Source organism: Lolium rigidum, chromosome 2 (assembly GCF_022539505.1).
Source record: "Lolium rigidum isolate FL_2022 chromosome 2, APGP_CSIRO_Lrig_0.1, whole genome shotgun sequence".
NCBI lineage: Eukaryota > Viridiplantae > Streptophyta > Magnoliopsida > Poales > Poaceae > Lolium > Lolium rigidum.
The window spans coordinates 177,092,425-177,164,513 of record NC_061509.1 but is presented as its reverse complement, the minus strand read 5'-3'; the positions used below and the strand labels follow the sequence as shown (position 1 = coordinate 177,164,513).

General features: G+C 48.8%; 1 protein-coding gene across 1 annotated transcript; it reads right to left on the bottom strand.

Annotated features, from left to right (window-relative positions):
* Positions 1-49,217: 49,217 nt before the first annotated feature.
* On the bottom strand, positions 49,218-50,219 carry LOC124690323 (putative cyclin-F2-1). Its single transcript, XM_047223719.1, has one exon. It carries the CDS (start codon positions 50,217-50,219, stop codon positions 49,218-49,220), a length of 1,002 nt encoding a protein of 333 aa, XP_047079675.1.
* Positions 50,220-72,089: the final 21,870 nt, after the last annotated feature.

Below are 72,089 nucleotides of genomic sequence, written 5' to 3'. Positions count from 1 at the left end.
GTTTGGGAGGTGGAGTAAAAGTTTCGCGGGTCTTTTTTGTCGCTCGCGTGCAGTACAAATCGACGACACGGTAGTACAAGTCCCAAAGGTGTCTTTTTTGCCTGGCACAGACCACAAAGATCCTTTTCCATGGCAGATGGGTCTTTTAGCGTACGAGATGGACACAATTACTTGTACAGAGTTGTACTCAATGCCTATGTTGTTCATTAGCTTACTACGACGTGCTTAACCATGATCACTTTGTGTCTTGTCCCTTGCTCTTTGTTCACATTCTCAACTTGTGTTGCGTCCCTTCACCAACCTAAGATTGTAGTGTATGACGTGTATCTGCTGAAAATATTAGCAATTCTCCCCATGATTAGTACATACAAACAGTTGATAAATGTCGGTGTTGGGGAAACGGAAACCCAGACCGATAGAGCACACCGTAGAACATGCCAGCGCAACACGTAACATGTCTAATGGGTTAATGCGGCGATCACGACTGATATCAAGGCAGTGAGGAAACCCCGGCAAGAGAAGAAGTAACGTCCTTTCGGGGGGGTGATACGTCCCAAACGTATCTATAATTTCTTATGTTCCATGCTACTTCTATGATGATACTCACATATTTTATACACACTTTATGTCATTATTATGCATTTTCCGGCATTAACCTATTGACGAGATGCCGAAGAGCCGCTTGTCTGTTTTATGCTGTTTTTGGTTTCGAAATCCTACAAAGGAAATATTCTCGGAATTGGACGAAATCAACGCTCAGGGTCTTATTTTTCCACGAAGCTTCCAGAAGACCGAAAGGGAAACGAAGTGGGGCGACGAGGCGCCGCCACCATAGGGCCGCGCGGCCAGAGGGGGTCCCGCGCCGCCCTATGGGGTGGGCCCCCCGCCAGCCCTCCGACTCCGCCCTTCCGCCTACTTAAAGCCTTCGTCACGAATACCCCAGTACCGAGAACCACGATACGGAAAACCTTCCAGAGACGCCGCCGCCGCCAATCCCATCTCGGGGGATTCAGGAGATCGCCTCCGGCACCTCGCCGGAGAGGGGAATCATCTCCCGGAGGTCTCTTCATCACCATGATCGCCTCCGGATCGATGTGTGAGTAGTTCACCCCTGGACTATGGGTCCATAGCAGTAGCTAGATGGTTGTCTTCTCCTTATTGTGCTATCATGTTAGATCTTGTGAGCTGCCTATCATGATCAAGATCGTCTATTTGTAATGCTACATGTTGTGTTTGTTGGGATCCGATGAATATGGAATACTATGTCAAGTTGATTATCAATCTATCATATATGTGTTGTTTATGTTCTTGCATGCTCTCCGTTGCTAGTAGAGGCTCGGCCAAGTTGATACTTGTGACTCCAAGAGGGAGTATTTATGCTCGATAGTGGGTTCATGCCTCCATTGAATCTGCGGGACAGTGACGTAAAGTTCTAAGGTTGTGGATGTGCTCGTTGCCACTAGGGATAAAACATCAATGCTTTGTCTAAGGATATTTGTGTTGATTACATTACGCACCATACTTAATGCAATTGTCCGTTGTTTGCAACTTAATACTGGAAGGGGTTCGGATGATAACCTGAAGGTGGACTTTTTAGGCATAGATGCATGCTGGATAGCGGTCTATGTACTTTGTTGTAATGCCCTGATTAAATCTCATAGTAGTCATCGTGATATATGTATGTGCATTGTTATGCCTTCTTTATTTGTCAATCGCCCAACTATAATTTGTTCACCCAACATGCTATTTCTTATCGGAGAGACACCACTAGTGAACTGTGGACCCCGGTCCATTCTTTACATCTGAAATGCAATCTACTGCAAACTCTGTTCTTTACTGTTCTTCGCAAACAAGCATCATCTTCCACACTATGCATTTAATCCTTTGTTTACAGCAAGCCGGTGAGATTGACAACCTCACTGTTACGTTGGGGCAAAGTACTTTGATTGTGTTGTGCAGATTCCACGTTGGCGCCGGAATCCCTGGTGTTGCGCCGCACTACACTCCACCACCAACAACCTTCACGTGTTTCCTTGACTCCTACTGGATCGATAACCTTGGTTTCTTACTGAGGGAAAACTTGCTGTTGTACGCATCACACCTTCCTCTTGGGGTTCCCAACGGACGTGTGTCTTACACGTCATCAAGCACTTTTGCTGGCGCCGTTGCCGGGGAGATCAAGACACGCTGCAAGGGGAGTCTCCCACATCCAATCTCTTTACTTTGTTTTTGTCTTGCTTTACTTTAATTTATTTACTGCTTTGTTTGCTTTCAATATCAAAAATACAAAAAAATTAGTTGCTAGCTTTACTTTATTTACTCTCTTGTTCTCTATATTAAAAACACAAAAAAAATTAGTTACTTGCATTTACTTTATTTAGTTTGCTTTATTTACTACTACTAAAATGGGTACTCGTGAGAATAATACTAAGTTGTGTGACTTCACTAGTACAAATAATAATTATTTCCTATGCACACCTATTGCTCCACCTGCTACTACAGCAGAATTTTTGAAATTAAACGTGCTTTACTAAATCTTGTTATGAGAGAGCAATTTTTCGGTGTTAGTTCTGATGATGCTGCTGCCCATCTTAATAATTTTGTTGAACTTTGTGAAATGCAAAAGTATAAGGATGTAGATGGTGACATTATAAAATTAAAATTCTTTCCTTTCTCCTTAAGAGGAAGAGCTAAAGATTGGTTGCTATCTTTGCCTAAGAATAGTATTGATTCATGGACTAAATGTAAAGATGCTTTCATTGGTAGATATTATCCTCCCGCTAAAATTATATCTTTGAGAAGTAGCATAATGAATTTTAAGCAATTAGATAATGAACATGTTGCTCAAGCATGGGAGAGAATGAAATCTTTGGTGAAGAATTGCCCTACCCATGGACTAACTACTTGGATGATCATCCAAACCTTCTATGCAGGATTGAATTTTTCTTCGCAGAACCTATTGGATTCAGCTGTTGGAGGCACTTTTATGTCCATCACTTTGGGGGCGGCAACAAAGCTTCTTGATAATATGATGATAAATTACTCTGAATGGCACACTGAAAGGGCTCCACAAGGTAAGAAGGTAAATTCTGTTGAAAAAACCTCCTCCTTGAGTGATAAGATTGATGCTATAATGTCTATGCTTGTGAATGCTAGATCTAATGTTGATCCGAATAATGTTCCTTTAGCTTCATTGGTTGCCCAAGAAGAACATGTTGATGTGAACTTCATTAAAAATAATAATTTCAACAACAATGCTTATAGGAATAATTCTGGTAACAACTATAGGCCATATCCTTCTGCTAAAGGTAATGGTTATGGTAATTCTTATGGTAATTCTTACAACAATAATAGAGTGTACCCCATGGTCTTGAAGCCATGCTTAAAGAATTTATTAGTACACAAACTGCTTTTAACAAATCTGTTGAAGAAAAGCTTGATAAAATTGATGTTCTTGCTTCTAAGGTTGATAGTATTGCCTCTGATGTTGATCTTTTAAAATTGAAAGTTATTCCTAATGAAGATAAAGATGTTAAGTCATTTGCTACAGCAAACGCCATCCAAGTTCGAATTAATGAAAATATTAGATTGATGGCTGAATTGCATGCTAGGTGGGAAAGAGAAGAAAAACTTGCTAAAGAGAACAATGTAGCTAAAGTTTGAACTATTACCATCACTAGTAATGATGATGTTTCACATGTTGCTACACCCCCTACTATCAATGGTAAAATAATTGGTGTTAGCAATGTCTCTACTCCTAGTACAAAGCGTGCAAAATTGCCTGAAACTACTGAAACTGTTTGTGATAAAACTGCTGAAATTTTTCAAAATATTGGGGACAATGATCCCATTTCTGTAGATCATAATGGTTTAGATTTTGATGATTTTCACATCTCTGAAGTTATAAAGTTCTTACAAAAACTTGCTAAAAGTCCCAATGCTAGTGCTATAAATTTGGCATTTACAAAACATATTACAAATGCTCTCATAAAAGCTAGAGAGGAGAAACTAAAACTTGAAACTTCTATTCCTAGGAAGTTAGAAGATGGTTGGGAGCCCATCATTAAGATGAGGGTCAATGATTTTGATTGTAATGCTTTATGTGATCTTGGTGCAAGTATTTCGTTATGCCTAAGAAAATTTATGATATGCTTGACTTGCCACCATTGAAAAATTGTTATTTGGATGTTAATCTTGCTGATAATGCTATAAAGAAACCTTTGGGGAGGATTGATAATGTTCGCATTATGGTTAACAATAACCTTGTCCCCGTTGATTTTGTTGTCTTGGATATTGAATGCAATGCATCTTGTCCCATTATATTGGGAAGACCTTTCAAGAAAGGTATGGAACACTTCCCTAGAAAGAGAATGAAGTTACCTTATGATTCTATTATTAGAAAAAATTATGATGTTGATGCTTCATCTCTCGATAATACTTGATTCACACTTTCTGCGCCTAGCTGAAAGGCGTTAAAGAAAGCGCTTATGGGAGACAACCCATTATTTTACTTCTGCACCTTTGTTTTATATTTGAGTCTTGGAAGTTGTTACTACTGTAGCAACCTCTCCTTATCTTTATTTTATTGCATTTTTGTGCCAAGTAAAGTCTTTGATAGTAAAGTCAATACTAGATTTGGATTACTGCGTAGAAACAGATTTCTTACTGTCACGAAATTGAGCAGCCCCTTCTGTAGGAAATTTATAAAAATCTGCCAATTTACGTGCGTGATCCTCAGATATGTACGCAACTTTCATTCAATTTGGGCATTTTCATCTGAGCAAGTTAAGTGCCCTAGAAAAATTCGTCTTTACGGACTGTTCCGTTTTGACAGATTCTGCCTTTTATTTCGCATTGCCTGTTTTGCTATGTTTGATGGATTTCTTTGTTCCATTAACTTTCAGTAGCTTTGTGCAATGTCCAGAAGTGTTAAGAATGATTATGTCACCTTGATAACCCACAAGTATAGGGGATCGCGGCAGTCTTCGAGGGAAGTAAAACCCAAATTTATTGATTCGACACAAGGGGAGGTAAAGAATACTTATAAGCCTTAACAACTGAGTTGTCAATTCAGCTGCACCTGGAAAAGCACTAGCAACAGGGGGTGATGTGAAAGTAGCAGTGATATGAGAGCAATAGTAACAATAACACAGCAGCAGTAATAGTGATATGAGAGCAATGGCACCAGAAGACAGTTGATACTACTTCCAATGACATGTAGAACGAGTATATGATGATGAAAGATGGACCGGGGTTCCCAACTATCTACACTAGTGGTAACTCTCCAATAACAAGTGTTGGGTGAACAAATTACAGTCGGGCAATTGATAGGATTGAAATAGCATTAAGACAGAATATCAAGATCATTAATCATGTAGGCATGTTTTCCAATTATAGTCGTACGTGCTCGCAATGAGAAACTTGCACAACATCTTTTGTCCTACCAGCCGGTGGCAGCCGGGCCTCTAGGGAATCTACTGGAAATTAAGGAACTCCTTTTAATAGAGCACCGGAGCAAAGCATTAACACTCCGTGAAAACATGTGATCCTCATATCTAAGCCTTCCCCTCCAGTTGTCCCAATTTCTGTCACTTTGGGGCCTTTGGTTCCGTACATAGACACGTGCATACAACTTGTAGATACAATCTAAGCAATAAGTATAGAGCTTAAATCTAAGATCATGCCACTCGGGCCCTAGTGTCGTGGGATCGTCACGGCATATGCCATAGGGTGGCTAATCGAAGGGGCTCCTGAGAGATCTCACGGCGGTATCCGGAAGCGGGTATGGGCACGAGCGACACGGCGACGTACCCAGGTTCGAGGCCCTCCGGTGGAGGTAAAACCTCTACTCCTGCTATGAGTGTATATGATAATCACACAGTACAATGGTGCTCCTAGAGCTGTGTCCGGCTTGCCCTGAGAGGCTAAGGGAGACGATGGTCTCTCTCACAGGGCAGCTCTGTAGGTAGGTGAAAGCAATAAGTGATCGATCGTCCCCTGTACGAGAGGGGTAGTGCGGCTTATATAGGCGCCGGCACTTTACATATAAGACCCTATAGTCTACGGCCGGCTTGGCCGGCTTCGGCTTCCGCTCCTTCCCGAGGCGGTGACGTCGGGAGCCGTTGAGGCGTCATGGCCTGTCCCATCCGGCTGCCCGGGTCAGCGGTATGGAGAGGAGGTGTCTCCGTCGCCGTCGACCACCGTAGCCCGTACGGTGCGTCGTAAGCCATGATGGCCTGTCCGGCGCGTGGCACTATTGCTCCACGGTGCCCCGCGCTTACGGAAGATGAAGTCGGCGTGGACTGCGGGAACCCGGATCACCAACCCGGTTCCTTCCGAGTGCAAGACTCGCCAGCCTCGAGTCGGTCCGAGGTACTGGACCCCCGGTCGGATATGGCTTGTAGAAGCCGGCCCAACTACGAGCATTGGCGGCCGTAGCTAGGCCGACTAGGACCTAGAGCCGGCCGACTTCCGGACCAGCCGGCCACGGCGCCAGCCGGCTGCTCCTCAGCCGGCCTTTGCCGCGAGCCGGCCGGTGGTCAGCCGGCTGCTCCGCGTCCATTGCCCTACCCGGGGTCTTCCCCCCGACATTAGCCCCCGAAGCTGGCAAGGTCCTGCGTTTAGAAGGACCTAGGCAGGTTTTCCTGGCTTCTTGAATATTTTTGACGGCACTTGGAGGGGCCGATTGAGGATTTCCTTTCAGCCGGCTGCGCCCTCATCCGGCTCGTTCTTGCCGGCTGCTTCTAGCCGGCAGCTTTTTACACTTGTATAGTTTTTGCTTTCTTGCAAGATTTGTTGGCGCCTCCGCCTTGCTGAAGAGTTTTGGTTCGAGTGGAACTTTTCGTCCGGCTCCGGCTTGCTGCGCGCCGGGGTCTCCGCCGCCTCGGGTCCTGCGCCCGACTTGATCGGTCTGACGCCTCGGCACGGGCTGTCGCTTCGTCCGGTCACATCAATGTCCCTCCGGATCCGGTGCGGTTGTGGGCGACGTGGTGTGGCCGTTTCTGATAACCGTAGCGATCGTGGGAGGAGTTACGGCGCAGGAAATCCGGAGACGTGGCCCACGATTGCCACGTGGAGGCCCACTCGCCCGCCGCGGTCGGCTATAAATGCCGCGGGGGAGGGTACCGAGGCGGCACTTGCTCACTTCTTCTTCCTCGCGCCCCTGCCTCCGTCGCTCTCCGCGCGCCCAAGCTCTTCGCTGCTCCGGCGAACGTCTTCCGCTGGCGAACTCCGGCGACCGAAACTCCACCGTTCCGCCGCCGCCGCTCCATCAATCCGGCGCCACGGGGCCGCGCGTCTCGACGGAGCGTCCTCAGCCGCCGCTGTCGCCGCCGCGGTCGCAAGGTTCTTCCTCGCCGTTCCGCCTTTCTTGGTCATCTTCTTCTTCTTCGGCCTCGTCAATGGCGTCCCCGGCGGATCTTGGAGGGGCTCCTACATGCGGGAGGACGACATCGAGCGCTTGGTGCGCCTCCGGCGGATCCCGCGGTCGGTGATCACGCGGGAGCCTGGCAAGGAGACGGAGCCCAAGCCGGAGCCCGGCGAGCGCGTCGTTTTCGGCGCGCACCTCGACCGCGGGCTGGGCCTGCCGGCTTCAACATTCTTCCGGCGGTTCCTCGATCATTTCGGCCTTCAGCCGCACCACCTTCCGGCCAACGCGTGCGTCCTCCTGAGCTGCTTCGTGGCGTTCATGGAGGCCTACGCCGGCTTGTGGCCCGACATCGACTTCTGGAGCCGGCTCTTCTACTTGAAGGCCCAGACCACCGAAGGCCGCCTGCGGGCTTGTGGCGCCGCCTCGATCTACACTCGGCCTGGTACGCCTTTCCCCAAAATCCCCACCGTCGACTCGGTGAAGAATTGGCAGATGTCATTCTTCTACGTGCGCAACGACGGGGCGCTCGTCGACCGGATCAACTTGCCGGAGTTCAACCCGGCTCCTCCAGTCGGCCGGATCAATTGGAGCCACAACGCCCGCTCGACGGATCCGAACGCCGAGGTGAACCTGCTGTGGGACTTCCTGGCGACAGCCACTGATGGCGGGCTGACCGCCGAAGATCTCCTCTGCACTATCGCCGAGCGCCGGGTGCTGCCGCTCCAGATGCGCTCCCACAAGATCGGGCACATGTCCGGCCGGTTTGATCCGAACCGGACGTCCATGGCGCCGCTCAACAAAGCCCAGGTGGCCAGCCGGGTGAACCACATCACCAAGGCGAACCTCACGGAGAGCTGGAGCTACGGGCTGGTGCCTCACGACAGGGAGCATCCGCCGGCGCGGGTAAGTCTCATGTCTTTGCCATTTTCCGGCTTGTGGCTGCGAGGCCGACTTCCCTTGTCTTCTGCCGACTTCCGGCTCATTATATGTTCATGTTTTTTCTGTCTTTCTAGCTTTTTGAGCGCCAGAACGCCGGGGACGGCGACCCGGCGACGAAGAGGTGGACGCCGGATCACGTCGATCCGGCTGACCAAGCCGGCGAACATGCCGGCGACGACGACCTGCCGCAGGCGCCTGATGTAGGCGGCCAGGGGGAGCACAATCCGCCCCCCTCGCCAGAACAACAAGAGGAGGAGGTGGAGCCGGCGACGTCCGGCACGGGGCCCATCCCCGCCGTGCCTCTGCGTACGAGGCCGCCAGGCACCACGGCGACTTCAGCGCCCAAGGGCACGAAGCGAGCTGGCTCCACCGCCGCCTTGGAGGCGAAGGCGAAGAAGCTGCGCCGGCAGCAGCCGAAGATGGTCCCGGAGAAGTCCGGGTGAGTTCTTTCTCTCTTTTTCTTGTTTGATTCCTTTTCTTTCCTTACTTTTGTGCTTATTATCTCTTTGTTTATCCGGCTAGGGCCCCTATCAAGTTTGCCCAGGGCGGCGGCTCCCGGCAAGCTCCGCGCGTTGTGTCGCCGCTTCCCCGCCAGCGGAGGGAGCAGACGCCGCAGCCTTCCTCGCGCGCATCTACACCGCCGCCGCCGCCGCGAGGGCGCCTTCCTTCGCCGTGCCGCTGGCCTCGGCGCTCGATCGCGGCACGCGGGTTGAGCCGACTCGCCGGGCGACGTTGGACGACATGTTCCCGGGCCGGACTCGTCCCTGCCGGGCCCGAGCCTGCCGGGGCTGGTGCGGGAATGCCGCCGTCCAGCGGAGCCGGCGGTTCCGCACCGCCTGCGACCGGAGCCGGAGCCGGTAGGGCTGCGCCGCCCACGATCGGAGCCGGAGCCAGGCCGAGCGTGGTGGTGTTGGACGGGAGCCCGGAGGAGGCGCCTCAGGCGCCGGAGATGGCCGCGCCGACACCGCCGGAGCCGACTATGGAGGAGCCGGCCAGGCAGGAGCCGGCAAGGGACGAGCCGGCGCGCACGGAGGGCGCCGACTCGCGCGCGCTGGTGAGGACGGGAACCTCATCGGCGTCACCGCAAGGCCTGCACGTGGCCAAGGGCGCACTTCTTCTTCAGGTGCCGTCCGCCTCCGACTCCAGCCTCGGCTCGGCCGCCACCATGGAGCGGGCGTGGCTCCGCGCCGACTCCTACGAGGTGACCAGCCGGGAGGGAACCCCGGCCAAGCATCGGTGGAGATGTTCTTCTCCAGCCTGCAGGCCAATCTCAAGGCCAGGGCGACCGAGGCCGCGGCTAGCGTCGCCAAGGTGGAGGAAGCCAGCAAGGTATGCTTCGACTGTTTTTTGATTTGGTTATCATCCTGGTAGCCCTCCGAGGCGTGGGCCGGCTGCCTGGAGCCGGTCCGGGTTTCGCCTGACATACTGACTTTTCTTTTTTCCTTAGGCTGTGGCGGATCGGCGCACCGCTCTGTACAACCGTGCCGTGACCCACTACCACAAGGCCAAGCTGGATCGGGCCGGATTGGCTCGCGAGCTGGAAGCCGTCAAGGGTAAACTCTATGCTTCTTCCGACTTGATGTCTTGTATTTTGTTGGCTATCGTTTCTTTCGTACTGACGGCTTGTTTTTGCCGGTTTGCGGCTGAGGCCGCCCGGGTCCCACAGCTGGAGTCGGACCTCCGAGTTGTCCGCGCTCAGTGCGTCACGAGCGAGGAGGCGAACCGGGCTGCGGCCGCCAAGCCGCGAGTGGCCGATGGGGAGCTGAAGCGACTGCGCCAGCTTGAGGCTAACCACCTCAAGGAGCTTGCTGCCCTCAAGAAGGACGGGGAGGAGAAGCTGGCGGAACTGAGCGGGCGGCTGGACGAGGTGGAGCGGCAACGGCTTGCGCTTCAGGAGGAAGTCTCCACCAAGTCCACGGAGCTGACCGCCACCGCCAAGCGGCCGGACGGAGGGGATTGGCGCGCTTGATCGCGGCTTGTCGGGTGAGTGCCTCTATGTTTCCTTCCCTTTGCCGGCTTTCGGCTGTCGGCTACCGGCTTAGGTTGGTAGCCGGCGGCTGAAACTTGTCTTTTTCGTTATCTCCATCTTCGGGCTGGGGGCAGTCGGCTCGTGCCGGCTGCCGCCAGGCTTTTGCTTTGCTCCTTCGAAATCTCCATCTTCGGGCTGGGGGCAGTCGGTTCGTGCCGGCTGCCGCCAGTCTTACTTTAGAGTTTCGGAATCTCCATCTTCGGGCTGGGGGCAGTCGGTCCGTGCCGGCTGCCGCCAGTCTTACTTTAGGACTTCGAAAATTTGCATTTTTCAGCTTATTTCGGCCTTTGGTGGTTTCTGACATGCTTCTTCCCGCAGCGGCCTTCCCGGAGACGCAGGATGCGGCCCTGGCAGCCGTTGGCGTTGAGCGCGAGTCCCGGAGGCAGGCGACTGGCGAGGGCAGCTCGGAGTACTTCAGCATGGAAGATCACCTGGCGTCCATGGCTGCCCGCATCGAGCCCATCACCAAGCTCGGCTGGGAACTTCGGAAGGCGGCTGAGGAGCTGGTGCCCATGCTCGTGGCTCCGAAGAGGCGGCACCGCAAGATATCTCCGGCCTCATCGCTGCGATGGAGCGGGCGCCGGACCGTTTCCTCGGCCGGAAGGAGTCGGCCACGCGCGCCGGTGCCGACATGGCGCCGTCCTTCGTCCTCTCCTCGGTACAACGAGGTGGACCTGGTGCAGCTTGAGTTCCGGCGGGCCAGCGTGGAGGACAAACTCCCAGTCGATCTCAAGGCCGCCCGCCTTGCCCGAGCCAGCACCATCGCCGAGTTCGTCGACAAGACCCTCTTCGTTGCGGACCCAAACCCCCCTCCGTCCGGAGATTATATGGACGATGAGGAGGCGGAGGACGTGCCTGAGGACGACCCGGCAGCCGGCTCCGCTGATGCCCCTCTGGCTTAGATTTCCTGCTTTTCAGTTATTCTTTTGCCAAGACAATTTGTTAAATCCCCGGGATGCCGGGTGCATATGTAAGACAATATAATTATCCTTTTATTAGGGCACACTTTAATGTGTTTGTTAATCATTTGTGTGCCGGCTTGCTTTCTTTCGACTTGTTCGCTTTTTCCTATCCACCCCACTCTTTGGCTGTGCTCTTGCCGGTCGCACGTCCGACTTGCGATCCGTCGCCGGATCAAGAGCGGGCCGCTGAGGGAGGCCGACAGTACTTCAGTCGAACGAGCTGAATTCGGCAATCCGACACTTTATGAAAATTTGCAAGTCAATTCGCTTTTACTCTTTCCCTTAGTCGTTTTTCGCGTGCCGGCTCCCTAGGCCTTACTCCCGCTGACCGGACAGCCGGGTTGCGGTCCAGTAGCTGGTTCGGAAGCCGACTGTCGGAAGCCGGATCACGTTGCCGAGCCGACCGCGTGAGAGGGTTCAAGCCAATTGGCGAAACAAGGTAAAGTACGCGAAAAACTTGTCGGAAACGGCGCTCTTGGCGCAAGCTTTTTCATAACTCACAAAAGGGATACAAGGGATACATACATTCCTGTTCTCATGTGTAAAATGGGCGGAGTAACTCGACATTCCGGGGACGTTTAGTCTCCTCGTCAGCCTTGTCCGGCTTGTTTTTCTTAGCCTCTTGGGCATCTATGAGATAGTAGGAATCATTGCCTCTGCCTTGCTCACGATGAAGGGACCCTCCCATGGGGATGCTAGTTTATGCTGTCCGGCTGTCCGTTGGATCAGCCGGAGCACTAGGTCTCCTTCTCGGAATACTAAGGTCTTGACCTTCCGGCTGTGGTAGCGACGGAGGCTTTGCTGATATACGGTTGACCTGGACTCGGCCATTAGCCGGACCTCTTCAACCAGGTCGACTCCATCTTCGCGAGCTTCTTTGGCTTCAGCTTCTGTGTAGAGCTTGATTCTTGGCGCGTCGTGCTCGATATCAGTCGGCAGGACAGCTTCGGCCCCGTATACGAGGAAGAAGGGTGTGAACCCGACCGAGCGGTTTGGCGTCGTGCGCAGGCTCCACAGCACATTGGGCAGCTCTTCAATCCAGCAGCCGGCTGAGCGCTCAAGCGGCTCCACCAGCCGGGGCCGGATGCCGGCTAGGATCAAGCCATTAGCTTTCTCCACTTGGCCGTTGGTCTCCGGGTGCGCCACGGACGATAGGTCCATCCGGATCCCCATCTCTCCGCAATAGCGTTTGAAGATGCCCTCGGCGAAGTTGCTGCCATTGTCGGTGATGATGCTATGCGGGTAGCCATATCTCACGATTATTTCCTTGAGGAATGTGACGGCTGTGGAGCCGTCCAGCTTCTTGATTGGCTTGGCTTCGATCCACTTAGTGAACTTGTCAATCATCACCAAGAGATGAGTCATGCCGCCTCGGGCTGTTTTGAATGGGCCCACCATATCCAAGCCCCATACGGCAAATGGCCGGGTAATGGGGATGGTCTTCAAGGCGGAAGCCGGCGTGTTCCTTTGCTTGGCGAAGCGTTGGCAGCCGTTACACTTCTTCACCCGGTTCTTCTGCGTCTCTGAGCGCAGTCGGCCGGTAAAAACCGTGCCGGAAGGCTTTGGCCACTATGGCTCGGGAGGAGGCGTGGTGGCCGCACTCACCCTGATGGATTTCCCGTAGGAGTTCAATCCCTTCAGCCGGCTCGACGCACCGCTGGAACACCCCACTTACGCTGCGTTTGTACGGCTCGTGGTTGATGATTGTATAGGCCTTGGCCCTTCTCTCAATCTGCACGGCCCGGACTCGTCATCGGGCAGCACACCGTCGGTGAGGTAGGAGAGGAATTCTTGTGCCCATGAAGGTACGCATCTTATCTCGAATACGCCGACCAACGGGGTCTCCCGCGTGGGAGCTTCCGGCTTCGATCGCATGGTCGCCGGGTTCGGCTTGCTAGCCGGCGGGTTCGGTTTGCTAGCCCCCGAGTGTGGCGATGAAGCCCCGGGTTGGACTGAGAAGTCCCCGGGTTCGGCATGGTAGCCGGCGGGTTCGGCTTGTTAGCCCCCGACTTGGGCGATGAAGCCCCCGGGTTCGGCTGAGCAGCCCCCGGGTCAGCCGGTACGAATATTGAATCCGAATCCGGTGACGGTATGATGGACGGCTTCTTGATAACCGCCAAGGCGATACCCGGCGGAATGGCTTGCCGGGTTGAGCCAATCTTGGACAAGGCGTCGGCCGCCTCGTTGTTTGCTCGTGGCACATGGTGGAACTCGCAGCCGTCGAAGAAGCCGGATAGCTGCTGGACATGGAAGCGGTATGAGGCCATGTTGGCGTCCTTCGCGTCCCAGTCGCCAGATGCTTGCTGTATAACCAAGTCGGAGTCGCCGAAGCAAAGTATGCGACGCACGCCGATCTCCTTGGCCAGCTTCAGCCCATGTATGAGCGCTTCATACTCCGCCACATTGTTGGATGCGGCGAAGTGGATCTGCAGGACGTAGTCCAGCCGGTCTCCCTTGGGAGAGGTGATGACGATGCCGGCTCCTAAGCCGTTGCGCATCTTCGAGCCGTCGAAGTGCATCTTCCAATGTGTGGAATCCGGCACGGGCGGCAGGTACTGCATCTCAGCCCAGTCGACGAAGAAGTCCGCGAGGATCTGCGACTTGATGGCTGTGCGTGGCTCGTAGAGGATGGTGTGGGCGGCTAGCTCCAGGGCCCATTTGGCAACTCGGCCGTTGGCATCTTTGCTGCCGATGATTTCCGCCAGAGGCTGCTGTGGCAACCACCCGGATGGGATGTTCTTGGAAGTAGTGCTTGAGCTTCTTGGCTGCCATGTAGACACCGTAGGTGACCTTACAGTAGTGGGGGTAGTTTTGCTTCGATCGGGAGAGCACTTCGCCGAGGTAGTAGGCTGGCGCTGGACCAGCTGCTCTCTGTTTTCGGCTTCTTTGCGCTCCACCACCAGGACAACGCTAACCACTCGGTTGGTGGCAGCGATGTACAACAGCATAGGCTCCATTGAACCCGGCGTTGCAAGGATTGGCGCGGTCGAGAGCACGCGCTTTAAGTCACGGAAGGCTTCATCCGCCTGTGGTGACCAGACGAACTTGTCCGCCTTCCTCATCAAGCCGATACGGGGCAGTGCCTTCTCCCCCAGCCCGGTCGACGAAGCGGCTCAAGGAAGCCGGACGACCGGCGAACTACCGGACGTCCTTGAGGCACTGCGGCAGCTCCATCTTCTCAATGGCACCGATCTTCTCCGGGTTGGCTTCGATTCCTCGGCCGAGAGACGAGGTAGCCTAGGAGTTGGCCGGCCGGCACGCCGAAAGTGCACTTGGCCGGGTTGAGCTTCATCCGGAATCTTCGCAGATTGGTGAAGGTTTCTCTCGGGTCATCAAGGAGGGAAGGCATCTCCTTGGTTTTTACAACGACATCATCCACATATGCGTGAACATTTCTGCCGATTTGATCCTCGCAAACACTTTTGCATGCACCTTTGGTAGGTGGCGCCTGCATTTTTCAAGCCGAATGGCATAGTCGTGTAGCGATAAGCCCGTACGGGGTAATGAACGAAGTCTTTATTTGATCATCCGGATTCAAAGGAATCCGGTGGTAGCCTGAATAGGCATCTAGGAAAGACAACAATTCACAGCCGGCGATCGAGTCTATGACTTGATCTATGCGCGGCAGGGGAAGGGGTCCTTCGGGCACGCCTTATTCAGGCTGGTGTAGTCGATACACATGCGCCGGGAGCCGTTCTTCTTGAGAACCGGGACCGGGTTCGCCAACCAGTCCGGGTGCGGTACTTCCATGATGAAGCCGGCAGCTAGGAGCCGGGCGATTTCTTCACCGATGGCCTTCCTTCGTTCTTCGGCGAAGCGCCTGAGAGAGCTGCTTCACCGGCTTGGCTTCGGGCCGGACGTGGAGGTGGTGCTCAGCCAACTCCCTCGGCACACCCGGCATGTCTCTTGGAGTCCATGCGAAGATGTCCCGATTCTCACGGAGGAAGCTGGTGAGCTCGCTTTCCTATTTCTTGTTCAGCCGGCACCGATGGTGACGTACTTGTCCGGCTGCGCCGGGTCCAGCGGGATCTTCTTGGTGTTGTCGGCCGGCTGGAAGTGAGTCGTCCCGGCCGGGTTGCCCGCAGCCGGCATGTCCGTGCCGCGCGGCTTTGGCGAGGGCAACGGCGTCGTGGATGAGCTGCTTCTCGGTGGCGATGACCGGCGTCACGGGCCATCTTGGAGCTCGCGTGGCGCGAGTCCATGGAGCGGCGATAGTCGCCGGCTATGGTGATGACCCCCTTTGGGCCGGGCAGCTTCATCTTCGGGTACCCGTAGTGGGGCACCGCCATGAACTTGGTCGGGGCCGGCCTGCCCGAGAGCGCGTGGTAGGGACTCACGAGGTCCACCACCTCGAACTCGATTCTCTCGGTGCGGAAGTGGTCCGGCTTCCCGAACATCACCTCCGGCGTGATCCGGCCTATCGGGCGGCAGCGGTGGCCTGGCACGATGCCATGGAAGACGGTGGGGGTGGGGCGCAACTCGGCCTCCTGGATGCCCAGCTTGCGGGCGGTGTCGCGGTAGAGGATGTTGATGCTGCTGCCGCCGTCGATGAGGACGCGCGAAAATCGCACGCTGCGCCGAGTCGTGCCGATGGTGGGGTCGAGGACCATGGCGTAGCTGCCCGGCTTCGGCGGAGACAGCCGGCGTGTCACGGCGATCAAATGTGATGGCCTGCTCGACCGGTTTAGGTGCTGGGGGACCGGCGGTATGACCGCGTTGACCTCGAGGGAACGGCTCGCGGCTCGTCTTGTCCTCGGGCTCGGAGGTGAAGATGATGTAGGTAGCATCTTCGGCCAGATATCGGCCATGGTGCACTTGGTTAGCCTCGTGATGCTCGAGGTTGGCGTTCTCTGCGCCGCCTTGACCACCCGGCCCGCCGGCTGGAGGGCGGGGGGGGAGGGGGAGGGGTTCGCCGCTTGTCGGCCGCTTCATGAAGTGGCGGTCGCGGGTGGTGTGGTTGGAGGGGTTCTTGCCGCTGTGGTACTTGCACGGCGAGTCGAGCATCTGCTCGAAGGTGTACTCGGCTTCCATTGCCGGTCTGTTTGCTTACGGCGGCGGCTGCCGCCTGCCGCGTTGTCCGACACGGCTGCCACATGGGCGGAACCGTACCGGCGGTCCGGCTGGTCGCTGTGACGCTTGCCGCGGTAGTTGTCCCGCCGGCTGCCATGCGAGCCGCCTTCGGCCGGCTTGTGCTCAGCCGGCTTGTGGTTGTCCCGTCTTGCTGGGGCTGGTGAAACGTCAGCCGGCGCCTTGCCGGCTTCCTCAGCCAGCGCGTACTTGTCTGCGATGGCCATCAAGGCGGCCATCGTCTTGGGCTCGCTGCGGCGTAGCTTGTGCCACAGCATGGTGTTGGGCCGGCAGCCTCCCATGAAGAAGCTGATGGCTTGCATCTCGTGCACGCCCTCGCAAGAGTTGCGCATATCGCACCAGCGCGTCAGGTACGCGCGATCCGTCTCGTCCGGGCCCTGCTTGCACATCTCAAGCTGTTGAGGGCGACCCGGCCGGCGATAGGTGCCGGTGAAGTTGCTGATGAAGGCGGCCTCGAAGTCCAGCCAGCCGTTTATGCTGCCGGGCTGGCAGGGTTGTTGAGCCATGTGCGGGCGGAGCCGAGCAGCATGAGGGGAGTAGCGCACAGCCCAGCGCTTGTTGCCCCGAGAGATGCCGACTGCGGTGGAGTAGTCCAGCAGCCAGTCCTCCGGCTTGGCTGTGCCGTCATACTTGGGCGTGTCGCGGGGGAGCTGGAAGCCGTCGAGCACGGGCTCGTTGGCGATGCGGGGCCCGAAGCACTTGGGGCAAGCCGGTGCCTCCTCTTCCGCAATGCGGGATTCGATCAGCCGGTCGAGGCGGTCTCTGGCGTCGGCGGGCTCGATGCGCGGGCCTAGCCGGGAGTGGGCCGGCTGGCGAGCGCCGCCTGCTTCGGGAGCCGGCCGGTGAGGACGTCGCGGCTCGGAGTCTTGCTCCTGGTTCCTGCTTGGTGGGGCCCGGCTGCGGCTGCTGCCGCCGCCTGGCTGGTGGCTCGGCCGGCTCGGGGTTGCGCGCGTGGCGCGGGGTCGGCTGCGCCGGCTTGGTGCTGGGGAGGCGGACTCGGCCGTGTCCACGGCATTGCTCGCGGCACCACGAGCGTGAGAAGCTCTAGGGTCTCGGGCGTACACAGGGTCTTTCGACTGCTCGTTGGCAGCCTTCACCAAATCAGCCACCCGCGCGGTCCGGCGGCGTAGCTCTTCGCCTTCGAGGCGGTGCAGCTCTTCCGCGGCGGCTTCGGCCGCGAGCATGTTCTTGTCGGGGGTGTTGTAGATGGGCAGCTCCATGGATGGAGCCGGCTCGTCCGCGCCGTCGCGGTCGATCTCGGCGCCTAGGTCGCGGCCTCTGCGGCGGATCTCGCCGGCTCGGCTGGGGTTGTCGCCGCTTGGGGTGAGGCCGTGGGCGCGGTTGTACTCGCGGCTGGGTGATGTCCCACCGGCGCTTAGCAGCAGCCAGCTCCTCGGTCCGCTTGAGGAGGAGCACGCGGTGCGCCTCCGAGTGCCGCTCGACGGTGGCGGCGTCGGTGCCGGCGCCGGTGGTGAGCGGGGTGCTCGGCTTTGCCCGGACTTGCTCCAGCCGGGACGGTGGTGGTGGCGCTTTTGGGCCCGAGCCGGAGGCGTTGGGGTCGACGTGGCGCTCCAGGTTGGGGCCGCGGGTGCGCGGGTTCTTGGTGACTTCTTCGCCAGCCATCATGACTTGCACGACGGCGGGGCTGGCGAGAGCGCTGCTGCCGGCTCGCGGAGGAGGGCTAGCGCAGCGCAACACCTGCCGCGGGTAGCGCGGCGGTGCGACGGTGGCGACGTAGACGTCGTGGCCGCCGAAGGAGATGACGCTGCCGCCGGCTGGGAAGGGCCGGTCGGCGAAGCGGCCGGCGTTGTCGGCCGACGCGGTCGAGGGAGCCGAATCTCCAGATCAAGCCTGAAGCGACTCGCTCGCCGGTGGTGATGGTGAGGCCCGTCCGGATGAAGACACCGGCCGAGGATGCTGAAGGCCCCACGGTGGGCGCCAAATGTCGTGGGATCGTCACGGCATATGCCATAGGGTGGCTAATCGAAGGGGCTCCTGAGAGATCTCACGGCGGTATCCGGAAGCGGGTATGGGCACGAGCGACACGGCGACGTACCCAGGTTCGAGGCCCTCCGGTGGAGGTAAAACCTCTACTCCTGCTATGAGTGTATATGATAATCACACAGTACAATGGTGCTCCTAGAGCTGTGTCCGGCTTGCCCTGAGAGGCTAAGGGAGATGATGGTCTCTCTCACAGGGCAGCTCTGTAGGTAGGTGAAAGCAATAAGTGATCGATCGTCCCCTGTACGAGAGGGGTAGTGCGGCTTATATAGGCGCCGACACTTTACATATAAGACCCTATAGTCTACTGGCCGGCTTGGCCGGCTTCGGCTTCCGCTCCTTCCCGAGGCGGTGACGTCAGGAGCCGTTGAGGCGTCATGGCCTGTCCCATCCGGCTGCCCAGGTCAGCGGTATGGAGAGGAGGTGTCTCTGTCGCCGTCGGCCACTGTAGCCTGTACGGTGCGTCGTAAGCCATGATGGCCTGTCCGGCGCGTGGCACTATTGCTCCACAGTGCCCCGCGCTTTACGGAAGATGAAGTCAGCGTGGACTTCGGGAACCCGGATCACCAACCCGGTTCCTTCCGGTGCAAGACTCGCCAGCCTCGAGTCGGTCCGAGGTACGGACCCCCGGTCGGATATGGCTTGTAGAAGCCGGCCCAACTACAGACATTGGCGGCCGTAGCTAGGCCGACTAGGACCTAGAGCCAGCCGACTTCCGGACCAGCCGGCCACGGCGCCAGCCGGCTGCTCCTCAGCCGGCCTTTGCCGCGAGCCGGCCAGTGGTCAGCCGGCTGCTCCGCGTCCATTGCCCTACCCGGGGTCTTCCCCCCGACACCTAGTGACAAGCATTAAACACAACAAGATTGCAGCAACAATAACTTCATAAACTTTGTAGATAGACAATCTTAACGTAACAATCCATCGGATCCCGACAAACACAACACCGATTACATCAGATGAATCTCAATCATGTAAGGCAGCTCATGAGATCATTGTATTGAAGTACATGAGAGAGATAATACCAACTAGCTACAGCTAGAACCCGTAGTCCATGGGGGAACTACTCACGGAGCATGATGGAGGCGATGGCGTTGATGGAGATGGCTTCTGGGGGCACTTCCCCGTCCCGGCAGGGTGCCGGAACAGAGACTTCTGTCCCCCGAAACGGAGTTTCGCGATGGTGGCGGCGCCCCTGGAGTCTTTCTGGAGTTTCGTCAAAAGGTATCGAGTTTTTAGGTCGAAAGGGCTTATATAGGCTAAGAGGCGGCGCAGGAGGGGCAACAGGGTGGCCCCACACACCAGGCCGGCGCGGCCAGGGTGTGGCCCGCGCGGCCCACCTGTGTGGTGGCCCCCTGGCTCTCCTCCGACTCCCCTTCGGTGTTCTGGACGCTTCCGGGAAAAATAAGATGTTGGGTCTTCGTTTCGTCGAATTCCGAGAATATTGCCCGAACAGCCTTTCTGGAACCAAAAACAGCGGAAAACAGGAACTGGCACTGTGGCATCTTGTTAATAGGTTAGTTCCGGAAAACGCATAAAAACATTATAAAGTGCAAGCAAAACATGTAAGTATTGTCATAAAACAAGCATGGAACATCAGAAATTATAGGTACGTTGGAGACGTATCATCATCCCCAAGCTTAGTTCCTGCTCGCCCTCGAGTAGGTAAACGATAAAAGGAGTAATTTCTGTAGTGACATGCTACTTACATAACCTTGATCATACTATTATAAAGCACATGAGATGAATGAAGTGACTCAAGGCAATGATCTATAGTTGCCAACAAATAGATAACATATAGCAAAACTTTTCATGAATAGTACTTTCAAGACAAGCATCAAAAGTCTCACACAAGAGTTAACTCATAAAGCAATAGATTCAAAGTAAAGGCATCAAAGCAACACAAAGGAAGATTTAAGCTTCAGCAGTTGCTTTCAACTTTCAACATGCGTATCTCATGGATAATTGTCAACGTAAAGTAATATAATAAGTGCAAATAAGCAAGTATGTAAGAATCAATGCATAGTTGACACAAGTGTTTGCTTCTAAGATGGAAGGAAGTAGGTAAACTGACTCAACATAAAGTAAAAGAATGGCCCTTCGCAGGGGAAGCATTGATTGCTATATTTGTGCTAGAGCTTTGGTTTTGAAAACATAAAGAGAGCATAAAAGTAAAGTTTTTGAGAGGTGTTTGTTGTTGTCAACGAATGGTAGTGGGCACTCTAACCCCCTTGCCAGACAAACCTTCAAAGAGCGGATCCCATGAAGGACGTTATCTCTACCAGCAAGGTAGATCATCCCTCTTCTCTTTTGTTTACACATGTATTTTAGTTTTTATTTATGGTTGACACTCCTCCCAACCTTTTTCTTACACAAGCCATGGCTAACCGAATCCTCGGGTGCCTTCCAACATTCACATACCATGAAGGAGTGTCTATTTGCAAAATTAAGTTGCTTACTGATGAATCGAGCAAAACATGTGAAGAGAATTATTAATGAAGTTAGTTAATTAATTGGGGCTGGGAACCCCGTTGCCAGCTCTTTTTGCAAAATTATTGGATAAGCGGATGAAGCCACTAGTCCATTGGTGAAAGTTGCCCAACAAGATTGAAAGATAAACACCACATACTTCCTCATGAGCTATTAAACATTGACAAAAATCAGAGGTGATAAATTTTGAATTGTTTAAAGGTAGCACTCAAGCAATTTACTTTGGAATGGCGGAGAAATACCATGTAGTAGGTAGGTATGGTGGACACAAATGGCATAGTGGTTGGCTCAAGGTTTTGGATGCACGAGAAGCATTCCCTCTCGGTACAAGGCTTTGGGCTAGCAAGGTTATTTGAAGCAAACACAAGTATGAACCGGTACAGACAAAACTTACATAAGAACATATTGCAAGCATTATAATACTCTACACTTGTCTTCCTTGTTGCTCAAACACTTTTACCGAGAAAATATCTAGACCTTAAGAGAGACCAATCATGCAAACCAATTTCAACAAGCTCTACAGTAGTTCTCCACTAATAGGTTTAAACTACATAAAAAAACTTAATCATGATCTACTTGAGAGCTCAAAACAATTGCCAAGTGTCAAATTATTCAAGACAATATGAGGCATTTTCTGTTTCCAACCTAACCATAAGTGCAATAGCTTCCAACTTTTATCATTGAACATTAAAAGTAAAACGAAGAACAAGTGTTCATATGAAAAAGCGGAGCGTGTCTCTCTCCCACACAAGGATTGCTAGGATCCGAATTTATTCAAAAAAAAAACAAAAATAAAAGCACACAGACGCTCCAAGTAAAGCACATATGATGTGACCGAATAAAAATATAGTTTCAATAGAAGAAACCTGATAAGTTGATGAAGAAGGGGATGCCTTGGGCATCCCCAAGCTTAGACGCTTGAGTCTTCTTGAAATATGCAGGGATGAACCACGGGGGCATCCCCAAGCTTAGACTTTTCACTCTTCTTGATCATATATCATCCTCCTCTTTTGACCCTTGAAAACTTCCTTCACACCAAACTTCTCATAAACTTCATTAGAGGGGTTAGTACTCAAAAAATTTGAATCCACCTTGGTCCTGTAGTGACACATTGCAAGAACTCAATAAAACATTAGCTACAGCTCTCCACGTGTAGAAAGCCTTGCTTAAAGTCCGCAAGAGACAATGCAAAAAACAGAGACAAAATCTGCCAAAACAGAACAGCCAGTAAAGAGGAATTTAAAAGAGGTACTTCCGTTGCTCAAATAAGAAAACTCAAAACTAACGAAAGTTGCGTACATATCTGAGGAACACGCACGTAAATTGGAATAATTTTCTGAGTTACCTACAGAGAAAACAGCCCGGATTCGTGACAGATAGAAATCTGTTTCTGCGCAGAAATCCAAATCTAGTATCAACCTTCGATTAGAGGCTTCACTTGGCACAACATTGCAACAAAACTAAGATAAGGAGAGGTTGCTAAAGTAGTAACAACTTCCAAGACTCAAATACAAAATAAAAGTACTGTAGCAAAATAAACACATGGGTTATCTCACAAGAAGTTCTTTCTTTATAGCCATTAAGATGGGCTCAGCAGTTTTAATGATGCACTCGCAAGAGTTGAAGCAAAAGAAAGCATCAAAAAGAAAATTCAAAACACATTTAAGTCTAACATGCTTCCTATGAAAAGGAATCTTATAAATAAACAAGTTCATGAAGAGCAAAGTAACAAGCGTAGGAAGATAGAACAAGTGTAGCTTCAAAAATTTCAGCACATAGAGAGGTGTTTTAGTACCATGCAAATTTCTAAAACCATATTTTCCTCTCTCATAATAATTTTCAGTAGCTTCATGAACAAACTCAACAACATAACTATCACATACAACATGCTTTTCATGATTCCCAAACACATAATTTTTATCAAGCTCAAAAATAGTGCGATTAAAACTTTCAAACACACTTTTATCAATAATATAACAAGATGGTTGATCAATCTCAAGAGATATGGGACTCATAGATAATGTCAAGACCTCTCCAATCCCATTTTCATTAGTAGTACAATTAATATTATCAAGTAACATAGGACCATCATCAAGAGCTTTATCATAAACATTTGCTACGCAAAATTCTTTAGTACCATGCATTTCGACATCGAGGCACAAACAAAGCATTATCATAAGATTTATCAAAGTAGCATGGATTATCATAAATAACAGTAGCATAATTATTCTCACAAGTTTTACTCATAGGGAATATTTCAAGAGAATCCACGGGAACATAACATTCAACCTCTTTCGGTAAGCATGGAGGACAATCAAATAGTGTAAGAGATAAAGAGTTACTCTCATTAGAAGGTTGACATGGGTAGCTAATCCTTTCTTCCTCCTTTTTTTCATCACTCTCCTCTTCTTTTTCATCCAATGAGCTTTCAGGTTCATCAATTTCCTCCTCTTTTTCATCCAATGAGCTTTCAGGTTCATCAATTTCTTCTTCCACGGGTCCTCGCAAATTGTGAGTGCATTCTTGTGCATTAATGAGTCTCTCTTTATAATCAATGATATAAGGATTATCAGTGTAACTTTCATTGCAAAAATTAAGGATAGAAGAGACATAATCTTTAAGGTCCTTACAAACAACACAAGTTTCATAATTTTTAACCATGAAGGATTCTATCTCAGAGGCTCCCATAAATATGACAAATTGTTCTAGCTCTTCAAACCCAAATTGAATATAGCTATTCCGATTATAGTTCTCAATTAAAAATTCCTCACTAAAGCCACATTGAAATTTAAGATGTTTAGTGTCCTGTTGAGAGCAACAGTTTATATCATGGCGTTTAAGCAAGATTTTAGCAATTGTATTCAATTTTTCTATCACAGCACTCATCACTTTTCCCGCTCTTGATTCTCTATAATTATTATAATATTCTATAAGCTCCAAGTAGGTTGTAGGTTCTCCCATAGCAATAGTTTTTAATTTTTCGATTTTTCAAATTTTTATGGATTTTTGGGTATATGAGAAAAGTAAAACAAGACAAAAAGAAACTAGACAAAAGTAAACTAAGAAAAATAAAACAAGACAAAAATAAACTAAGCACAAATAAACTAGGCAAAAGTAAACTAAGCAAAACAAAATAAAAACAGAGAGAGAGGCAAAGTGTACTCCCCAAGTGAACTTATGAGTAGAGCTATGCCTCCCCGGCAACGGCGCCAGAAAACAGTCTTGATAACCCACAAGTATAGGGGATCGCGGCAGTCTTCGAGGGAAGTAAAACCCAAATTTATTGATTCGACACAAGGGGAGGTAAAGAATACTTATAAGCCTTAACAACTGAGTTGTCAATTCAGCTGCACTGGAAAAGCACTAGCAACAGGGGTGATGTGAAAGTAGCGATGATATGAGAGCAATAGTAACGAGTAACACGACGGCAGTAATAGTGATATGAGAGCAATGGCACCGGAAGACGAGTTGATACTACTTCCAATGACATGTAGAACGAGTATATGATGATGAAAGATGGACCGGGGTTCCCGGCTATCTACACTAGTGGTAACTCTCCAATAACAAGTGTTGGGTGAACAAATTACGGTCGGGCAATTGATAGGATTGAAATAGCATTAAGACAGAATATCAAGATCATTAATCATGTAGGCATGTTTTCCAATTATAGTCGTACGTGCTCGCAATGAGAAACTTGCACAACATCTTTTGTCCTACCAGCCGGTGGCAGCCGGGTGTCTAGGGAATCTACTGGAAATTAAGGCACTCCTTTTAATAGAGCACCGGAGCAAAGCATTAACACTCCATGAAAACATGTGATCCTCATATCTAAGCCTTCCCCTCCAGTTGTCCCAATTTCTGTCACTTTGGGGCCTTTGGTTCCGGACATAGACACGTGCATACAACTTGTAGATACAATCTAAGCAATAAGTATAGAGCTTAAATCTAAGATCATGCCACTCGGGCCCTAGTGACAAGCATTAAACACAACAAGATTGCAGCAACAATAACTTCATAAACTTTGTAGATAGACAATCATAACGTAACAATCCATCGGATCCCGACAAACACAACACCGATTACATCGGATGAATCTCAATCATGTAAGGCAGCTCATGAGATCATTGTATTGAAGTACATGGGAGAGATAATACCAACTAGCTACAGCTAGAACCCGTAGTCCATGGGGGAACTACTCACGGAGCATGATGGAGGCGATGGCGTTGATGGAGATGGCTTCCGGGGGCACTTCCCCGTCCCGGCAGGTTGCCGGAATAGGAACTTCTGTCCCCCGAAACGGAGTTTCGCGATGGTGGTGGCGCCCCTGGAGTCTTTCTGGAGTTTCGTCAAAAGGTATCGAGTTTTTAGGTCGAAAGGGCTTATATAGGCGAAGAGGCGGCGCAGGAGGGGCAACAGGGTGGCCCCACACTAGGCCGGCGCGGCCAGGGTATGGCCCGCGCGGCCCACCTGTGTGGTGGCCCCCTGGCTCTCCTCCGACTCCCCTTCGGTGTTCTGGACGCTTCCGGGAAAAATAAGATGTTGGGTCTTCGTTTCGTCGAATTCCGAGAATATTGCCCGAACAACCTTTCTGGAACCAAAAACAGCAGAAAACAGGAACTGGCACTGTGGCATCTTGTTAATAGGTTAGTTCCGGAAACGCATAAAAGCATTATAAAGTGCAAGCAAAACATGTAAGTATTGTCATAAAACAAGCATGGAACATCAGAAATTATAGGTACGTTGGAGACGTATCACACCTCTGAATATATGAATTTTCAATTATGCACTAACCCTCTAATGAGTTTGTTTTGAGTTTGGTGTGGAGGAAGTTTTCAAGGGTCAAGAGAGGAGGATGATACAATATGATCAAGAAGAGTGAAAAGTATAAGCTTGGGGATGCCCTTGTGGTTCATCCCTGCATATTTTAAGAAGACTCAAGCATCTAAGCTTGGGGATGCCCAAGGCATCCCTTCTTCATCGACAACTTATCAGGTCACCTCTAGTGAAACTATATTTTTATTCCGTCACATCTTATGTGCTTTACTTGGAGCGTCTGTTTGTTTTTATTTTTGTTTTTGTTTGAATAAAATCGGATCCTAGCATTCCTTGTTTGGGAGAGAGACACGCTCCTCTGTTTCATATTAACACATATGTTCTTAGCTTTACTTTTAATGTTCATGGCGAAGGTTGAAACTGCTTCGTTCATTGTTATATGGTTGGAAACAGAAAATGCTGCATGTGGTAAATGGTATAATGATAATTTGATACTTGGCAATTGTTGTGCTCATATAGATCATGTTTAAGCTCTTGCATCATGTACTTTGCACCTATTAATGAAGAACTACATAGAGCTTGTTAAAATTTGGTTTGCATGATTAGTTTCTCTAGAGTCTAGATATTTTATGGTTAAGGTGTTTGAACAACAAGGAGACGATGTAAAGTCTTATAATGCTTGCAATATGTTCATATGTAAGTTTTGATGTACCTTTTTATACTTGAGTTTGCTTCAAACAACCTTGCTAGCCTAGCCTTGTATTGAGAGGAATTCTTCTCGTGCATCCAAATCCTTGAGCCAAAAACTATGCCATATGTGTCCACCATACCTACCTACTACATGGTATTTCTCTGCCATTCCAAAGTGAATTACTTAAGTGCTACCTTTAAAAATTCTATTCTTTGTCTTTGCAATATATAGCTCATGGGAAAATAGCCTTAAAAACTATTGTGGTGAAGAATATGTAGCTATGTATCTTATTTCTTATAAGTTGCTTGTTGAGAGGTAACCATGTTTCTGGGGACGCCATCAACTATTACACCTTTGTTGAATATCATGTGAGTTGCTATGCATGTTCGTCTTGTCCGAAGTAAGGGTGATTTATCATGATCAAATGGTTTGAGTGTGCATATTGTTAGAGAAGAACATTGGGCCGCTAACTAAAGCCATGATCCATGGTGGAAGTTTCAGTTTGGACAATTAATTCTCAATCTCTTATGAGAATATTATCTGTTGTTGAATGCTTATGCATTAAAGAGGAGTCCATTATCTGTTGTCTATGCTGTCCCGGTATGGATGTCTAAGTAGAGAATAATCAAAAACGAGAAATCAAATGCGATCTTTCTCCTTAGACCTTTGTACAGGCGGCATAGAGGTACCCCTTTGTGACACTTGGTTGAAACATATGTTATGCAATAATAATCCGTGTTAATCCAAGCTAATTAGGACAAGGTGCGGGCACTATTGGTAATCTATGCATGAGGCTTGCAACTTATAGGATATCTTATACATAACACATATGATTTATTACTACCGTTGACAAAATTGTTTCTATGTTTTCAAAATGAAAAGTTCTAGCACAAAAATAGTAATCCATGCTTCCCTCTGCGAAGAGCCTATCTTTTTTTTTATTGTTGAGTCAGTTTACCTATTCTTTCTATCTTAGAAGCAAACACTTGTGTGAACTGTGTGCATTGATTCTTACATGTTTACCTATTGCACTTGTTATATTACTTTGTGTTGACAATTATCCATGAGATATACATGTTGAAGTTGAAAGCAAGCTGCTGAAACTTATATCTTCCTTTGTGTTGCTTCAAAGCTTTCTACTAAGAATTTATTGCTTTATGAGTTAACTCTTATGCAAGTCTTATTGATGCTTGTCTTGAAAGTACTATTCATGAAAAGTCTTTGCTATATGATTCATTTGTCTATTCATTGTCTTCACCATTGCTTCGAATCGCTGCATTCATCTCATATGCTTTACAATAGTATTGATCAAGATTATGATAGCATGTCACTTCAGAAATTATCCTTGTTATCGTTTACCTACTCGAGGGCGAGTAGGAACTAAGCTTGGGGATGCTTGATACGTCCCAAACGTATCTATAATTTCTTATGTTCCATGCTACTTTTATGATGATACTCACATGTTTTATACACACTTTATGTCATTATTATGCATTTTCCGGCACTAACCTATTGACGAGATGCCGAAGAGTCAGTTGTTGTTTTCTGCTGTTTTTGGTTTCAGAAATCCTACAAAGGAAATATTCTCGGAATTGGACGAAATCAACGCCCAGGGTCTTATTTTTCCACGAATCTTCCAGAAGACCAAAAGGGAAACGAAGTAGGGCGACGAGGCGCCGCCACCATAGGGCCGCGCGGCCAGAGGGGGGCCCGCGCCGCCCTATGGGGTGGGCCCCCGTCAGCCCTCCGACTCCGCCCTTCCGCCTACTTAAAGCCTTCATCGCGAATACCCCAGTACCGAGAGCCACGATACGGAAAACCTTCCAGAGACGCCGCCGCCGCCAATCCCATCTCGGGGGATTCAGGAGATCGCCTCCGGCACCCTGCCGGAGAGGGGAATCATCTCCCGGAGGTCTCTTCATCACCATGATCGCCTCCGGATCGATGTGTGAGTAGTTCACCCCTGGACTACGGGTACATAGCAGTAGCTAGATGGTTGTCTTCTCCCCATTGTGCTATCATTGTCGGATCTTGTGAGCTGCCTATTGATACGTCTCCAACGTATCGATAATTTCTTGTGTTCCATGCCACATTATTGATGTTATCTACATGTTTTATGCACACTTTATGTCATATTCGTGCATTTTCTGGAACTAACCTATTAACAAGATGCCGAAGTGCCAGTTCCTGTTTTCTGCTGTTTTTGGTTTCAGAAATCCTAGTAACGAAATATTCTCGGAATCGGACGAAATCAACGGCAAAGTTCCTATTTTCATCGGAAGCATCCAGAACACCCGGGAAGGATCAGAGGGGAGCCACGGGGGCCCCACACCACACCCCGGCGCGGCCAAGGGGGCGCCCCTAGGGTGTGGGCCCCCGAGAGACCCTCCGGCGCCGCCTCTCCGCCTATATAAAGCCCCCGGATCGAGAAAACCCCGAGGCGTTCGACGAAAACCACAGAAACCTTCCAGAGCCGCCGCCATCGCGAAGCCAAGATCTGGGGGACAGGAGTCTCTGTTCCGGCACCCTGCCGGAGCGGGGAAGTGCCCCCGGAAGGCTTCTCCATCGACACCGCTGCTGCTCCCATGAGGGGGGAGTAGTTCTCCATCGAGGCTCGGGGCTGTACCGGTAGCTATGTGGTTCATCTCTCTCCTATGTGTTTCAATACAATAATCTCATGAGCTGCCTTACATGATTGAGATTCATATGATGATGCTTGTAATCTAGATGTCATTATGCTAGTCAAGTGAGTTTTACTTATGTGATCTCCGGAGACTCCTCGTGCCACGTGTGTAAAGGTGACAGTGTGTGCACCGTGTGGGTCTCTTAGGCTATATTTCACAGAATACTTATTCACTGTTGAATGGCATAGTGAGGTGCTTATTTATATCTCTTTATGATTGCAATGTGTTTGTATCACAATTTATCTATGTGCTACTCTAGTGATGTGTTATTAAAGTAGTTTTATTCCTCCCGCACGTGTGCAAAGGTGACGATGTGTGCACCGTGTTAGTACTTGGTTTATGCTATGATCATGATCTCTTGTAGATTATGGAGTTAACTATTGCTATGATAATATTGATGTGATCTATTCCTCCTACATATGCATGAAGGTGACAGTGTGCATGCTATGCTAGTACTCGGTTTAGTCTCGTTGATCTATCTTACACTTAAGGTTACTTAAACATGAGCATTATTGTGGAGCTTGTTAACTCCGGCATTGAGGGTTCGTGTAATCCTACGCAATGTGTTCATCATCCAACAAAAGTGTAGAGTATGCATTTATCTATTCTGTTATGTGATCAATGTTGAGAGTGTCCACTAGTGAAAGTGTAATCCCTAGGCCTTGTTCCTAAATACTGCTGAGTTACTACTGCTTGTTTCTTGTTTCTATCGCGTTACTACTGCTCGCAATACCACCACCATCAACTACGCGCCAAGCACTTTTCCGGCACCGTTGCTACTTGCTCATACTTATTCATACCACCTGTATTTCACTATCTCTTCGCCGAACTAGTGCACCTATTAGGTGTGTTGGGGACACAAGAGACTTCTTGCTTTGTGGTTGCGGGGTTGCATGAGAGGGATATCTTTGACCTCTTCCTCCCCGAGTTCGATAAACCTTGGGTATCCACTTAAGGGAAACTTGCTGCTGTTCTACAAACCTCTTGCTCTTGGAGGCCCAACACTGTCTACAAGAATAGAAGCTCCCGTAGACATCAAGCACTTTTCTGGCGCCGTTGCCGGGGAGGAAAGGTAAAAGGCTCTCATACACCGGTCTCAGGTAAAGTATTTTTCTGGCGCCGTTGTGTGTGTGCTCGAAGCTATTTCCTTTCGATCCTGCAATTGCATCTTGTTGTTTCTTGTTTACACTAGTTTGGCATAATGTACAAGAGTGAGCTTCTTATTCTATTTCCTGATTTAAAACATGGATTGTTTGATGCGAAAATTAAAAAACCTATGAAATCTTCTTTGCATGCTGGTAGTAATACTAGTATGAACGCTTTGAACACCATTGTTGACAATAATATAGAAAGTTCTAAGCTTGGGGAAGCTGGTTTTCATGATATTTTTAGTCCCCCAAGCATTGAGGAGAAAATTTTCTTTGATGATACTTTGCCTCCTATTTATGATGATTATAATGATAGTGGTCTTTTGGTGCCACCTACTATGGAGAGTGAATTTGATTATGATTACAATATGCCTCCTACACTTGATGAGAATAATAATGATAGCTACTTTGTTGAATTTGCTCCCACTACAACTAATAAAACTGATTATGCTTATGTTGGGAGTAGTAATAATTTTGTGCATGAGACTCATGATAAGAATGTTTCATTTGATAGTTATATTGTTGAGTTTGCTCATGTTGCTACTGAAAGTTATTATGAGAGGGGAAAATATGGTTGTGGAAATTTTCATGTTACTAAAACACCTCTCTATGTGCTGAAATTTTTCAAGCTACACTTGTTTTATCTTCCTATGCTTGTTACTTTGCTCTTCATGAACTTGTTTATTTACAAGATTCCCTTGCATAGGAAGCATGTTAGACTTAAATGTGTTTTGAATTTGCCTCTTGATGCTCTCTTTTGCTTCAAATACTATTTCTTGCGAGTGCATCATTAAAACTGCTGAGCCCATCTTAATGGCTATAAAGAAAAGAACTTCTTGGGAGATAACCCATGTGTTATTTTGCTACAGTACTTTGTTTTATATTTGTGTCTTGGAAGTTGCTTACTACTGTAGCAACCTCTCCTTATCTTAGTTTTGTGTTTTGTTGTGCCAAGTTAAGCCGTTGATAGAAAAGTAAGTACTAGATTTGGATTACTGCGCAGTTCCAGATTTCTTTGCTGTCACGAATCTGAGCCCACTGCCCTGCAGGAACCTCAGAAAATTATGCCAATTTACGTGCGTGATCCTCAGATATGTACGCAACTTTCATTCAATTTGAGCATTTTCATTTGAGCAAGTCTGGTGCCATTTTAAAATTCGTCAATACGAACTGTTCTGTTTTGACAGATTCTGCCTTTTATTTCGCATTGCCTCTTTCGCTATGTTGGATGAATTTCTTTGATCCACTAATGTCCAGTAGCATTATGCAATGTCCAGAAGTGTTAAGAATTATTGTGTCACCTCTGAATATGTCAATTTATATTGTGCACTAACCCTCTAATGAGTTGTTTCGAGTTTGGTGTGGAGGAAGTTTTCAAGGATCAAGAGAGGAGTATGATGCAACATGATCAAGGAGAGTGAAAGCTCTAAGCTTGGGGATGCACCCGGTGGTTCACCCCTGCATATATCAAGAAGACTCAAGCGTCTAAGCTTGGGGATGCCCAAGGCATCCCCTTCTTCATCAACAAATTATCGGGTTCCTCCCCCGAAACTATATTTTTATTCGGCCACATCTTATGTGCTTTTTCTTGGAGCGTCGGTTTGTTTTTGTTTTTGTTTTGTTTGAATAAAATGGATCCTAGCATTCACTTTATGGGAGAGATACACGCTCCGCTGTAGCATATGGACAAATATGTCCTTGGTTTCTACTCATAGTATTCATGGCGAAGTTTCTCCTTCGTTAAATTGTTATATGGTTGGAATTGGAAAATGATACATGTAGTAATTGCTATAAATGTCTTGGGTAATGTGATACTTGGCAATTGTTGTGCTCATGTTTAAGCTCTTGCATCATATGCTTTGCACCTATTAATGAAGAAATACATAGAGCATGCTAAAATTTGGTTTGCATATTTGGTTTCTCTAAGGTCTAGATAATTTCTAGTTTTGAGTTTGAACAACAAGGAAGACGGTATAGAGTCTTATAATGTTTACAATATGTCTTTTATGTGAGTTTTGCTGTACCGTTCATCCTTGTGTTTGTTTCAAATAAGCCTTGCTAGCCTAAACCTTGTATCGAGAGGGAATACTTCTCATGCATCCAAAATACTTGAGCCAACCACTATGCCATTTGTGTCCACCATACCTACCTATGCTACATGGTATTTTCCCGCCATTCCAAAGTAAATTGCTTGAGTGCTACCTTTAAAATCCCATCATTTACCTTTGCAATATATAGCTCATGGGACAAATAGCTTAAAAACTATTGTGGTATTGAATATGTAATTATGCACTTTATCTCTTATTAAGTTGCTTGTTGTGCGATAACCATGTTTACTGGGGAACGCCATCAACTCATTGTTGAATTTCATGTGAGTTGCTATGCATGTTCGTCTTGTCCGAAGTAAGGGCGATCTACACTGAGTTGAATGGTTTGAGCATGCATATTGTGAGAGAAGAACATTGGGCCGCTAACTAAAGCCATGATTCATGGTGGAAGTTTCAGTTTTGGACAAACATCCTCAAATCTCTAATGAGAAAAAAATTAATTGTTGTCAAATGCTTAAAGCATTAAAAGAGGAGTCCATTATCTGTTGTCTATGTTGTCCCGGTATGGATGTCTAAGTTGAGAATAATCAAAAGCGAGAAATCCAAATGCGAGCTTTCTCCTTAGACCTTTGTACAGGCGGCATAGAGGTACCCCTTTGTGAAACTTGGTTAAAGCATATGTATTGCGGTGATAATCCAGGTAGTCCAAGCTAATTAGGACAAGGTGCGGGCACTATTGGTACACTATGCATGAGGCTTGCAACTTATAAGATATAATTTACATGATGCATATGCTTTATTACTACCGTTGACAAAATTGTTTCATGTTTTCAAAATCAAAGCTCTAGCACAAATATAGCAATCGATGCTTTTCCTCTATGAGGACCATTCTTTTACTTTCAATGTTGAGTCAGTTCACCTATTTCTCTCCACCTCAAGAAGCAAACACTTGTGTGAACTGTGCATTGATTCTTACATACTTGCTTATTGCACTTATTATATTACTCTATGTTGACAATATCCATGAGATATACATGTTACGAGTTGAAAGCAACCGCTGAAACTTAATCTTCTTTTGTGTTGTTTCAATACCTTGACTTTGAATTATTGCTTTATGAGTTAACTCTTATGCAAGACTTATTGATGCTTGTCTTGAAGTGCTATTCATGAAAAGTCTTTGCTTTATGATTCACTTGTTTACCCATGTCATATACATTGTTTTGATCGCTGCATTCACTACATATGCTTTACAAATAGTATGATCAAGTTTATGATGGCATGTCACTCCAGAAATTATCTTTGTTATCGTTTTACCTGCTCGGGACGAGCAGAACTAAGCTTAGGGATGCTGATACGTCTCCAACGTATCGATAATTTCTTGTGTTCCATGCCACATTATTGATGTTATCTACATGTTATATGCACACTTTATGTCATATTCGTGCATTTTCCGGAACTAACCTATTAACAAGATGCCGAAGTGCCGGCTCTCGTTTTCTGCTGTTTTTGGTTTCAGAAATCCTAGTAACGAAATATTCTCGGAATCGGACGAAATCAACGCCAAAGTTCCTATTTTCATCGGAAGCATCCGGAACACCCGGGAAGGATCGGAGGGGAGCCCCGGGGGCCCCACACCACACCCGGCGCGGCCAAGGGGGCGCCCCCTAGGGTGTGGGCCCCCGGAGACCCTCCGGCGCCGCCTCTCCGCCTATATAAAGCCCCCGGATCAGAAAACCCCGAGGCGTTCGACGAAAACCACGAAACCTTCCGGAGCCGCCGCCATCGCGAAGCCAAGATGCGGGGGACGGAGTCTCCGTTCCGGCACCCTGCCGGAGCGGGGAAGTGCCCCGGAAGGCTTCTCCATCGACACCGCTGCTGCTCCCATGAGGGGGAGTAGTTCTCCATCGAGGCTCGGGGCTGTACCGGTAGCTATGTGGTTCATCTCTCTCCTATGTGTTTCAATACAATAATCTCATGAGCTGCCTTACATGATTGAGATTCATATGATGATGCTTGTAATCTAGATGTCATTATGCTAGTCAAGTGAGTTTTACTTATGTGATCTCCGGAGACTCCTCGTCCCACGTGTGTAAAGGTGACGAGTGTGTGCACCGTGTGGGTCTCTTAGGCTATATTTCACAGAATACTTATTCACCGTTGAATGGCATAGTGAGGTGCTTATTTATATCTCTTTATGATTGCAATGTGTTTGTATCACAATTTATCTATGTGCTACTCTAGTGATGTGTTATTAAAGTAGTTTTATTCCTCCCGCACGTGTGCAAAGGTGACAAGTGTGTGCACCGTGTTAGTACTTGGTTTATGCTATGATCATGATCTCTTGTAGATTATGGAGTTAACTATTGCTATGATAATATTGATGTGATCTATTCCTCCTACATATGCATGAAGGTGACGAGTGTGCATGCTATGCTAGTACTCGGTTTAGTCCGTTGATCTATCTTACACTTAAGGTTACTTAAACATGAGCATTATTGTGGAGCTTGTTAACTCCGGCATTGAGGGTTCGTGTAATCCTACGCAATGTGTTCATCATCCAACAAAAGTGTAGAGTATGCATTTATCTATTCTGTTATGTGATCAATGTTGAGAGTGTCCACTAGTGAAAGTGTAATCCCTAGGCCTTGTTCCTAAATACTGCTGAGTTACTACTGCTTGTTTACTGTTTTACTGCGTTACTACTACTGCAATACCACCACCATCAACTACGCGCCAAGCACTTTTTTGGCACCGTTGCTACTGCTCATACTTATTCATACCACCTGTATTTCACTATCTCTTCGCCGAACTAGTGCACCTATTAGGTGTGTTGGGGACACAAGAGACTTCTTGCTTTGTGGTTGCAGGGTTGCATGAGAGGGATATCTTTGACCTCTTCCTCCCTGAGTTCGATAAACCTTGGGTATCCACTTAAGGGAAACTTGCTGCTGTTCTACAAACCTCTGCTCTTGGAGGCCCAACACTGTCTACAAGAATAGAAGCTCCCGTAGACATCACCTATCATGATCAAGATCGTCTATTTGTAATGCTACATGTTGTGTTTGTTGGGATCCGGTGAATATGGAATACTATGTCAAGTTGATTATCAATCTATCATATATGTGTTGTTTATGTTCTTGCATGCTCTCCGTTGCTAGTAGAGGCTCGGCCAAGTTGATACTTGTGACTCCAAGAGGGAGTATTTATGCTCGATAGTGGGTTCATGCCTCCATTGAATGCAGGACGAGTGACGGAAAGTTCTAAGGTTGTGGATGTGTTGTTGCCACTAGGGATAAAACATCAATGCTTTGTCTAAGGATATTTGTGTTGATTACATTACACACCATACTTAATGCAATTGTCTGTTGTTTGCAACTTAATACTGGAAGGGGTTCGGATGATAACATGAAGGTGGACTTTTTAGGAATAGATGCATGCTGGATAGCGGTCTATGTACTTTGTCGTAATGCCCTGATTAAATCTCATAGTAGTCATTGTGATATATGTATGTGCATTGTTATGCCTTCTTTATTTGTCAATTGCCCAACTGTAATTTGTTCACCCAACATGCTATTTCTTATCGGAGAGACACCACTAGTGAACTGTGGACCCCGGTCCATTCTTTACATCTGAAATACAATCTACTGCAAACTCTGTTCTTTACTCGTTCTTCGCAAACAAACATCATCTTCCACACTATACATTTAATCCTTTGTTTACAGCAAGCCGGTGAGATTGACAACCTCACTGTTACGTTGGGGCAAAGTACTTTGATTGTGTTGTGCAGGTTCCACGTTGGCGCCGGAATCCCTGGTGTTGCGCCGCACTACACTTCGCCACCAACAACCTTCACGTGTTCCTTGACTCCTACCGGTTCGATAACCTTGGTTTCTTACTGAGGGAAAACTTGCTGCTGTACGCATCACACCTTCCTCTTGGGGTTCCCAACGGACGTGTGTCTTACACGCCATCAGGGGGGCGACACTTGGTCTGGTGCCCCCAGGAAGAGCGTGGTGTCCCGGATGGCATGCGCACCGATCCACTTTTACACTACTAGGAAAAGGCCTAGCCGTAAGACTGCCATCAGTGGCGCACCATGGCTGCCGTGCGCCACTACTACTTAGCAGTGGCGCACCACAAAACGGTGGGCCACTGTTACAAAAGTAGTAGTGGCGCACCTTGATTCCGGTGCGCCATAAGTAAGTGGTGACAGGAGGCCAGATCCTCCCCCAACCTAGTAGTGGCGCACGTCTCCGGGTGCGCCACCGCTACATTCCTTACCTATGGCGCACGTTGCGGAGGTGCGCCACCGCTAGGAGGTGTCCAGAGACCGTTTAGAGATGATAGGCTTAGCAATGGCGCACTGCCGTGGTGCGCCACTGCTACATAGGTTACCTATGGCGCATGTCATTAGGTGCGCCACTGCTAGGGGGTGGCCAGAGCCCCTTTTTAGAGATGAGAGGCGTGGCAGTGGCGCACCACTTAGTAGTGCGCCATTGCTATGTCTTAGCTTAATAGGTAAGTAGTGGTGAAGCTTTCTTAGCTTAATACCCTACTCAATCTCAACTTTTTACATCATCCAACACTCTAGGTCTCGCCGTATCGGTAACTTTGTTGGTTTTATGCTTTGTGTGTGACCGGTTCCGATCGTCTTGCACACACACGTATGTGCGCATGCGCGAAAAGCGTCTCGATCACGTGCATGTGTGTTGTATGCGAAGCCTCCACATGTGTTGTATATGCAAAGCCTCCGATCCACACATGTGTTGCATGTGTTTGGTTTGCAGGGATTTGAAATGCAAAGGTCACCGCGAAATATGAGCCATGGGTACTAGCTTCCCAAGTACGTGGACCAATGCTTCTTCATTACCGACCCGCAAAAGCCCAGCCGTGTTGTCGTGAGGAGAGGCAAAAGGAGCATCATCGGAATGGATGGAGCCGCCAACGAGCTAGACTTTGACCAGTACGGCGATCCGAAGATGGAAGATGACGACGACGATGATGAAGAACCATACACAACAAGAAGAAGCAGGACCACCCTACCTAAAGGCCGTCCATTCAAGAGAAGAAGTCTAAGAGTTCCGGGCTAAATTATTCAACCGCGAGAAAGAAGGGCAAGAAGATTGTGAAAAGATAATATGTATCATTTTCTTGTATGAATAATGGATGTCATATTGTTAATCTACACATTGTACCGATCAAAATAGACATATAATTTATATTTTTGGATATTTTCTAGATTCTATAGTATTTTAAATATTCTACATAATTATAATTATTTATGCCTTTTATTTTGGTGTATTATGCTATTTTGGATGTTTATTATAGTGTTAAATCAATTGAAAAAGAAAAGGAAAAAATTGGGGCCGCCGGGGTTCGAACCTGGCCGGCGGGGTTTGGCACAAACCAACCGGGGACAGAGCCGGTGCGGTACTAATCGGAATATGTCAAATCCCCACGCGTTTTGCTTTTGACCTAGACATAAAGTGGTAGTGGCGCACCCCTAGAGGTGCGCTATTGCTAAGCCTCATAGTGGCGCACCACTAGAGGTGCGCTATTGCTAAGGGTGTCTGGGACTTAGCCAAAAATCCCCCGTCCCGACCACGCATCCTCCATTACCCATTCTTCCCCAGTACCACTCGATCCTCTCCGACGCCGGCGGCCGCCCCTCCCCCGAACGACGCGAGCGACCCCGGCGACGCCCTCCTCTCCTCGCCACCTCTCCGACGCCACCTCCCACCGGCGGCCACCCCTCCTCTCACGCGAGCGGCCATAGACACCGGCGCCCAGATCCCCTCCCCCTCGATTACCGCCTGCCACCGTCGCGTCGCCGCAGGTGAGGCCCGTCTCTCCTCCCTCCCTCTCTGACCTAGCGGCGTCCCTCCCTCTACTAACCACGTCATGGACACCAGCGCAGGCGCCCCAGTTCTTCATCGGCCACCAGTTCGTCAACGGCCCCAGTTCGTCGGCCACCAGTAGGCGCTCAACCTCCCTCCCCGACCCCATCTGCCAACCTGCGCAAGGACACCATCCGCCTCGTGCCCGACCCCGAGGACCCCAACCGCCTCCAGCCCGCATCGCCGTCGCCGCAGGTGAGGCCCTCTCCCCTCCCTCCCTCTCTGACCTAATTGGTGCACCTATATTGTTCCATTTTTGTTCAATTTAAGGGGAAAAAAGAACACAAATGCTACTTGTTGTAACCTTAATTTGTAGCTTGTGTTGAGGTGTAACAGATGGAAGTTTGATTTTCGATGCTCCGTATGCACTATGCAATGATGCTCTGTATGCTTCACTATGTGCTTCAAAAATGAATGTAGAGTGTTTGCTTTCACTTGCCAATGCAGAGTGTTGATAGGTAGTTGTAGTTTTCATGCCTAGGTTACTCGAATCTTACCGAGATTTCTGAGTTTTCATCTCGTTACTTGGTGTTGTTGCTGCCGCTAGATAGGTGCCGACCGGTGAGCATTTCCTTCTAAAAAAATACAGAGCTACCCTTTAAGAGTGAAATAGGCCAAATCTAACTAACTTGTCATTTTTAAGGTTGTTGCTCGGTGCTAGATAGGTTGCTGCTGCTAGATAGGTTGCTGTCTGCTAGATAGGTTGCTTGTTGTTAGGTGCTGCTTGCTTGCTTGCTATGCTGCTGCTATGTGTTTTTCCCTAAGTGATGAAAGAGTGCAGTAATTCATACATGGATGTTTCTGTTCCTCAGTTTGAACTCCATAGTACCATGAACAAGTTTGTTGTGGTGTAAAGTGAATACTTTGCTAGCTCCCTGACATGGTTTGCTTGCTGGTAGTGTGCAAAGTGTTGATATGCATACTTTAAACAGATATGCCGCTTATACATGGTTACTTTATTTGATGGCTGGCTTGTGGCCTTGCTTGCTTTTCTCGGTTCTACTTAGTTGGCCTAGGAGTGATTTCCTGGACCCTAAGTATATACTTCTACAGACTAGTGGATTTCGGTTCGGTGAAGGGATGTACTATATATTTTTGATAACAACAAATGATGTACTTGATTCTTTGGCCCCGGCAAGCATATTATTGAATTAATTAGGAATTTGGAACATGGTGAAATGATATATTTCAGAATCACTAGCATATTTGAAATGCTGCTGCTGGTAATTGCTTCAGGCCTGCTACTTACGCTGCTATAGCTTGTTGCTGCTAGCTAGCTTGGTGCTAGCTGCTGCTAGGTTGCTTGCTGCTGCTAGCTTGGTGCTGCTGCTAGCTGGCTGCTACTAGCATGCTACTAGGTGCTGTTGGATGGTGCTACTGGCTGCTCAGCTTGCTGCTGCTACTTGCATAGTTTACAAGGTTGCTGTCAGCTTGGGCATTGGTGTACTTTTGTTAAATTGTAACCATTGTTTTTGTGGAGCAGCACATGGAGAAGCACTTAGTGCATTTTATTGTTGATGCTGATGCTGCTGCTAGCTGGTGCTGCTAGCTAGCTGTTGCATGCTCCTTGCCATCTGGTGCATTTTGTTGTTGCTACTGCTGCTAGCATTTTGTTGCTGGTGTGTATATGGTGTCATTTTCTTGTGCAGGGATCGACAGAGTTGCCCATTATCGCCGAAATGTTGATTCATTTCCGTTTCGGCGAAAATGGGGCACTCATATGTCCATAAATTAGCATAGGTCATGCCCAATTTTTCCGTGAAATCTTGCGCTAACTTTATGCATTTTTTCCTACTTAGTTCGAACATGGCCAACAACGAAGAGGCCGGCGGCAGCGGTAGCAAGCCATTCTGGATGCTAACCGATGAAATGGAGGTGATGGAGTCACAACCTCGCCGCGACGACGGCGAGGATGATGGCACCGATCCAGAGTACCGAGCGGACGATGCCGCCGATGCTGACACCACTGATTGTGCCGCCGAGGATGACACCACGGATGGTACCGGCGAGGATGACACCGGCGCACCGAAGAAGCTACGGAGGGAGCGTCGCCCGAATGTGCTCAGCACCGTGAAGCAGGCATTCACCGAAGTGAACGCCACTGGGCTTCCAACGGCGCCCCCTGATTTAGTCAAAGGTTACGCTGCCCAACTCGGGTGCATCCTCCGGAGCACGGTCTCGATCAACACCGAGAACCTCGGGCATCCCGACCGAGCGAATTTGCGCACCCTCCTCTTCCGAAGCTGCACGAACGATACGAGTTCCCGGTGGACTGCTCGGAAAAGCGTCTCATGCGGAACAAAGTGCACAATGCCGCCCTCACGAAGATGAGCACCGCCCTCGCTAGTTGGAGGAACCGAGTGAAGACAATGATTAATAATGGTGAGAGTTACGAGAAGATCAAGGAGTCAAATCCCTCGATCACCGAGCAAGACTACGCTGATTTCAAGATCAAGTGCGAGAGCGAGTCAACGTCGGATTCTAGTCGGTGGGGGAAGGACATGCGAAAACTGAACTTAGGCACCCACAAACTTGGTCCCGGCGGTTTTAGGGTGGCGCAACCGAAATGGGACGCCGCGGATAAGGAGCGTGTGAAGAACGGCCTCGAGCCCCTCTTCCCGCAATACAAAAACAAGCAAACCAGGAACTTTCTCCTGGCCCGGTACCGTCTTGACCCGAAAACAAAGGAGCTCACCACCACTCCGGATGTGAAGGAGTTTGAGGCTCTTCTGGTAAGGAATGCACCCGCTTAATTAGCTCCTTTATGGTTGCATTCTTATTGATGAATCCAAATTTCTAAATGGTTCATGCATGTTCCTCCCGTAGGCTAAGGAGATCGCTGCGGAAAGTGAAAAGGAAGCTAGTAGCGGCGCGGGGTCCACGAGCTCCTCGCAGTGTGCCCCTTGGGACAACCCTTTAAATAGGGCGTTGAATGCCCACAAGAAGAGGGATCCATTGAGTAAGCCGACGTCGGCTGGTCGTGTGGCCGGCGAAGGATGCTCTATGAAATGGTCGAATACTATAAGTCGGGGAAAAAGGAGAGAAAGCCCCCATCGATGAGAAGGAGGTCGCACAGCTCAAGGCACAAGTTGCGCAGATCCCGACATTGGTCGAGGAGCAAGTGCGGCAACAAGTGCAACAAATCGTGGAGACCCAACGAGAGGACGCAACGACGAGCAAGTGGAGGACCAAGTGGGCACGACGCTTAGCTCCCTCATCCCTACCTTGGTTGCCGGTCCGGACGCGTGGTATAAGGGAGGACAAAAGGGGGAACCCCCGGTTCCCGGCTCGCGGGCAGCAACTCCCACAACGTGGAGCCATCGGTGAGTCCGCAGGCGGCAACAATGGTGTCTCCGGCGGCGCCAACCTTGGTGGCTCCCGCGGCGCCAACCGTGGTGGCTCCCGCGGCGCCAACCTTGGTGTCTCCCGCGGCGCCATTACTTCAGCTCAATGCACCCGTCGCTGCGGATAATACGCCGCCCGGCACCGCGCCATCAAGCGGCCACTCCATCAGTTGCACGCCCGTCGCCGGCGGTGCCTCGACCTTAGCCGAGCCGGACGCCATCACGGTAACCAACCCTCGGCCAATGACTTCCATATCCCATCCTTTGACTAGCTAGCCATCCCTAACGCCCTACATGTTTTCCGCGAGCTCCGCCGTCGACGTCCCATGCACTCTCCTCGCACTTTGTGAACGGCGAGTTGATCGATGTTGCCAAGGCCAAAATCGTTCAACCGAGCAACCGCCGCTTACACGGTAGACCCATGCAACCCGACGTGTATAGGATTCAACCGATTCGGGTGCTTAGCGGCTACGACGACGTGGTACCTCCCTTTCAACCCGATGGTGCCGACGAAGATGATCGGGTCCTTGCCCTCCACCAATGCTTCAATTGGTCCATGGTTTGGCCAAAGAGCCAGATTCGTTTGGGGGCGAGCGACACCACCCCACGGACAGCACCCCAAGCCATGCCGGCGCCAAGCCATGGCAAGACCACCCCAACGGTGCCGCCATCAGCTGATGTGGACATGCAGATGGCACAGGATCCGAACGACGGTCCGGACGAGGACAGGACGTTCGCCAACCTGGACCGCAACTTCGATTTTGGGGTGATGGACTACGATCTCAGTAGCCAACCCTCTCAAGCTGCCGCCGAGGGGAAAACCTTTTGCAACAAGCGGCGCCTATTCTGTTCTCGGAGACGCCTCCAGCCTGCCGACTTCACCGAGACTCAGCCGATAGCCGAGGTGAGAAGTGTTATCAGTCCTAACACACCGAAGAAGGCTTGCGAAGAGGAGAATGCAGTCCCAGTAAAAATGAAGCCGAAGGGACGGAAAAGAAAGAAGAAGGATGACAAGTCTGCCAGCCAGCCGGCACCTATCCGTGCTCGGGACGGGCCACCGAGTGCCCAAGAATATCGAGGCGAGGGTGCATGTGTCGGGTGAGCGGATGCTAATTCAAAGATTGTACGATGCTGCACCCGGTCCTATGCGATCTCTCGGTTGACGGTATTCAGTTTATGGAGGAGCGGCGTCTCGGGGAGAAAGATAATGGATACCCGGTGTATATTGCCAAGGTGCCCTCGGGCGTTGGCTTTGTCGATAGTGGCTTCGCGGAGAAGATCTTCCTCGCGGTATGATGACATCTTTGCCATGCTGAACAGCTTATCCGCTGCACTACACCTTCATTCGCCTATACTCGCTCAGCAAGGCGATGCGGATCATTAGAAACAACATCCCGGACATCGCGATAGCCGACCCCTTCTACATGCGTGCCGTCCACTTGGCCACCGCCGGAGACCGGGCAGTCGCGAGTGGATACCTCAAAGACTTCTTTCTAGCGAACCGAAGAAGTCTAACATCCTCCTGCCTGTATTTCCCGAGTAAGTCACCCCCTCACCGTACCGGTCTTAACTCGTGATTTTTTTAGATTTCAATCGTCATGTTCTTAAACATTATGTGTTCTACGCAGAGACAAAACCTGCACACTCATCTCCATAACCCCGAAGCATTCCGTGGCCACATACCTCGATGCGGACGGTAAGTCAACCACGGACTACACGAATGTCAAGGCCGTACTTGATGATGCTCTCAATGCCTACGTCAAAGCGAAAGGCAACATGCAGAGGCCAAATGTTAGGTACGGGAAGCATGTGTTCAAGCACCAAACAAAGTTTCCCTGCGTCAAGAAGCCGCCTTCTAGTAACAAGGATGCCTACTACGCCCTCTATCACATGGATAAGTTCATACGGGACCAGCAGCAGACTTACGCTACCCGAGCATCTCGGAGACCGGGCCAACAAATTGGCGCGGGTCCCCGACGACGGCATCAAGCAAGACTTCTTCCGCATCCAAGTAGAGTTTTGTGAAATCATCCATCAAGATGTCGTTAGAAGCGCGGGGGAGTTCTGCGCCGGCTATCAGCCGTCAAATAGTGACATAGACACAATGCTCCAAATGCAGGGTGACGACTACCGCTCATGGATGTGCTTGAAGAAAGGCGGCGGTTTTATCCACGCTCCGCAAAAGTCTTGATGTGCGAGCCTAGTTATGTAGTTGTGAACTAAAGACGAGCTTGTGTTGTAATAAACTTTATCCAAGCACTTTACTTGCATGTCTGTTTAATTACTAGTTCGGCTATGTTTGTGAACTTATATATATGGCTCTGTCGTTTTTCGCACTTGATTTGGTCCTTAATTTTGTTTGCATATGCTGATGATTAGAATGGTTGGTCACTTGTACACTCGGGGGTGGAGCAAGCGAGCCTGGTGTGATGGCACAAATATCCATGTCTTGTGCATCCTACCTGGCCTCGCTTACTCCATCCCTGAATGTTATAATTTGTTTTGACCAACAATGTATGAGGCATATGCTCTTTCTTCGATTTTAGTGCCGATGATTAGAATGTTCGGTCAACTGTACACTCCGGGTGTCGCTAGTGAGCCCGGTGTGATGGCACAAATATCAATCTCTTGTGCATCCTACCCGGCCTCACTAACGCCATCCCGGGATGTTCATATTTGTTTCGACCAACAATGTATGAGGCCCTTGTCATTCCATTTGCTTTGGTATCTCAAAATGCCGATGATTAGAATGTTTGGTCACCTATACACTTGGGGGAGGGGTCGATGAACCTGGTGCGATGACACAAGTATCAATCTCTTGTGCATCCTTCTTGGTTTCGCTGACCCCTTCCCTAAATGTTAATATTTGTTCCGACCAACAATGTATGAGGCATTCCATTTAATTCATACTAGCGACTTATCTCTTATTTGAGTTGGCACTTCTTAATTGCATTGGCCGATGATTAGAATGTTTGGTCACTTGTACACTCGGGGAGGGGCTAGTGAACCTGGTGCGATGACACAAGTATCAATCTCTTGTGCATCCTACTTGGTTTCACTAACCCCTTCCCCGAATGTTGATATTTGTTCCGACCAACAATGTATGAGGCATGCCTTTTAGTTCATACTACTTGGATCGTTTTTGAGTTTGCTCTTATTCGTTGCAAACATCTATGAGCGTGCACTAATGTTTCTTTGGCTTGTGCATATGTACGCAGATATGACGTGGTATGTCGTGTACAAGGGCAAGGTTCCCGGAATCTACAACGACCGGGAGGAGTGTCGGAGACAGGTTCACCGTTTTAGCGGTAACAGCCTACAAAGGGTACACCACTAGAGCGGAGGCCGAAGATAGATACGCACGCTATTTGGCGGGAGAGAGGAGGGAGCGGAGGAGGAACCGGATGAAGACCACTATCATCGGGATGGTGCTAGTACCGACTCTAGCTCTCTTCTATGTGATTGTACTTTAGATGATCGATCTTGTGTAATCATTTGCGACTTTGTAACCCCGTAACTTGCATTGTAACCTCGTAACTTCTCTAATGTGAAATCTTGTGAATCATGTGGGGCTAATGTGAAGAACTATGTATGGATGAGCTGTGCTGTTGTGTATATGTGTTATATATCCTGTATTGTGCTATTGTACCATATACAACCTGTATAAATACCTGCCAAGATACAAAAAAATCAAAATTGTAGCAGTGGCGCACTGGTCTCCCATCAGTGGCGCACTGCCACTAAGTAGCAGTGGCGCACTGCCCTGGCTCCAGTGGCGCACTGCCCTGTGATCCCCTACGATTCTAGCAGTGGCGCACCAGGCACTTCAGCAGTGGCGCACGTCCACACGCAGCAGTGGCGCACGTCCACACGCAGCAGTGGCGCAGCACCTCGCCGAAGCAGCTGGCGCACCCCAAAGTCTAGCAAGTGGCGCACCTTGGCTAGACAAGAGTGGCGTACTTGCAGCTGACCAACGAGTGGCGCACCAATTTGGAGTAATAGTGGCGCACCGCCGGACATGTCAATGGCGCACCACGCAGTGCGCCACCGTTATCAAGGCTAGTAGTGGCGCACCACTAGTGCGCCACTACTAGGAGTTAGCAGTGGCGTGATAACAGTGGCGCACCACTAGTGCGCCACTGATGGCTATATGTGGTGCGCCACTGAATGCCTTTTTCCTAGTAGTGTTACGGTGGGACCAACTAGTTATGCGCCTCGTATGGTCCCGAGAGATGGGACCAGGCCATCACGGAGTCTGAGGCCTTTGGTCCCCCTCGTGCTCTGCGAGTTAATGCGGACTTGTTCCTCTCGGTGCGCCAAAAAAGGGGAATCGCGTGGTCCACGTGATCTGAGGATGTAGACAAAACCCGGGGGGGGGGGGGGACTTGAGGACAAGTCAAGACCAAAGGATGGTAGGATTCCGGGAGGAAAATCAGTCATGGGCGTACTTCTCACGCAAACAGGAGCCTAATAGGCAGAAGCGGAGCAGAGCAGAGAGTATCTGAGGCCGTTGTGGTATCCCCTTGTGCTATTAAAGGAGGGTCATGGCCTAGAAGGACACGAGATCCAAGAAAGCATGGTGTAGTGATGGATCCATAGACAAACATGATAGAAGGGTTCAAGGAACAAGGTAGGAAAAGAGAGATAGGATAGTTGAGTGAGAGGTTCTCGGAGACATCTTCCTTCCCAGGAACCCTAGCAAGAGTTTCTCCTTCGTTGTAATCCCTCGTTCTTCCACAACCAAATCAATACGAATAACACATGCATGATGTACAGATGGCCTGAACCTGGGTAAAATCATTGTATGTGAAAGAACATTTCCCGCCCTTATGCATCGAGCCGATGGACACCCCCGGACGCAAATGGCCAGTTGGTCATTTTCAGCTTTGCGGCACGAACGCGAAGAGTCAGTTTTAGTGATTGAAATGCGCCGGGAGTGGAGATGCTCTTGCTACTATAGTTTCTAAACATCTCGGGTTTCTTTTGAGCTAGTTCATTTCATGGGTGGCTCCACCTCAAATATTTTTGGATACTGCCGTATGTAAGAAACCGCTCCAACTTTATTATAATCAGACATGAATTTTCGTGCATGAGGTGTTTCTTTAGAGTTGGATTTTCTTTTTTGTGCAAATTGTCTCTAAGGTTCCGTCTGTGATACTCAAGTTTGTACTAGTGAGAAAATCCGTATATACTATGAAAATCGGAAGAGTCATGGCCTAAACCTTAACCTCTGAGAAAATAAGAAGGATAAATGTTTTTCATCAATTGCATTTATATATACATCACCAATTGCAAAAGGGGATTTTTTTTTTGGAGCGGCTATCTGTAAGTTGATTGGCGAACTTTATTTCTTAGTCGTCATCCTAAGCGTTGATTTATTTGCCCAACGAAACTCGATCAATATTTGCATATTTTAGAGATTGTTTGCAATTTAGTCATTATACAAACAATTATTTTTCTTGGGACTTAGGTACAGAAAATCCGAATAAAACATGCCGGATTGCTAACTCCAGGTTAGTCGGGAACTAAGTTAGAACCCGATCAACTCACCGACCGTTAGGTTTGCGTTGTGATTCGTGCATACGAGAATTACACATGGATGTGTAATTGCACACATGTGCAATTGCATATCCACTGGGCTAGGGCTAGTTACACGTGAATTACACATGAAACCAGGTTGACCGGGAATTAAGCTTGATCGGGAATTAGCCGCGTCCTAAAACATGAGCATGGAGGAAGAGTCATACCCACAAGAGCCGCGTCCTAAAACATGAGCCACGTAAAATAGAAGAAGCACAAATGTTGCTTAATCAATATATATACAGAGATTTATTACTCCGGGCAGAGAAGGATCAATGGTAGGAGAGTATCTGAAACCACAGGTCGGTGCATGACAGCATGTCTAACAGGCTCCGTATTTTTTCGCCCCTTAAAACGTGAGTAGAGGGCCTTGTATCCTGTTTTCACGGGCCGAAAACTCGCCGGAGTGGGGATACGGGTTCTGCTAGCTCGTCCGAGTTTTCGGCCCCTCAAAACAGGGTTTAGACAGCAATTTGCACAACAATTTCAGATCAAACATAGCACATCCAAAATATATGATGCATAATTCATAGTTTTAACATCACAACGCGATCATAGGCAATGTTCAAGCCACGGAAGTTCCCAAATGTGATCAACCATCAACGAGTCCATCGCCACCGGCGCCACCACTCGCCGGAGACTCACCTTGAGCACGAGCTTGACGCGCAGCCTTCTTCCTCGCAATGATGTCCGCCTTGGTCTCGTTCCACCACGCCAGCTGATCCTCGTCCATGCCGTCGGTGCGCATCATCATGATATCCCTCTCCTCGGCCAAGAGCTCCTTCATGGCATTAGCTTCTTTGAGTGCGATCATCTTCATGTCAAGCTCGGCCTTCAACTTGGCATCTTCCCGCCTTGCTTGCACCTTGGCAAGCTTCACCTCCTTCTTCTTCTCGGTGATGAGGAGCTTGGTCTCCAACGTCTTCATCGTCAATGCCTCCTTGGACTTCATGAGTTGATCCAACTTCTCCCGGAAGCTAGCTGCTTCGAGTTCTACCTTGACCCTCTCCTTGGCCTTCTTGTTGCCCTCGGGCTTGCCGGTGTTTCTCCCACTCATGTCCTCTGCTTCATCATCCATGGTGAGCAGTGCCTCCTTTTTGCACTTTGGCTCGTTGTCCCTCAACTTCCACTTAGGAAGATGTTGAAGGATGGAAAAGCAATGATGAAATTGAAATTCCTTGTTCTTCGAGCCGGCCATGTCCTTGTACTGTGCTTGAGCATACTTGGGCTGCACAACAATAGTATGTGATGTTGCTTCGGAAACCTCTTCCTCTTCGACGGGATGGTGGCGGATCATGGCCGACACGACGCCGGCGTTCGGCGCACCTCCGATGGGGACATCGACCACCGCGGCCGAAGGAGATGCATCGCCGGCGGTAGGCGGCTCTTGCGGACGATCCATGGCAGCGGGATCCGACCGGGAAGGGCGCGGCAGAGGAGATCGGGCGGCGGCGGTTGGCTTCAGCGAAACCCTTCGCGCGCAGTGGAGTGGGCGATACCGGTTTGGCCCTCTATCCCCGCTTCCACCCCGCACAAGTAGGGGGCGACGACCCGCCCCGTAATCGAAAACAGGAAAAAACGATGCGGGGGCCATTTTTACGGGACGTGCTAGACGGCCGGGTAGAGCCGAAACCCGTATCGGCGGTTATTATACGGGTTTGCCCCTTTTAAGGGGTCTGCTAGACATGCTCTAACATCATCATATCAAACAATGTATACATTTGAACGTGATTTACAAGTTACAACTCAAGATTAATTCAAGAGCTAGCTTTCTCCATCCCTAAATCTTTTACTACTCCTTGAAGTCATTAATTGGTCTTGCAGGAACTCTGACACCACATCGAAGCGAGAATCGTGATTCATCGAAAGAGTCGTCATACCCTAAACCCTAACCATCATAAAATAGAAGAAGCAGAACTGTTTCTTCATCAAGAAGAGAGATTCATTACTCATGACAATGACATGGAACAGAATTACAATCCGCAGCCACGAGGTCTGCAATAGGGAGCTAGCATCCTGCAACCACAAGTCGGTGCATGACTCCGTTCTGCTAGCTGATTTCAACTATACGACATAATATCAGCATATATAAAAGTAACAATGTTACTCCTAGTACATTTTAACCTGATTTACAACTCAAGTTCAAGAGCGCTTCTCCATCCCTAACCCTAAATCTTTCACCTGAAATCCATCAATTGGCCTTCCAGGAAGTCTGGCACCACGTCGAAGCGAGAATCGTGATTCTTCATGTACAAGGACTCGATGCCAAGGATGATGTCCGTGGGCCAGTACCCGGTCAGCTCCTCGAAATCTTCGTTCCACTGCTGCACGTCGATGGCATTCGGGTTCAGGATTAGCCTGGCGAGGAAGACCGCCGACGCTGCCACCACGGACGGCAGGAGCTGCAGCAGGCTGTAGTCGTAGAGCGATCTGTTGGCGAGGTGATGCGCCAGCCGCCGAACCTCCGAATCCTGCTCACCTCTGCCGGTGTACCTCGTGAAGTGCTCGACGAAGGTGTAGGCCGTGGGTCCGCTGAGGTCGTAGTCCAGCGCCTCCACCATGCCGAGCTCCATGTCGATCACCTCCTTGCTGGTCGTGTCGAGCCCGCAGATCCCGGCGACGGCCGTGGCGTTCAGCTTGTGTGTTGAGCACTGCTCCTCGTATTTGGCGGCGGTGTAGACGGCCGTGGCGCCCAGGAGCTGTAGCTGGTGCTCCGTGTCAGTCTCCGGCAGGGTTCTCTGCGAGAGGACGCGGTCGACGTAGGAGACGGCGCGGTGCAGCGTGCCGGGGGCGAGGTCGAAGTAGCGGGTGAAGTCGTCCATCCAGGACACGAGGTCCGCGCGCCTGGACTTGGTCATCAGACCTCCCTGCACCGTCTTCAGATACTCCGGCGAGGGCCACTGCTTGGCGTCCTTCTCCATCTTCCGGAGGTTGACGTCGATGTCAGCATCGTAGTCGGACACCTCGCACGTCGCCGGGAGCTCGATGGAGTCGTGTAGTGCCGTGGCGTGATGGATGGGGGAGGAAGAAGCGAAGCGGACAGGTGCAAGTGAAGGAAGTGCGCCGATGGCCCGGAGGTAGGCGTCGTCAAACTCAGTCGTCGCCGACTGATCGACGCAGCCTGAGAAGACGGCGGAGAGAGGAGTACCCGAAATAAGCTCAAAGCTGCAGGGATCCATGGCTTGATCCAGATGGAGAAGAGAAGGGATCGACTCTAGGAGCTAGGGCACGAGAGGAGGAAGGGTATGGGTCGAGTCCTGCCTATTTATCCATGGCTCCAGGATTGGAAACCATATCGGTCTCGTAATACGTAGTGGGTTTAATCGCTAGAGTCGGATTCCAATGGCAACCGTGGATGCTACGCTACTGTTGTTGCCGTCGCCCGTCGGTAAGATTTCGATCACAATTGGAGTACACGCGCTGCGCGGAATACATACGCTACTGGAAACGCGGCAATTGTGCTGACATATGGTATTTGCGAGTTTGGTTATTTGATGACTGAAAAAAAATATGGAAAATGCTTAGTATGATGGCGATTTACACAAAAATAACCCTTTGTTGCAACTATAGCACAGACTGACCCTCCGGGCAAACTATTTCACCCATATCTAACCCTTTTGTGTGGCGCCCCTCCCATGGGTGCCACACATGCACCAGTGGCGCCCGTGCCTTCGGCGCCACTCTCCCAGCCGACGTGGCGCCCTCGACGCTGAGCTGGTGCGCCGGTCCGACGTGGCAGGATGTGTGGCGCCGCTCCCATCGGCGCCACACATGCACTTGTAATTGTCCAAAACATACTGTAAGACAAATCGTCTGGGACTTAGCCGTTTTGACGAGGCACTATGTGTGGCGCCGATGCCACGGGCGCCACACATCCACTTAAGTGTGGCGCCCGCGCCCGCCCCCAGCCCGACCCAGCCTTCTTCTTTCTTTCTCTCGTCTCTGCTTCTCCTCTAACTGCCGCCGCCGGCCGCCTCTCCTCCGCCCCCACCAAATCCTCCACGGATTGGACAGATCTGGCCGGTCAGATCCATCCCCATACAATCCTCAAGGTATTCCCCTTCGTTGCCCTTCGATTCATCCAAGATTTGCTCCGATTTAATTCGATTTAGACATGGAACCTAGATTGGAAATGTTGGTTGTTGAATCTATATTGATGTGTATGTGTTGAAATTGATAGCCTCGTTGTATGCATGTGTTTGAACCATAGACTTGTGGAAACTCTAGACATCAAATTTCATGAATGTGTATGTGTAGGAACCCTAGATATGTATGTGTCCATATTCTTATGCAAATGCATTCAAATGTGTTACATATGCCTATTATTTGTGATGGAATGGCTCATAATATGGTTTTTTATCCCTAGATATGTATGTATATGTATGTATGTGATGTATGTGTGGTGGCTTATTTGGATATATTCTCATGTATGTGTTGCTCATATTTATTAGGAATGGCTCATAATATGGTGTATTTGTGTAAACATGTAGGATGGTGTGGCTCCTAGATCAAGAGTATGACAGGGATCACCGGGCTTTTCATATGACAGAGAAGAGAACGGATCTTCACCATTTGAAGATTCGTTACCATGGCACAGTGGATATAGCGTATGACGAGAGGTACACGGAGTTAGCCTACCGGTCTTCTCCCGTTCATATCGCTTGTAAGCCGTGGGGGGCCGAACATGAACGCCGCGGCACTCACCGCCCTTGTCGATCGGTGGAGGCCGGAGACGCACACCTTCCACTTGAGGGCCGGCGAGATGACCCCTACTCTTCAGGATGTTTCCATGATCCTTGAACTTCCTATTCAGGGCGAGCCACTGTGTATGAACACAGCTTCTGATGGGTGGCGCCGACAGATGGAGGACCTTATTGGCATGGATCCTCCGCCGCCAGAAGATCCAAAGGCGAGGGCTCCCGCCGCCGCAACTTTCTCTTGGATTAGGCTTAACTTTGGACAATGCCCTCAAGGGGCCAACATGGACACTCTCAGGACGTACACCCGCGTGTACTTATGGTACATGATTTCGAGGACTCTCTTTCCTGACAGTGGTGGGAAGCTGGCCCATTGGTGTTGGCTCAAGGCGCTTACGGTGTTGGAGCACCGGTGGAGTTGGGGAACAGCGGCACTTGCCTACATCTACCGGCAGGTGATGATTTGTTCTATGTACTATTCTTCTATAGTAGTGTACTAGACAGAGTACTAACCAAATGTCTTATATACGCAGTTGGACGAAGCTTGTCGCAGAACTGGGAGCGGCGGTATTGGTGGATGCTTGTTCCTACTTTCCGTATGGAGCTGGGACCGCCTATCAGTTGGGCGGCCCAGGATACTCAAAGAGAGGCCATGGCCTCATCACCGGAACAACCTTGATCGGGAGCCCACTTGGGCATACCTTTGGGACAATGTCTCCGAGATGACGAGCGATCCAAAGATCATGTACATGCACTACACTGAGGAGTTGGACAGTCTTACCGCTGAGCAGGTAACCGATCACTCTTTTGCAATCCGAGTTCATAAATTCTATTGGCATGTTCTAAATTCTGAAATATTTGTATGCTGCAGGTGGATTGGGAGCCATATGGTACCTACTACCGTATTGGCGCGGGGATGGCTGACCTCAACCACAAGTGCACGGAGGAGGCGCGGTTCTGGCGTATGCGCTGCCCACTCATATGCATGTGGCTTGTTGAATACCACCAGCCGCACAGAGTGATGAGACAGTTTGGGCTGTATCAAGAGTGCCCACCTCAGTGGCAAGACACGGACCAGGCGCTTCATAGGTAAACTTCTGGAATCATGCGATGGAAGATTCTTGATTGAAGAGGTAGAATCTAACTTCTTGATTCTTGCAGGCTTGATAGGCAGCGGCAGAGGAAGATCACAAATTGGCCTATCCATCATAGCGGCCACGTCACAGCGTTCCAACACTGTTTGGAAGCGATACAGAATGATGGCCTTGTGGAGATTGTGCCTCACGACTTGGCGGCTTTCAACAACTATCTCCAGTGGTTTCATCAAAGCACGCGTATCGAGTTAGTGAAACACGCGTATGATGATGACATCTTGGACGACCCCATCGAGTTCGATGAGGTTGCGCAAAGCCAGCACAACATCTATGCCCGCAAAGGGAGATCGACTTCTATTGCTTCCGAGCTGAACTTCGTGGTAATGTATTCTCTCATTAGCTAGTACATCGTCTACATTGGCATGTGCTCGCTTAAATTGTGTATAATATGTTTGTCACATCGGTCGGAGATCCAAAAAAAAGCTGACGAGTGCGAGGTTGTTTGGGATCAGAGCCACAGAGATGAAAAGCCTATCGGACCGTTGCGGCATTTCATTAAGGTACGATCACCAACTTTGAATGTACGCCATTATGTTCGGATGGCTTTGTATCCATGACTTCCATGACGCAGAACACTGCACGAAAGATGCGGCGGTTAGCCAACTTGCTAGGTTGCCGCGACGGCGAAATTCCTACATCCTCTTCTGAAGAGGTGGAGGTATGACTATTTTTTTGTTGTCAAACATGTGCTTACTAATTTCAACTTTTGTAATCTCATGTGTTCATGTTTGTGAAGATTCCTGACGACGAGGAAATTTTGAGTCAAAGCATTAGTCGCGGCAAGAAGCAAGCCACACGGTCAGCTTACCAGTTGAAGCCAAGGGGCAAGGCTCCAAACCGGTACACTCCGGAAGATTATGTCAACCGAGGAAAGAAGGTTGTCATTGAGGAGGATGAGGCGCCGCCGCGGAGATCATCTTTGAGGAGGATGGGGAACGACGAGCCGTTATCTTCAGAGGAGGAGGAGCAGGAGGAGCAGCAGCAACAAGAGCCACGGCAGCGGACGAAAAGGATGGCCGTCCGAAAGCAGCCCGTGAGGAGGGGACGTCGAGGATAAATGGATTTGTGTTGTGAACTCTATCTTCATTGCTACGTGTTCTAAACTCTATGTCATTACTACGTGTTGTGAACCCTATGTCATTTCGAACCGTGTCTGTAATGCTACTTGTTGTTTGAATCTATGTGCTACGATGTGAGCTATGATGTGTTATATGTGTATGTTCTATATGTATGAAATTGATATTGTTGTGTTCAAAATTGTTTAACTAAGGCAAGAATTTCCATGGTTTTAACACAAGTCAACAAGTGGCGCCCCTCACGCTGGCGCCACACCTCACTATGTGGCGCCCATGGCATCGGCGCCACATATGTTGATTATATGTCGAAAACATCCAGGGGCTCCGGACGCTTGGTCCTTAGCCGTTTTGGCGAGGCACTATGTGTGGCGCCCGTGGCATCGGCGCGACAATGTGAAGTGTGGCGCCCGTGGCATCGGCGCCACACATAGTGCCTCGCCAAAACGGCTAAGTCCCAGACGATTTGTCTTACAGTATGTTTTGGGCAATTACAAGTGCATGTGTGGCGCCGATGGGAGCGGCGCCACACATCCTGCCACGTCGGATCGGCGCACCAGCTCAGTGTCGAGGGCGCCACGTCGGCTGGGAGAGTGGCGCCGAAGGCACGGGCGCCACTGGTGCATGTGTGGCGCCCATGGGAGGGGCGCCACACAAAAGGGTTAGATGGGTGAAATAGTTTGCCCGGAGGGTCAGTATGTGCTATAGTTGCAACAAAGGGTTATTTTTGTGTAAATCGCCTAGTATCACCCGGGGGATGAGTCCTCCCGATCCCCCGTTTTCTTTGCCCGCCGCGTGTCCACATATGTGGAGAGACAACAAGAGGGGCCCACCTTATCGTTTTGCTCAGAGTAATCTCCCCAGCGCTCGTCAGCGGCTCCTCCGCGCACGAAAACTGCTCCCAGTTCTCGTCCCCTTCGACGCGCCTGCCTCTCAGAGCTCCTCTCTACTCGCGTAGCTCCGTCCGCCGGCCGCCAGCGCTGCTACTGACCAACCCTGCTGCTCGACGCCCTCCTCCACGCGCGAGATTGCCGCCGCTCCTAGTCGGAGCCATGTGCCGGTCGCAGCTCCGGCCACCGCCTCGTGGCCAAGCAGGGTCGTAGCCAGGACGACGACGAGGTCCACCTCCTCGAGGTCTAGATCGACGCCGGCAAGCCCATACCGGAGGCCCGCTGCGCTACACGTCTGTCGAGGCACCCCCGCTGCTACTAGCGGCGCACCCTGTTGGGCGTTGCTACAATCAACCGGCGATCGGCTCTGCTACAACCCACCGGCGTCTCTGCTACAAGCCGTCGTCGGATCTGCTACAACCTGATGCCGGCTCTGCTACAAGCCGAGCGTCTGACGGCTCTGCTACAACCACTCGCCGGCGCTGCTACAACCTACCGGCAGCTCTGCTACAAGCCGCCGTCGGCTCTGCTACAACCACTCGCCGGCGCCGCTGCACGCCGCCCGTTGATACGTCTCCAACGTACCTATAATTTCTGATGTTCCATGCTTGTTTTATGACAATACTTACATGTTTTACTCGCACTTTATAATGTTTTTATGCATTTTCCGGAACTAACCTATTAACAGGATGCCGAAGTGCCAGTTCCTGTTTTCTGTTGTTTTTGGTTCCAGAAAGGCTGTTCGGGCAATATTCTCGGAATCGGACGAAATCAACGCCCAGAACCTTATTTTTCCCGGAAGCTTCCAGAAAGCCAGAGTGGGACCAGAGGGGTGCCCTGGGGGCCCACACGTGTGGGCGGCGCGGCCCAAGGGGGGCGCGCCCCCCCCTAGTGTGAGGAGGTCCCGTGGCCCCTCCGACTCCGTCTCTTCGCCTATTTAAGCCGTCCTGACCTAAAACATCGATACCAATTGATGAAGCTCCAGAAAGACTCCAGGGGCGCCGCCACCATCGCGAAACTCCGTTTCGGGGGACAGAAGTCTCTGTTCCTGTCGGGACGGGGAAGTGCCCCCGGAAGCCATCTCCATCGACGCCACCGCCTCCATCATGCTCCGTGAGTAGTTCCCCCATGGACTACGGGTTCTAGCTATAGCTAGTTGGTATTCTCTCCCCCATGTACTTCAATACAATGATCTCATGAGCGGCCTTACATGATTGAGATTCATCTGATGTAATCGGTGTTGTGTTTGTCGGGATCCGATGGATTGTTACATTATGATTAGTCTATCTATAAAATTTGTGAAGTTATTGTTGCTGCAATCTTGTTGTGTTTAATGCTTGTCACTAGGGCCCGAGTGGCATGATCTTAGATTTAAGCTCTATACTTATTGCTTAGATTGTATCTACAAGTTGTTTGCACATGTCTATGTCCGGAACCCGAGGCCCCGAGTGACAACAAGCCGGGATAACTGGAGGGGAAGGCTTAGGTATGAGGATCACATATTTTCACCAAGTGTTAATGCTTTGCTCCGGTGCTCTATTAAAAGGAGTACCTTAATTGCCAGTAGATTCCCTAGAGGCCCGGCTGCCACCGGCTGGTTGGACAAAAGATGTTGTACAAGTTTCTCATTGCGAGCACGTATGACTATATATGGAAAACATGCCTACATGATTAATAATCTTGATGTTCTGTCTTAATGCTATTTCAATCCTATCAATTGCCCAACTGTAATTTGTTCACCCAACACTTGCTATTGGAGAGTTACCACTAGTGTAGATAGCTGGGAACCCTGGTCCATCTCTCGTCATCATATACTCGTTCTACATGTCATTGGAAGTAGTATCAACTATTTTCTGGTGCCATTGCCTCTGTGTTACTATTACTGCTGCTGTGTTACTGTTACTATTGCTCTCATATCACTGCTACTTTCACATCACCCCTGATACTAGTGCTTTTCCAGGTGCAGCTGAATTGACAACTCAGTTGTTAAGGCTTATAAGTATTCTTTACATCCCCTTGTGTCGAATCAATAAATTTGGGTTTTACTTCCCTCGAAGACTGTTGCGATCCCCTATACTTGTGGGTTATCAAGACTATTTTCTGGCGCCGTTGCCGGGGAGGCATAGCTCTACTCATAAGTTCACCTGGGGAGTACACTCTACCTCTCTCTCTCTGTTTTTGTTTTATTTTATTTTGTTTTGCTTAGTTTATTTCTGTCTAGTATTATTTTGCTTAGTTTACTTTTGTCTAGTTTATTTTTTGCCTTGTTTTATTTTCCTCATATACCCAAAAATCCATAAAATTTTGAAAAACCAAAAAATTAAAAACTGCTGTTATGGGAGAACCCACAACCTATTTGGAGCTTATTGAATTATATAATAATTATAGAGAATCAAGAACGGGAAAAGTTATGAGTGCTGTGATAGAAAAATTGAAAACAATTGCTAAGATCTTGCTTAAACGCCATGATATAAATTGTTGCTCTAAACAGGATACTAAACATCTTAAATTTCAATGTGGTTTTAGTGAGGAATTTTTAATTGAGAACTATAATCGGAATAGCTATATTCATTTTGGGTTCGAAGAGGTAGATTGTCATATTTATGGGAGCCTCTGAGATAGAATCCTTCATGTCTAAAAATTATGAAACTTGTGTTGTTTGTAAGGACCTTAAAGATTATGTCTCTTCTATACTTAATTTTTTCATAGAAAGCTACAGTGATAATCCTTATATCATTGATTATAAAGAGAGACTCATTAATACACAAGAATGCACTCACAATTTGCAGGAACCAGTGGAAGAAGAAATTGATGAACCTGAAAGCTCATTGGATGAAAAAGAGGAGGAAATTGATGAACCGGAAAGCTCATTGGATGAAAAAGAAAAGGAGAGTGATGAACAAAAGGAGGAAGAATGAATTAGCTACCCATGCCAACCTTCTAATGAGAGTAACTCTTTGTCTCTTACACTATTTGATTGCCCTCCATGCTTACCAAAGGAGGTTGAATGTTATGTTCCTGTGGATTCTCTTGAAATATTCCCTATGAGTAAAACTTGTGAGAATAATTATGCTACTGTTATTTATGATAATCCATGCTATTTTGATAAATTTTATGATAATGCTTTGTTTGTGCCTGATGTCGAAATGCATGATACTAAAAAGTTTTGCTTGGCAAATGTTTATGATAAATCTCTAGATGATGGTCCTATGTTACTTGATAATATTAATTGCACTACTAATGAAAATGGGATTGGAGAGTTCTTGACTTTATCTATGAGTCCCATATCTTTTGAGATTGATCAATCATCTTGTTACATTATTGATAAAAGTGGGTTTGAAAGTTTTAATCCTATTATTTCTGAGCTTGATAAAAATTATGTGTTTGTGAATTATGAAAAGCATGCTGTATGTGATAGTTATATTGTTGAGTTTGTTCATGAAGCTACTGAAAATTATTATGAGAGAGGAAAATATGGTTGTAGAAATTTTCATGGTACTAAAACACCTCTCCATATGCTTAAAATTTTGAAGTTACTCTTGTTTTATCTTCTTATGCTTGTCACTTTGTTCTTCATGAATTTATTTGTGTACAAGATTCCTATGCATAGGAAGTGGGTTAGACTTAAATGTGTTTTGAATTTGCTTCTTGATGCTCTCTTTTGCTTCAACTCCTATTTCTTGCGAGTGCATCATTAAAACTGCTGAGCCCATCTTAATGGCTATAAAGAAAGCACTTCTTGGGAGATAACCCATGTATTTATTTTGCTACTGTTTTGTTGTGTCTTGGAAGTTGTTACTACTGTAGCAACCTCTCCTTATCTTTATTTTATTGCAATGTTGTGCCAAGTAAAGTCTCTAATAGAAGATTGATGCTAGATTTGGATTTCTGCGCAGAAATAGATTTCTTGCTGTCACGAATCTGGGTATGATTCTCTGTATGTAACTCAGAAAAATCTGCCAATTTACGTGAATGATCCCCAGATATGTACGCAACTTTCATTAGTTTTGAGTTTTCTGATTTGAGCAACGGAAGTACGTCTTAAAAATTCGTGTTTACTGGCTGTTCTGTTTTGACAGATTCTATCTCTGTTTTTTGCATTGTCTCCTGTGGACTTTAAGTGAGGCTTTCTAGACGTGGAGAGATGTAGCTAATGTTTTATTGAGTTCTTGAAATGTGTCACTACAGGGCCAAGGTGGATTAAAGTTTTTTTTTGAGTACTAACCCCTCTAATGAAGTTTATGAGAAGTTTGGTGTGAAGGAAGTTTTCAAGGGTCAAGAGAGGAGGATGATATATGATCAAGAAGAGTGAAAAGTCTAAGCTTGGGGATGCCCTCGTGGTTCATCCCTGCATATTTAAAGAAGACTCAAGCATCTAAGCTTGGGGATGCCCAAGGCATCCCCTTCTTCATCAGCTTATCAGGTTTCTTCTATTGAAACTATATTTTTATTCGGTCACGTCTTATGTGCTTTACTTGGAGCGTCTGTGTGCTTTTATTTTTGTTTTTGTTTGAATAAGATCGGATCCTAGCAATCCTTGTGTGGGAGAGATACACGCTCCGCTTTTTCATATGAACACTTGTGTTCTTCGTTTTACTTTTAATGTTCAATGACAAAAGTTGGAAGCTATTGCACTTATTTATATTTGGTTGGAAATAGAAAATGCTTCATATTGTCTTGGATAATTTGATACTTGGCAATTGTTTTGAGCTCTCAAGTAGATCATGATTAAACTCTTGCATCATGTAGTTTTAACCTATTAGTGGAGAAATACCGTAGAGCTTGTTGAAATTGGTTTGCATGATTGGTCTCCCTAAGGTCTAGATATTTTCTGGTAAAAGTGTTTGAGCAACAAGGAAGACAATGTAGAGTCTTATAATGCTTGCAATATGTTCTTATGTAAATTTTTCTGTACCGGTTCATACTTGTGTTTGCTTCAAACAACCTTGCTAGCCAAAGCCTTATACTGAGAGGAAATGCTTCTCGTGCATCCAAAACCTTGAGCCAAAACCTATGCCATGTGTGTCCACCATACCTACCTACTATGTGGTATTTTCTGCCATTACAAGTAAATACTTCATGTGCTACCTTTAAACAATTCAAAACTTTATTACTCCTTATTTGTGTCAATGTTTTATAGCTCATGAGGAAGTATGTGGTGTTTTATCTTTCAATCTTGTTGGGCAGCTTTCACCAACGGACTAGTGGCTTCATCCGCTTATCCAATAATTTTGCAAAAAGAGCTGGCAGCGGGGGTTCCCAGCCCCAATTAATTAACCTTCACTAATAATTCTCTTCACATGTTTTTCCCTGATTCATCAGTAAGCAACTTAATTTTGCAAATAGACACTCCTTCATGGTATGTGAATGTTGGAAGGCACCCGAGGATTCGGTTAGCCATGGCTTGTGTAAGCAAAAGGTTGGGAGGAGTGTCAACCATAAATAAAACTAAAATACATGTGTAAACAAAAGAGAAGAGGGATGATCTACCTTCGTCGGTAGAGATAACATCCTTCATGGGAGCCGCTCTTTGAAAGTCTGTTTGGCAAGGGGGTTAGAGTGCCCACTACCATTCGTTGACAACAACAAACACCTCTCAAAACTTTACTTTTATGCTCTCTATATGATTTCAAAACTTAAAATGCTCTAGCACATGATTTAATCCTCGCTTCCCTCTGCGAAGGGCCTTTCTTTTACTTTATGTTGAGTCGGTTTACCTACTTCCTTCCCTCTTAGAAGCAAACACTTGTGTCAATCGTGCATTGATTCTTACATACTTGCTTATTTGCATTCATCATATTACTTTGTGTTGACAATTATCCATGAGATATGTATGTTGAAAGTTGAAAGCAATTGCTGAAACTTAAATCTTCCTCTGTGTTGCTTCGATGCCTTTACTTTGAATTTATTGCTTTATGAGTTAACTCTGATGCGAGACTTTTGATGCTTGTCTTGAAAGTACTATTCATGAAAAGTTTTGCTATATGTTATCTATTTGTTAGCAACTATAGATCATTGCCTTGAGTCACTGCATTCATCTCATATGATTTATAATAGTATGATCAAGGTTATGTAAGTAGCATGTCACTACGAAATTAATCTTTTTATCGTTTACCTACTCGAGGGCGAGCAGGAACTAAGCTTGGGGATGCTGATACGTCTCCAACGTACCTATAATTTCTGATGTTCCATGCTTGTTTTATGACAATACTTACATGTTTTACTCGCACTTTATAATGTTTTTATGCATTTTCCGGAACTAACCTATTAACAAGATGCCGAAGTGCCGGTTCACGTTTTACGTTGTTTTTGGTTCCAGAAAGGCTGTTCGGGCAATATTCTCGGAATCGGACGAAATCAACGCCCAGAACCTTATTTTTCCCGGAAGCTTCCAGAAAGCCAGAGTGGGACCAGAGGGGTGCCCTGGGGGCCCCACACGTGTGGGCGGTGCGGCCCAAGGGGGGCGCCCCCTAGTGTGAGGAGGCCCTGTGGCCCCTCCGACTCCGTCTCTTTGCCTATTTAAGTCGTCCTGACCTAAAACATCGATACCAATTGACGAAGCTCCAGAAAGACTCCAGGGGCGCCGCCACCATCGCGAAACTCCATTTTGGGGGACAGAAGTCTCTGTTCCGGCACCCTGCCGGGACGGGGAAGTGCCCCCGGAAGCCATCTCCATCGAAGCCACCGCCTCCATCATGCTCCGTGAGTAGTTCCCCCATGGACTACGGGTTCTAGCTGTAGCTAGTTGGTATTCTCTCCCCATGTACTTCAATACAATGATCTCATGAGCTGCCTTATATGATTGAGATTCATCTCATGTAATCGGTGTTGTGTTTGTCGGGATCCGATGGATTGTTACATTATGATTAGTCTATCTATAAAGTTTGTGAAGTTATTCTTGCTGCAATCTTGTTGTGTTTAATGCTTGTCACTAGGGCCCGAGTGACATGATCTTAGATTTAAGCTCTATACTTATTGCTTAGATTGTATCTACAAGGTGTTTGCACATGTCTATGTCCGGAACCCGAGGCCCCAGAGTGACAACAAGCTCGGGATAAGCTGGAGGGAAGGCTTAGGTATGAGGATCACATGTTTTCACCAAGTGTTAATGCTTTGCTCCGGTGCTCTATTAAAAGGAGTACCTTAATTTCCAGTAGATTCCCTAGAGGCTCGGCTGCCACCGGCTGGTTGGACAAAAGATGTTGTACAAGTTTCTCATTGCGAGCACGCATGACTATATATGGAAAACATGCCTACGTGATTAATAATCTTGATGTTCTGTCTTAATACTATTTCAATCCTATCAAAATTGCCCAACTGTAATTTGTTCACCCAACACTTGTTATTGGAGAGTTACCACTAGTGTAGATAGCTGGGAACCCCGGTCCATCTCTCATCATCATATACTCGTTCTACATGTCATTGGAAGTAGTATCAACTATTTTCTGGTGCCATTGCCTCTGTGTTACTATTACTGCTGTTGTGTTACTGTTACTATTGCTCTCATATCATTGCTACTTTCACATCACCCCTGTTACTAGTGCTTTTCCAGGTGCAGCTGAATTGACAACTCAGTTGTTAAGGCTTATAAGTATTCTTTACCTCCCCTTGTGTCGAATCAATAAATTTGGGTTTTACTTCCCTCGAAGACTGTTGTGATCCCCTATACTTATGGGTTATCACCCGTCGATGTCACTTAGTGGTGCGAACCAGTGACGGCCATGCTACGACCGAGGACGATGCTGCTGCGTACGTCGACGATGAAAGTGCAAAGTCTAAACCCCGGGTTTTGTGTGTTTGATGACAACACTTGAGTAATCTCACCGTGTGCCTTGAGTATCATTGTTAGATTTGCAAGTGCACGGTGACCTCGCTGGACACGTCGAGATCGGAAGACTGAAGCGTAGCTTATAGGTTTTCCGGTTTTGTGTGTGTATCGCGAGGTGACATGGCTGGAGAGAAAAAGGGTAGAAAACCAGTTTTTGCCAGACCGGTACTACCGGTACTAGTAGCGGTAGTACCGCTACCCCTACTAGTACCGCCCACGGTACCGCTCTGTAGTTCTACGCTGGATTTGACCCACAGTACGAGTTACGGTACCTCTGCGGTACCTGGAGCGGTAGTACTGCTTGCGAGCGGTAGTACCGCCCTGGTACCGTAACTAGTTACGGCAGTACCGCTCCGGTACCGCTTTGAGTCCAGTAAGGTTTGGACCCTATTGCGGTACCTCGAGCGGTAGTACCGCTCTGTGTCCACGTGGACCAGATCTGTGGGATTTCGAACTCAGAGCGGTAGTACCGCTTACACAAAGCGGTAGTATCGCTTAGGCAAAAACGGGACATAACGGTTGGATTTGGAGGAGCCTATTTAAGGGGCCCTTCTTCCCCAACTCGTTTTTATCTCTCCTCTCTCTTTCTCCTCCATTGTTGCTGAGCTTAAACCTTGAGGATCTCCCCAACCATCCAACCAATCTTGCCCAAACTTTGAGGAGTGGTGGAGGAGACCCCGATCTATAGTTCTACCAAGAGAGATTTCACTATTACTTGCTATTCCTTAGTGGATCTTGGTGTTAGGGTTCCTATGGTGGGACATTGGAGGAAGTGCATCCATGGAGGCTAGCTTGGTCTTGTACTAGCTCCATGGGTTGTTGGGAGCCTCCTTGTGGTGTGGAGCTCGCCCCAACCTTGTGAAGGAATCACCGCCTCGACCGGTGTCATAGTGGAGAAGGGGGAGCCCCTTTGTGGAGCTCTCTCAAGGAAGAAGGTGAGGCCTTCCTTCGTGGTGTGGACGCCTAGCCTCTTGTGTGAGGCTAGCACCTCCTCAATGCAGACGTACTCTCTTTTGTGAGAGGAACTGCAGGAAAACAAACCTCGCCTCGTCTCCGTGCCATCCGGTTGTCCCGCTCCTTACTCTTACTATCTTGCTTGTTCCTTTGCTTGTTGCACTTGTTCTAGTATCATTGTAGGAACACCAACACCACTAAAGCAATCATCTTTACCTTCCGCACCGCTAAAATTGAAAAAGACTAAAACTTGACGTAGCAACCATTCACCCCCTCTTGTTCGCTACGATCCATTCAAGTGGTATCAGAGCAAGGTTTTCTTGCTCGGGCTTTACCGCCTACGAAATGGCCGAACAAGATGCGGTTGGGAATGGGTCACCTTCCCTTGTGCCACCCGCTCCATCATCTCCCATCGATAGCACAACGGCTAAGTTGGATGATCTCAAGAAATTGGAGTCATCCATCGTTAACCAAATGAAGGCGATGATGATGGAGTTGGTTGCTCAAAAACCAACCCCTATCGTAGATCCTAAAGAAAGTGCCGAGGATCCACCAAAAGCTAACCCATTTCCTCTTGTTGATTTTGTCGCGCAAATGACAAAAGATCCACAAAAGGAAGGGCTTGGGGAGATCGGCACTTCAACAAAGGGGAAGGATGAGACACCGGTTGCGGAACGTCTAGGGAGTAATCATGCGGTGCCACCACCAAGTGATTACACCATAAACGTTCCAATACCTATGCCACATATCTTGTCGCATGGTTCACCACCGTTACTTGAGTCAAATAACTTTGAAAATTGGCAATTCTTAATGCGTTCTCATGTGCGCAGCGCATCTACCGAGCTTTGGCGTATCATCAAGGAAGGCTACTCACCACGAGACCCAAAGAGCTTGACAAGAAGAGATGTGGTGGATGACCAACTCAACGCCACCGCCATCAACATGATTCACATGGCCGTCATGCCCAAGGACCGCGCTCATATCCGCTCTCTCAAGACCGCCAAGGAAGCATGGGATAAACTCGACAAGCTCTTCCTCGGAAATGCGAGCATCCAAAGCTCTCGTTTCGATGAAGTGAACAACATGGCCGACAACTTCGTCATGAATGAAGGAGAGTCCCCCGAAGAAATGTATCAGCACCTCATCGCTCTTGCCGTACAAATGCAAGATCTTGGAGCAACGTTTGTGGATGACCATTGGATCAAGCGCAAGTTCTACAACGCTCTCCTCCCTTATGAGGAAGTGAAGTTGACGGCCATCCACCAAAACGCCTCCTTCCGTGCTATGACATCCGATGAAGTTCTTAGCGAAGTCATCGCTTTGGACATCTCCAAGAAGAATGCGAAGAATCTTGTTGCTCGCGCCCACAACACCCGCAAGCCCAATCTTTCATTGAAGATGAAGGTACATGAGGCTAGTGAAAGCGATGAGGATCCCATTGAGTGGGGACCGGATGATCTCAAGACCAACTATCATGAGCACATGGCTCTCGCCGCCAAAATTTTTTGGGACGGAAACAAGTCCCGAAGCACAAGACCAAGAAGATCATGTGATTCTCCAAGAGTCCAAAGGAGGGGCAAAGGGGGAGAACATGCTACAATTGCGGCGACAAGAATCATTTTGTTGCGGATTGTATGTTTGAGAGAAGAGAGGATAATGGTGGAAGGCTTGCCCGCAAAGAAAAGTTCAAGTCTCTCTCCAAAGGATTCTCCAAGTTCTCCCCCAAGCCATATGACGACAAGGTCCCCTTCACCAAGAAGCCTAGAGCCTTCATCATTCGAGAAGAGTACTCCTCCGATGAGGATGAAGAACATGAGGACAAGAGCTCCAACAAGGAAGGAGAGGGAGTGGCCGCCATCGCCATTACCACTCCCTCTATCTCCCTCTTCGACTCTCCTAATGAGAACCTCATCACCCACAACGCTCATTGCCTTATGGCAAAGGTATCCTCGGAGGTAGAACCCCTTCCAAACTCTCATCTTCAACTAATGCCTTATATATTGATGATGCCACTAGTCTCACCATTAAGCGTGAGGTTATGGGTTTGGATTCTTTTCTCACTAACATGCAAGGGGATACCAAGACTCATGTTGGGGCTCTCTTGGCCCAAATTGGTGCGGCACAAGATCTTATAGAGGAGAAGGAGAGGCTTGAAAGAGAGGCGGCAAATGAGATTGCCTCTCTCAATCAAGCGCTTGAAGAAGAACAAAATTTGCGCATGTCTCTTGAAGCTAGCGTCATCGTCCTTGAAGACTCCAACAAGGCTATTGTCTCCCAACTCATCAAGGACCGAGACCATGCTCTTGGTTTGATGGGTGAGCTCAAAAAGAAGATGCTCTCTCTCGAGGAAGCTAACAAAGAGAAAGATGATGAAGACCCCAACTCTTGCCATGACGAGCTTGTTGATCAAGTTGCTTCCTTGAGAAAGCACAATGCTCTTCTCTTGGAGGTCAATGCTCTTCAAGAAGAATCCTTGGATAAATATTACCGCTTGTGCAAGGAGAATACCTCATGTTGCAACCATGAAGAAGAAATTGCCACTCTTGAGACCACCAAGGCCAAGCTATTGAGTTTTAGTAGCATGCAAGAAGAGTCTTTGGTGGAATGTCTCCGCATGAGCAAGGAGAAGGCCACTTGTTGTGATCATGAGGAAGAAATAGCCGTCTTGAAGAGGAGGGAAGCCAAACTCATGGAGGTCAATTCCATGCAAGAGGAAGCGTTGAAGGAGTATTTTCCTTTGAGCAAGGACCGTGCGTGTTGCACTCATGAAAGTGACATTGCCAAGTTGGAGAGTGACAAGAGTATACTCATGAAGATGAACTCTCCCCAAGAAGAAGCTTTGATGGAACACTTCCGGGTGAACAAGGCAAAGGAAGTCCAAGTGTTTGATATTTGTCATCCTCACCCGGAGCGTGAAGATGAAGTCAATCGTTTGAAGGCCAAATTGATAGACTCCAAGTTCAAACCAAGTACTTGGAAGGAGTCATTGGAGCCAAAGATGGCGCCAAAGAGGGCTCTTGCAATGAAGGAGGAGTGGCTACCAAGCCAAAGAGGAAGAGGAATAAGAGGACCAAGAAGAAGAAGAACAAGGAGAACATGGAGATCAACCATGAGGAGAGCGATGCTAGCTCAAGAAGGGATGGAGTACCCACCTCCGCCTCGAAGGGTTTCGCCGGCTCTAACAACCCTTCTCATGTTCCTTTTGTTGATTACTATGGACATATTCGTGCTCGCTTTATTGGTCCTCAAGAGGACAATGTTGATTGGACTATTTGGGTTCCCAAACCCCTTGTTACTAACATGCTAGGACCCATTGAAAAATGGGTACCTAAATCCAAGACTTGATTCCTTGTAGGACTATGCTTCCGGTGGCGCTAAGTGGGTGGTTAATAGTGGAGCCACAAGTCATATGACCGGAAGCAAGAATATTGTTGTCGACCTCGAGCCTTCTCACTCTACCGTATCATATGGCGACAACACGTGCTCTAAGGTATTGGGTCTTGGCAAGGTGGTGGTAACACCCGACCTCTCACTTGTGAATGTCCTCCTTGTCGAGACCCTTGGTTACAATTTACTCTCCGTTCATCAAATTGCTCGTATGGGTCTATGTACTTTCTTTGATGAAAATATGGTGGTCCTCTTGTGGATCAAGACACTCCGTGTAGCTTTTGTTGGGTATGTAGAGAACGGTTTGTATGTTGTTGACTTCTCCGGAAAGACATCATCTTCCGCTCTTTGCCTATTCGCCAAAGGTGACAAGGGTTGGTTATGGCATCGCCGACTAGCCCATGTCAACATGAGGACTTTGCAAAGTATCCACAAGGGTGGCCACATTCTCGGACTAAAAGAAGATGTCTCCTTTTGTAAAGATCGTGTTTGTAGGGCTTGCGTACAAGGAAAAATGCATGGAGCTCCTCACAAGGCCAAGAATATCATTTCTACCACAAGATGCTTGGAGCTCCTACATGTTGATCTCTTCGGTCCACCGTCTCATGAAAGTCTTGGAGGAAAGAAGTATTGCCTCGTCATTGTTGATGACTATTCACGCTATTGTTGGGTACTCTTCTTCAAGTACAAGAGTGAGACTCAACGGACCATGATGGAGTTTGCCAATCAAGTTCAACGCAAGTACGACAACAAGATCCTCGCAATAAGGAGCAACAATGGAACGGATTTCAAGGACTATACTTTGGATGACTTCCTCGGCGAAGAAGGAATCCAACACCAATACTCCACGCCATATACTCCCCAACAAACTGGGGTCGCCGAAAGGAAGAATCGAACCTTGATCGAAGCCGCACGAACCATGATGATGGAGTACAAGTCTAACTACAATTTTTGGGCGGAAGCTATCTCTACCGCATGCCATGCTACTAATCGTCTCTACTTTCGCAAAGGTCTAGAGAAGACACCATATGAGATTCTCACCGGCAACAAGCCCAATGTGTCATATTTCAAGGTCTTCGGATGCAAATGCTATGTGCTTGTCAAGGACACACGTCTATCCAAGTTTGATTCAAGAGCTCAAGAAGGAATTTTCGTTGGCTATGCTACGGATTCTCATGCCTATAGAGTCTTCAACAAGTCAAATGGGCGGGTTGTAGAATCTTGTGATGTGACATTCGATGAAGATGATAGATCTTTGGAGGAGCGAAGTGCTTCTTGTGAGAAAGGAGATGCAATTCCCCGGGATGCCATATGAAGGATGGGTGTTGGCATTCGCCGACCTCAAGAGTTACCTTCTATGAGTACCGGGGAAGGACCAAGTTTCACTCAAGTGGAGCCATCTACACCACAAGGCCAAGCTTCTTCCGTTGATCTTACAAGTGCAAGGCAACCTCTACAACAACCTCAAGTTCAACCTCAACATCTACAACAACAATCAAGTACAAGCTCATCTCAACAAGCTCAAGAACAACATCTACCGCAAGCTCAAGAACAACATTCACCACAAGCTCATCTACAACAACAACCAACATCAAGTGACCAAGGCCAAGCTTCAAGTTTTCTCTGAGTGGTTCGGGGAGAGTCATCGGGATCTCATAATGATGATGCCCCCTTCAACAACAATGGAGGTCAAGGCGAGGACCTAAACCGTGTTGAAGGCCAATAGGACCTACAAGAATCTACTCCTTTAGCCGACACTCGCCGTGAAGATCCTACTACAAGACACTTGCGCCTCAAGTCCCATTCTTTGCGTAATGTCATTGGTGATCTAAAGAGGAAAGTAACCACCCGGAGACAACTAGCAAACTTTTGTGAGCACCACGCCTTTGTCTCTATGGTGGAACCACTCAAAGTTAATGAGGCTCTTGAAGATCCCGATTGGTTGAATGCAATTCAAGAGGAACTCAACAACTTCAAGAGGAATGATGTGTGGACTCTCATGAAGCGACCCGATCATTGCCGCAATGTTATCGGCACCAAATGGGTCTTCAAGAACAAGCAAGACGAACATGGCATGGTCATCCGTAACAAAGCAAGATTGGTGGCAGAAGGCTATTCTCAAGTAGAAGGCGTGGACTTTGGTGAAACCTTTGCACCCGTTGCAAGGCTTTGAGTCCATCCGTTTGAGATGTCAATGATGGGTGAACTCAAGTACTTCCTTGGGTTTGAGATCAAGCAAATGGGACAAGGCACCTTCATCAATCAAGCAAAGTATCTCCAAGACATGCTCAAGCGCTTCGACATGAAGGACGCCAGGGGCATTGGAACTCCGATGCATCTCAAGTGTCAACTCTCTCTTGACGAGACCGGCAAGGTGGTGGATCCCAAGCTCTACCGTTCGATGATAGGTTCGCTTCTTTACCTTTGTGCCTCTCGCCCGGATATAATGTTAAGCGTTGGTATGTGTGCACGGTTTCAAGCAAGCCCGAAGGAAAGCCACGTTGTGGCGGTCAAAAGGATCTTTCGATATTTAGTTGATACCCCACACTTCAGACTATGGTACCCAAGGGACACGGACTTTGATTTTGTTGGCTTCACCGACTCCGATTGGGTGGGCGACAAGGTTGATAGGAAGTCTACATCCGGAGCTTGTCACTTTCTTGGAAGATCCTTGGTGTGTTGGTCCTCGAAGAAGCAAAATTGTGTCTCCGTCTCCACCGCGGAAGCCGAGTATGTTGCCGCGGCAAGTAGTTGTGCTCAAATCTTGTGGATGAGGCAAACCTTGCAGGATTATGGACTCGAGTATAGCAAGGTGCTTCTTTTGTGTGACAGTGAGAGCGCAATCAAGATCGCCTACAATCCGGTTCTTCATGGCAAGATGAAGCACATTGAGATAAGGAACCACTTCATCCGGGACCACATCGCACGCGGAGATATTGTTCTATCCTTCATTGGCACTAAGGAGCAATTGGCGGACATCTTCACGAAGCCCTTGGACGAGAAGCGTTTCATTGAGTTGAGGCATGAGCTAAATATCATTGATCCATCGAAGTTTGCTTGACCGTCGTGCGCACATACCACTCTCAAACTGTTGGGGGGATGACCCCCGGTATGCCAAAGGCATGCCAAAACCGGATGGTTTAGGCCATCAAGATACCGGTTTAATGTTATACCGGAACACGAAATTAAGAGTTTGGCTGAGTGAAGCTAAGCCGGTATCCCCAGGAGGGGTATACCGGAACCGGATAAAGAAGACACCGGGCTACCGGTAAGAAGTGCACTGTAGCACGTCGGCAGGACTGGTCAAAGATTCTCTCCAGAGCTAGAAGACAAAGATGAGCTAAGCAAAGTAGCTTTAAACGAAGGCCTGGCGATAAAGAAGAGGATGACGCTGAAACAAGCCGGAGGACGTCAGCCTCCCTGATTAAAGAAGACCCCGGTGTCATCTATGATTAAAGTAACTTTGTAAAGTAGTTTGTCTAGTCAAAGATGCCATTAGGGTTTCTTCCCCTGTAAGCCACCCTCTCCCCTATATAAGGAGAGGGGGCACACCCATACGCGGGTACATGCTATCTATGTGAGCCCTTGTATTCAAAAACCTGTACCATGTTGAGATCAATGAAGAGAAAGATCTAGAGCGAGTTCTTCCTTGTGTCTTTCTTCTTGTACCTCTAGCCTTGGCTAAGTTCTTGAGGAAAGCACCCGGAAGTTCATCCCATCTAATCACAAACCCTCCCCGAATCCTCTAGCGTCCATTCGGCCCCAACTTAAGCCATCCTATGGCATCTGTCTGTTCCCCACGACGACAGTTGGCGCCCACCGTGGGGCATGAAGTGGCGCTTGCTGGAGTTCATATTCGAGCGGGCATCCTCGAGGTCGCCGGCGAGCAGACGGTGTCTGCGCTCGTCCAGCGCCTCTACTCCATGGACTTCATCAACGACACCGCGGGCTGCTTCGCCAACGGCGGCATCTTCCCCAAGAACGGCCGCATCATCGAGTTCGGCAGCCACCGCGTCTACTTCGGCAACGTCCCTGTGCGCCAGCGCCTCTCGCCGGTGCTGGTGGCACCGGACCTGCCAAGGTGGCTCTGTGCTGGCCGTGCCGCCGGCAGCGTCGAGATAATGATGGCCGGCGCGGTCGGCGCAGGCAAGGAGGCTATGGATGAAGGTGCAGGCCGTGCGGCTTCGACCCGTGCGGCCAAGCCACCGCTGGAGCGCGACGCTGGCGCCGCGGGAGCATCTTCCGCACCACCGGAAACACCACTCCAAGCGGTGATGAACGTGCTGGCAACGCCCATTGCGCAGAACATCGACCCGGCAGCGGCTCAGGCGGAGCTGGAGGCACAACGCCAAAAGCTGCCCGCGAACGGCGCCGACATCGTCCGGGTGCAGCGCTAGCTGAACCTAACCCTACATGAGTACAATGCTGCCCATGGCTTTGCTTCTGTTAGCGCTCATGCTGCTAGGATACCGGAGAACCGGCTTAAAGCTCGCAATCTAGATCAGGATTTGCGTAAGGAAGTTCTTGCCGGCAAAAGTACCTCTGCATCCGTGAGCATCGTAGAGAAACCTAAGCACAAGAGTCCCGGATAAAACTATAAAAGCTGCTAAGGCTGCAGTAGAGCTATGTGAATCGCTTTCCGGAGATGCTTTGGCAAAACAGCAAGAGCGTGTTAGAGAGCTGCTAGAAACTATCGAGCAGCAGAATGCTGAGCAGCTGGCTAAGCTGAACAAGGCTGCGGCCTCAAAATCCACGCGTTCAACAAAGAATGCCGGAAGCAAGTCCCATGGGCAGGCCTCGTCCCCCCATCCTGACAGAAGGAGAGAAAAAGAGATGAACGCGCAGCAGATGACTGTGTACGATCCGGTCCTTGCCGGAAAACAACAAGCCGGGCAACACGATGCCGGTAGAAAAAGCCAAGGGGCAGATCGAGGCTACGCCAAAGGAGGCTATGCCGGAAACAATCATGCCGGTAGATATGAAACCGGGCAAAACTATCAAGCTGCAAGGGCAGCGTATGATGAGGAGGAGATGCCTCCACCAAGGTACCGGCAGGCAAGGGCCGC

Bases quoted from the DNA above. Each gene is read 5' to 3' on its own strand.
- LOC124690323 (XM_047223719.1), bottom strand. From the start codon at position 50,219: ATGGATCCCTGCAGCTTTGAGCTTATTTCGGGTACTCCTCTCTCCGCC.